Raw genomic sequence first — 60,948 nt, 5'->3', positions numbered from 1 at the left:
AAAAGGCATTTGATGACCTGAAGAAGGCCATGTGCTCTGCACCTATCCTGAAGAGTCCTGACTACTCCAAACAGTTCATTGTACAGACAGATGCTTCTGAGTTGGGGGTGGGAGCTGTGCTTTCACAACTTAATCAAGATGGTCAAGACCAGCCCATTGCTTTTATTAGCAGAAGGCTGACCCCCAGGGAGAAACGTTGGTCAGCTATTGAGAGGGAGGCCTTTGCTGTGGTTTGGGCCCTGAAGAAGTTGAGGCCATACCTGTTTGGTACTCACTTCCTAATTCAGACAGACCATAAGCCCCTCTTGTGGCTAAATCAGATGAAGGGTGAAAATCACAAACTGCTCAGGTGGTCCATTTCCCTACAGGGTATGGACTTTACAGTGGAGCACCGCCCAGGGACTGACCATGGTAATGCAGATGGTCTCTCCAGGTACTTCCACTTAGAACATGAAGACTTATCTGGTCAAGGTTAAGTTTAATGTCCCTGCGTTTGGGGGGGGGGGTTGTGTAGGAGAGTAGGGTCTGCTATCCTATGGTCACCCCAATTTTTGCTTTTTGCTTCACTGGTTTTCGACTTACTGAGGCTGTGGGCCTGCTAATCAGACCCCCAGCCTGCTGTTCTCTCTCTAAATTTATAATACATGTGCTATAGGTACATACCACAATTGGAAATGGACTCCTTGTCAGCCCCCGTACTATGCACCAGGGGCTGAAGCATAGCTTTTGCCACCCCTGGCTGGTCCTTAAATTGACACAACTGGCTGATCACTCAGCTGGGGCAAGTGGGTGTAATCACCCCTTGCTTAGATATAGTATACCTATATCTAAACCTATATCTGGACACATATATAGCCTGTAAGCCACTCCTATGGAAGGCCTCATCAATCCTGGAGGCAGAGTGCGTGGTTTTATGTGAGATGGAGCTCTGGCATGAGCTGAGCCTGTCTGCAGCTGTCGGGAACAACTCCCTAAGCTGATCCGGGATAATGCCATACCATATACTCTTAAGCGCCTTATAATCCTCGCGGTTATATAGCAACTTTGGTTTGGCTTTATCAAAACATGTCGTGTAAGGTGTCATACGAATTGGAATACTACCCCCTTGCCAGTTCTGGCGACGGGGGTAGCATTCCACCCTTCTAGAGGGAGAAGACATGTTACTTTACTGAAACGCGGTTGATTTAAAATGAGCCTCAGATCCACAAAATGGATGCCCCTGCACAGACACGGGTCTGGCCTCCTGCTGCTGACCGAAACTCAGCATATGGTGGCCTGGACAAAGAGTTTCCTGTCGCAGGGCGGTGTCAAACCACCCCAGACAGGAGATAGTGGAATGTAGTAGGGAGGTTTCAAAGAAACCAGACACTGCCTGGGGAGCACAAGGCTGCCCCTTGCATAATCCGGCCAAACCGGTTCTGGGGCCTCCTAGCCCCTGTCCCAGCGCGGCCTGGATCAAAGGAAAGGGGTGTAACCACCCCCTTCCTGGGTCCCACCCATAGGAGGGGACCTAGCAGGATGTCCAGCCCACCAGATTCGAATAAGAGTGGGAGCAGTGCCAATGCAACTCAGATCATCCTGAAGAAACATAAGAAACGAATTCTGGACCCTTCGACTTTCTACTCAACGCAGAAGACTGAAGAATCTCCCTTGTGGTCAAGGAGTGACCACCCTGTGCAAACAGACACCATCCAGCCCTCGACCCTTGCTTTGTTGCAGTTCCCGCCGGAACTCGAGCAACAGAGATCGACGAGATCAAGCTTGCCTGCCTTCTCCCAGCCCGATCCACAGTCCCTGCAGAGCTGAGACCAGTGGAGGCGACCGGAAGCGTGGGGCACGCCATCTTGAAAAGGTCACGAGACGCTGACCGTGCAGCCCACGAGTGATCCTCGAAGCTGTGCACCGGGGTTTGAGAAGCCCCCACCCCGAGCTACACTTGCACCAAAGCTACCCCCTCCACACTCAACGAGTGCTGCGTGGGGCCCTTCTGCTTGTGGCGGCTCGACGCGTTGGCCCGGTCACTTGCCAGCTGGCTTGTGGCCCCTGTGCCGACGAAAACTGAAATACGACTTGCTTTTCTGGTTGCTCCAGATCTGCACCAGCTCCTGTGAAAAGGAGCCCCCACTCTGCCCTCCTGGTTCAAGTGATAAGCAATCTCCCGGTTCCGCGTGGGTTGCTTTTGCCAAGTGCTGTTTGCTGCAATCTTGAAGCTGACGGCGCTGACGGCGAGAGCCTACGTGGGACAGATCGTGACCCGCTCCTGGACGTCGCAGATGCCCCAGAGCCCACGTGACAGCGGAGAGAAGCCTATCGACAACCACCTGATTGCGCCCGACATTGCCTGGTTCCGTCCTGGTTCCACCCTGGTCACTGCTGAGTGACCCAGACTCTGTCCCCTCTGCTTTCAGGTACTTTTCTACTTCGATCCACCCTTGGATCGCACCGGACACTTCTGCTTCACATCGCCTGCAGCTGCAACAGCTCCAAGCACCAAGAGCCTGCGTGTCAAAACCCGACGCCACTTCGACCCTGTGCACCCACGGCCTGTGGGTGAGGTAACATTGCAACGCCGGTGTTCCCACACTGGTACACACCTCTAGGGTCTGTGTCTAAAGTTTTGTTCCTCTAGGTTCAGCTGAAGTATCTTTTAACTCACTTTATGTAACTTTTACGCACCATTGACATTGCATTGGTGCGAGCCGCACTTTCCGTGCTGCACCCGTCTCCTGTGGGCTACTCCCGACTTCAGCATCGCTAGTCCTGACTGCTCCCAGCGAATCTCTAGGCCCTAGGCCTAACCACTGTTCGATTGGTATCTCTTATACCACTTTTTTAGTATATGGTTTAAGTGGCCACCGGCCCTTATCCAAAATTGTGCAACTTTATATGTTATACTGTGCTTTTGATTTAACGCTTGTGCCCCTTTCCTCATAAAGAGTACTGGGGAGTAATTTAGAAATAAATACATATATTTTTATAATATATACTTGTGTGGTGTCCTTTAATTTGATTACAGGATTGTATGTGGTAAAACAGCTCGCTTAACACGACCTCTTAAGTTAAGCCTTTAAGGCTGCTTAGTCCATGCTACCTCTAGGATAGCTTGTCTAACAAGGTTGACTTACAACCAGACATCTTTGGGGTTTGTTTGGACTGATACCAAGTGGTTCCAGAATTGGAAACACTACATATCAGGCCAACTTCTCACAGCCTCACTCTCAGAGCATGTCCAGAGAAAAAGCAAAAGGAGTGACCGGGGGGGGGGGCAGCCAGGCACAGATGGGAGGTGAAGAGTGTGGAGGGCTAAACAAGCAGACAGAAGGAATCAAGAGTCACACAGTAGTGAAAGAAAACACAGACCACCAAGGCGGGCGGGTGGGGGGGGATGTGTTTAAGAGCAAAAACCTGTTGAGCATACATAGGCAATGGCGAGCCAAAGGATGAGCTTAGAAAGGGAATGAATGAACAGTACACATCGGAAAACCCATGGCCTATTTCAATATAGGCACGAGACAGAGCAAATGATGAAAGGCGGTAAGAAGGCACACTAGCAGAGGTGTGAGTAGGCAAAGCCAAAAGAGGATCATGAGGGCAGTAAGATGAGTCACCATACCATGCACCAAAGACAGAGTCCGCTAAGCACCACAGACATGAGGTGCACAGGGAGAGAGTGCGAACACTACTGTGTGCATGCAGAGAGGACAGACCATGTAGTGTACAATGAATGGTCTTGTCACTGCCCAGGCTCCACGGAGCAGGCTCGGTTATTGCTTTCAATGAAATCCTGCATACTGGTGTACGGTACCAGCATGGAGCTTCTCGGGGGACTAACTGCAGCCTTCACATGGATACGATATTTTGCCCTGGGGGGCGCTGCTACCACAAAGAATGTGTATGTGGAATTCGGTCAGAGCAGCAGATATCTCATTGACAGAACCAGGTCTTCAATATTCCTTTACAACAATATTTAAATGCTATGATCAACATGACTGTGGACGAATCGTTTTAAAAAAATATATTATCAAGGCGCCGTGTTTAATAGACACTGGCGTTCCGTAATTTGAAGCACTGTTAGCCATGGCCACTGGGTGTTGCATGTCCTGCAATGATAGAGAAATGCATGAAAGTGACAGCAACCTACCTATGATCCACGCTACAAGACCCGCTGATAAAATTGCTACAAAAACGTTTTGTCCAATAGGCCTTTATTTATGAATTGCTTTTATTGTGAGCTGTGTTTGTTTGAGCTGGAAATGACGCTATTCTAAAGTTACTTCCTAGCGAAAAAAATCAATGCTCGGGACACACAATTACACGTTATGTAGGGAACGCGTGTAAACAACCCAGGATCGGGTGAACAAATGTGGAGCATTAAAAATACAAATGCGGCTTAAAGCCGAAGCGGGAGAGGGAAGTGCACTGAACAGATGCCCTTGTATCGCTTTGATGAAAGTAAACAAACAAATGCTGGTGGAAAGCCATAGCGGAAGGGGGAATTGCACGGAAGACGCAAGGCCGTCATTGCTAATAAAGATTATGCAATGGAGGGTGAGGTGCGTATTTTGTAAATTAAGGCAAGCGTTATTCACAGAGCTTATAAAGGCATAGTGTGAAAAAAAGGAATATTAATCATCCCCGGAGTACGGATCCATTATCGTATTACACAATTACACACGATGTAGGGAATGCCTGTAAACCATCCCGGATCGGGTGATCACGTCGTGGAGCATTTAAAACAAAGGAGTGTAAATGTCGCTCAAGTGGGAGGGGAAAGAGCACGGAACCGGCACCCTTATACCGCTCTGATGAAAGTAAGCAAAGACATGCAAATGCTGGTGGAAAGCCAAAGCGGGAGGGAGAAGTTCACGGAAGACGCAAGGCTGCCATTGCTAATAAAAAATAAAAATGAAGTGCTGGAGTGGGGGGAGGAGTGCATTTGTAAATAAAGGTGACTGGCCCCCAGTGGCTGCTACTCTGACAAAAAAAAGCACGCGGCTGCTATTGTTCACATGTGCCACCCAAAAAAATGCTTTATCGATGAAAAGGTGCAAGTAGGGCGAGCTGCGCATTTTGTAAATATCACATGCGGCCACCATTGCTATTAACAAGCTCTCGGCATTGCTGTGGCTGGGGAGCGGTAGCATGTGAAGTCTGATGCCGAGGCACAGACAAATGGCGGTGCGCTATGTGCATGCGGGGTGCGGGGGAGCGGCAGCCTTTGAAGTCTGATGCCGAGGCACAGACAAATGGTGGTGTGTTATGTGGCTGGCAATAGCGTGCACGCGCATAGATCAAGGGTGGGAGGGGACGAGCATATGGGGTGTGAGCAATAACGCAAGTAAGACGGGGAGCAGGAAGTGAGGCCGAGCGCGCGCTGGCGAAAGCAGTCTGCTGCTTTCAAGTCGATGCCAGATGCCAGCTTCGTGCTTGAATGCCTCACATGCACTGGCCATAAACCGCATTCCAAAGGTCTTTGGTAGACTTTTCTTTTCCCCTTACTATAATCTCGCCAGCAATGCGCAAGCTCATTGGATCAGCGAGACCTAAAAACTGACAGTGCTCAGCACTGATCAGACCCGACCCACTTGAAGCCCTGGCCACAGGTTGTTTTGTGTTTGCAGCGCGCTATGCACGCTTTCACTTTTAGATGGCCATTTTGTTTTTGGCAGGCACGGGGAGATTGAATGATTTACCCAGAATCACGGGATGCCGCCCCCGAGCCTCAAACCCAGTTCCCCAGCTCCAATGTCGGCAGCTTTAGCCATAAGGCCATATCCTCTCCTTATTGCATTTTCAATGCTTGTTTTATCATGGCAACAGCAGTCCCTTTCCGATTGCTACTGGCTTATGGTATAGAGTCGTAACAGTAACACCCCCGCCCAGCAGCAGCACTTTGCATGCCTTTCATCGGAAACATCCCCTCAATAAAAAAAATATCAGGGGTCGCCGTTCATAGCCACTCGATCGATCACCCAGATCAGCCTCTCCGGGAATGACGTCACGGCATCAATAGCGTGTCATACCAGATCCATGTTACAACCAATAACAAGCATTGGAAATGCAATAGGTCTCGCATCATTAGAGTTAGTGCTTTTAGAATTGTTTATGGGTTTTTTATGTAAATGTTTAGCATTTTTGTTTCCTGTAGCCAATGCTAAAGAATTACAAATAAAAAAAGCCATAAACATTTCTAAAAGCTCTAACTGAAATGGTCTGAGACCTATTGCACTGTGTGAGGGTGAGGGGTTGAGGGTGAGTGAGGGTGAGGGTGAGGGTGGGTGAGGGTGAGTGAGGGTGAGTGAGGGTGAGGGGTTGAGGGTGAGTGAGGGTGAGTGAGGGTGAGGGGTTGAGGGTGAGTGAGAGTGAGGGTGAGTGAGGGTGAGGGTGAGTGAGGGTGAGTGAGGGTGAGGGTGAGTGAGGGTGAGGGGTTGAGGTTGAGGGTGAGGTGTTGAGGGTGAGTGAGGGTGAGGGTGAGTGAGGGGTTGTGGGTGAGTGAGGGTGAGGGTGAGTTAGGGTGAGGGGTTGAGGGTGAGTGAGGGTGAGGGGTTGAGGGTGAGTGAGGATGAGTGAGAGTGAGGGTGAGTGAGGGGTTGAGGGTGAGGGGTTGAGGGTGAGTGAGGGTGAGGGTGAGTGAGGGGTTGAGGTTGAGTGAGGGTGAGGGTGAGTGAGGGTTGAGGGTGAGGGGTTGAGGGTGAGTGAGGGTGAGGGTGAGTGAAGTGTTGAGGTTGAGTGAGGGTGAGGGTGAGTTAGGGTGAGGGGTTGAGGGTGAGTGAGGGTGAGGGTGAGGGGTTGAGGGTGAGTGAGGATGAGTGAGAGTGAGGGTGAGTGAGGGGTTGAGGGTGAGGGGTTGAGGGTGAGTGAGGGTGAGGGTGAGGGGTTGAGGGTGAGTGAGGGTGAGGGTGAGGGTGAGTGAGGGTGAGGGTGAGTGAGGGTGAGTGAGGGTGAGGGGTTGAGGGTGAGTGAGGGTGAGTGAGGGTGAGTGAGGGTGAGGGTGAGTGAGGGTAAGGGTGAGTGAGGGTGAGGGTGAGGGTGAGGGGTTGAGGGTGGTGAGGGTGAGGGTGAGTGAGGGTGAGTGAGGGTGAGGTGTTGAGGGTGAGTGAGGGTGAGGGGTTGAGGGTGAGTGAGGGTGAGGGTGAGTGAGGGGTTGAGGTTGAGTGAGGGTGAGGGTGAGTTAGGGTGAGGGATTGAGGGTGAGTGAGGGTGAGGGTGAGGGGTTGAGGGTGAGTGAGGGTGAGGGGTTGAGGGTGAGTGAGGGTGAGTGAGGGTGAGTGTGGGTGAGGGTGAGTGAGGGTGAGGGTGAGTGAGGGTGAGGGTGAGTGAGGGTGAGGGGTTGAGGGTGAGTGAGGGTGAGGGTGAGTGAGTGTGAGGGGGTGAGGGTGAGTGAGGGTGAGGGTGAGGGTGAGTGAGGGTGAGGCTGAGGTGTTGAGGGTGAGTGAGGGTGAGTGAGAGTGAGGGTGAGTGAGGGGTTGAGGGTGAAGTGTTGAGGGTGTGAGGGTGAGGGTGAGGGGTTGATGGTTAGTGAGGGTGAGGTGTTGAGGGTGAGTGAGGGTGAGGGTGAGGGTGAGTGAGGGTGAGGGGGAGTAGTTGAGGCTGAGTGAGGGTGAGTGAGAGTGAGGGTGAGTGAGGGGTTGAGGGTGAAGGGTTGAGGGTGAGGGTGAGGGGTTGAGGGTGAGTGAGGGTGAGGGGTTGAGGGTGAGTGAGGGTGAGTGTGGGTGAGGGTGAGTGAGGGTGAGGGTGAGGGTGAGTGAGGATGAGTGAGGGTGAGGAGTTGAGGGTGAGTGAGGGTGAGGGTGAGTGAGTGTGAGGGGTTGAGGGTGAGTGAGGGTGAGGCTGAGGTGTTGAGGGTGAGTGAGGGTGAGTGAGGGTGAGTGAGAGGTTGAGGGTGAAGGGTTGAGGGTGTGAGGGTGAGGGGTTGAGGGTGAGTGAGGGTGGAGGGTGAGGGGGTGAGGGTGGGGGGGTGAGGGGGTGAGGGTGAGGGGGTGAGGGTGAGGGTGAGGGGGTGAGGGGTGAGGGGGTGAGGGTGTGGGGTGAGAGTGAGGGGGTGAGGGTTAGGGGGTGATTGTTAGGGGGTGTGAGCGTTAGGGGGTGTGAGTGTTAGGCGGTGTGAGGGTTAGGGGGTGTGAGGGTGAGGCTGAGTGAGGGTGTGAGAGGTGTTGTTACGCAGAGGGGGTGTGACGGTGTGTGAGGGTGAGGGTGTGTGAGGGTGAGTGTGAGTCATTGTGAGTGAGTGTGAGTGATTGCGAGTGAGGGTGTGTGAGATGCCAGCTTCGTGCTTGAATGCCTCACATGCACTGGCCATAAACCGCATTCCAAAGGTCTTTGGTAGACTTTTCTTTTCCCCTTACTATAATCTCGCCAGCAATACCCAATTGAAGCCCTGGCCACAGCTTGTTTTGTGTTTGCAGCGCGCTATGCACACTTTCACTTTTAGATGGCCATTTTGTTTTTGGCAGGCACGGGGAGATTGATTGATTTACCCAGAATCACGGGATATAGAGTCGTAACAGTAACACCCCCGCCCAGCAGCAGCACTTTGCATGCCTTTCATCGGAAACACCCCCTTAATAAAAAAAATAGCAGGGATCGCCGTTCATAGCCACTCGATCGATCACCCAGATCAGCCTCTCCGGGAATGACGTCACGGCATCAATAGCGTGTTATACCAGATCCATGTTACTACCAATAAAAAGCAAGAAGCGCCCTCTGCAGGGGGTTTGCGTTGTGGAGTGAGAACCTTTCTTAAACAAGTTTGGAGGGAATACGCCCCAAGGCAGCCTGGGGGTTTCCACTGTACCCCAGAGAGGAAGTGTCACTTCCCTGCAGGTGTAAACCGCCCCACACTGCAGCAGCCACGGGGAAGTCCCACTCGCCACTGTGGCCAGGTTACCCCGGGGCTCTATGTTGTTTTCTGGAGGGACCCCTCCCCTGTTAATAGCAGGCAGAGGTGGCTAATTGTTTCACTCTGTTGCTATCACAATGGACATTAACAGCAGGAAACAACACCCAGCCTTGAACCCGGACAGTGGCGAGTGCCCCCAGGCGGTTCACAGCACATCTGTCTCGAGCAATGGATGCCTCGACTCTGCCCTCCCCTGGGCCAGGCCTTACTGGCACTGGGGTCAAGTTTACAGCCCCCACTGGCTGGGGAGATGCGTATCTCGTGTTCCTCCATTGGTTGAAGGGTTACTTGATGGAAGCTGTGTTCCTGTTCTTGGAATGTTTGTGTATTTATGACAAGGATGAGGCGTAACGACCAGAGTTGTCGACTACGGAGCTGGGGAACCAGGCTCGAGTCTCGGCGTTGGCTCGGCATCCTGTGATTCTGGGCAAATCACTGAACCTCAGTGTGCCTCCCAAAAATGAATGCGTCCTCCGGTAAGGTATCTGGTGCTCATGTAAAAGGCTCCAATATCTTGGGTCGAGTTCGCGCTATATCAAACTGCAACAACAAAGGTCAGGCGCCTACATGTAATAACTGGTCACTCCACACAACACTTTCCACGTGTCTCACACCTCATGTGCAAGAGGTTCCCTCTGCACCTCCACGCAACCTACTTTCGTGTATCCCCAGAATTGCTGTATCTGATTTATGTTGCTTGTATCTTGTGTCTGGTGGCTGTATTTGGCATATGAGGCCTGCTCCATACGTCAGAGGGCCGCACCATGGTGTATCCGGATATGCTTGGTGTATTATGGCTGTTTGTCGGTGTGATGGCTGTATGCCATGTATAAAGGCAGTATCCTTGATATGAAGAATGCATTCTGTGCATGCACGTATGTGGCATAGGGCGAGTGTCTCCCACATATGAGGTTCTGCATCTTGTGTATGATGTCTGTATGCTGAGTATGATGTCTGTATGCTGAGTATGATGTATGTATGCTGTGTATGATGTATGTATGCTGTGTATGATGGCTGTATGCTGTGTATGATGTCTGTATGCTGTGCATGATGGCTGTATGCTGAGTATGATATCTGTATGCTGAGTATGATGGCTGTATGCTGAGTATGATATCTGTATGCTGTGTATGATGTATGTATGCTGTGTATGATGGCTGTATGCTGTGTAAGATGTCTGTATGCTGAGTATGATGGCTGTATGCTGTGTATGATGGCTGTATGCTGTGTATGATATCTGTATGCTGTGTAAGATTTCTGTATGCTGTGTATGATATATGTATGCTGAGTATGATGGCTGTATGCTGAGTATGATGGCTGTATGCTGAGTATGATATCTGTATGCTGAGTATGATATCTGTATGCTGAGTATGATATCTGTATGCTGAGTATGGTGGCTGTATGCTGAGTATGATGGCTGTATGCTGAGTATGATCTCTGTATGCTGAGTATGATATCTGTATGCTGAGTATGATATATGTATGCTGTGTAAGATGGCTGTATGCTGTGTGTGATGCCTGTATGCTGAGTATGATGGCTGTATGCTGAGTATAATATCTGTATGTTGTGTATGATATCTGTATGCTGTGTATGATATCTGTATGCTGTGTATGATGTCTGTACGCTGAGTATGATGGCTGTATGCTGTGTATGATGTCTGTATGCTGTGTATGATGGCTGTATGCTGTCTATGATATCTGTATGCTGTGTTTGATGTCTGTATGCTGTGTAAGATGTCTGTATGCTGAGCATGATGGTTGTATGCTGTGTAAGATGTCTGTATGCAGTGTAAGATGTCTGTATGCTGTGTATGATGGCTGTATGCAGTGTATGATGGCTGTATGCTGTGTATGATGTCTGTCGGCTGTGTATGATGGCTGTATGCTGTGTATGATGTCTGTATGCAGTGTATGATGTCTGTAAGCTGTGTATGATGTCTGTGTGCTGTGTATGATGTCTGTATGCAGTGTATGATGGCAGTATGCTGTGTATGATGTCTGTATGCTATGTATGATGTCTGTATGATGTGTATGATGTCTGTATGCTGTGTATGATGTCTGTATGCTGTGTATGATGCCTGTATGCTGTGTATGATATCTGTATGCTGTGTATGATGTCTGTATGCTGTGTATGATGTGTATGATGTCTGTATGCTGTGTACGATGGCTGTATGCTGTGTATGATGGTTGTGTGCTGTGTAAGATGTCTGTATGCTGTGTAAGATGTCTGTATGCTGTGTATGATGGCTTTATGCTGTGTATGGTGGCTCTATGCTGTGTGTGATGGCTGTATGCTATGTATGATGTCTGTATGCTGTGTAAGATGTCTGTATGCTGTGTATGATGGCTCTATGCTGTGTATGATGTCTGTATGCAGTGTATGATGGCTGTGACGTCATTGTGGCAAAGCCTTTGTGACGTCACTTCCTCATCTTCTCGTATTTTGGAGAAGAATTTACGTCAGTTCCCATGAGGTCAGATGTACTTTTCCGCCTTTCACTGCTGCTTTTACTGACCTGTTGTTTTCAGGTCTGGCCTAGATCCGGCTTCAGCTCTCGGAAGCCCCTCGGCCCGGTAACACCCCGATACTGGCTTCAGTGTCAATAAGGAATGTTTATTTATACATACACACCTCAAAGTCCCTTCATTTGGGGGTATCACTGCACGACTCCTGCGTGAACCCCATTGTTGCAGCCCCCTTGGACCACCAGGAAACGTCCGAACTGGCGTCTGCCGTGCCTCCCCCCTGACTCCTCCGCTGCGGACATGCCCAGGATTACACAATGCCAGGCAGCCTGGGGTCATGAGCTGGGATTAATGGGAAAAACCGAAAGCAGCCCCCGGCTGTGGCGACGTCATGGGAGTGCAGCCCCGGCCCGGGGCGGGGGCGGGTCTGAGCGGGCCTACATAAGATGCCGAGGTAGAGGAGGGTGGACAGACAGCGGCAGTGACCCCCAGCAACACCTGGAGCTCCAGCACTGCAAGGGGCAGGAGGAAACATTCACATATGGAGCTCTTGAATACCAGGGTACAGAATCTCCAGCACCTGGGGAGCCACAGGGCCACATCTGGAGCACCTGCGTCTTGGGAGCCAGAAGAACACGCCTGGAGCATCAGCACCTCTGGAGGTGAAGGACAACATCTGGAGTCCGGTGCCAGAGGAACATATCCACATCTGGGGCTCAGCTCTCAGGAGCCCGGCGGCAGACCCCCCATCCCTGGCACAAGAAGCGGGGTCCGAGTCCTCGCCCTCATCATGGAGGCGGACCCTCAGCACATGAAGACCCTTTATGATGCCCGGGGCTTCCTGACGTCAGTGCCAGTGCTGGACCCGGAGGAGCTGGAGGGCGCCAGGAGGGCCTTCGAGGAGCTGGAGGAGGAGTTTGGTAGGTGCAGGGAGGGCAGCCTTATCTCTCGGGGTTTATTTATGAGGGCCTTGCGTCATGCTTGCACCATGCTGAGTGGTACATGCAGGAGGCAAAGCCCCAAGCCAAATTTACGAAGCTCCACAAAGCCACTCTGCGTGGCCCTGAGCAGCGTTACACTGCGTCCAGAATGTTTTTTGCAGCGCTGTTGGGGCCACCATTCCCATATATAAGCCCCTCGGTTTAGAGGCCTCTCGGTGTAGAGACTAACCCCCCTCCTTGTGTCCCCTGCAGGCTGGGTCTATACTGGGGTGGCAAGGTCAGCAAAAGAACGATGGATTGAACCCAGACCTCTTGACTGGGGTGAATGTTTGATTTGCTTTGCACTCCGTCCATCATCCGTGTGTCTTTTGCTTTCTCACCCTGCAGGGAAGGAGCACGCCCAGTACAGCCTGCACAACGCCCACCTGCGCCTGCCGTGGGTGCTGGGCCTCGCCACCCACCCGAACACCCTCCAGACCATCACCGCCGTGCTGGGGCCCCACGTCGTCCTGCTGGACTCCAGGTTCATCTGTAAATACCCGGCCTCCGACGTGCCCCACCGAGGGAACAGCGCCCCCTACGTGGCCTGGCACCAGGACATCAAGTAAGTCAGACTGCGGGGTGCTGGCTCCAGGGTGGGGGAGGGGAGGGCTCAGCTGGGGTGATGTGTCTGTTTGTACTTCAAGGGTGAGGCCAAAGGATGGCATTCCTGCCACCTGAGCCTGGTGATGTCTGATTAACAGGCTACCTGGTGGGCACAATGTGGTGTTTAATACACAGGGCGGGTTGGGGGGGGGGGCACACTCAGGGTAGATTACAGCATCTTTCATCTAGGCAGTACATGAGGGCATATGGCTGGTTGCACTACCAGACACACATCACCCTGTGTCATCCTGTCCTCTCATGTGGCTTATTATGCCCTCATGCACCATCCTGTGCCATCATCTGCCATCCTGTCCCTTCATGTGTTATCCTATGCCCTTTGTATGCCATCCTGTGCCATCATGTGCTATCCTGTGCCCTCATGTGCTATCCTGTGCCCCCATGTGCCATACGGTTCTCTCAGGGGTTATTCTGTATCATCATGTGCCATCCTATACCTTAATGTGCCATCCTGTGCCATCATGTGCCATCATGTGCCATCCTGTGCTCTTATGTGCCATCCTGTGCCCTCATGTGCTTTCCTGTGCCCTCATGTGCTATTCTGTGCCCTCATGCCCCGAGGTTTGCGGATGTTTGGCTGACAGCGTCCTCCTCCTTTTACTTCCAGGTATTGGGGCTTCGAGGGGGGCCCGGTGGCCTCAGTGTGGCTTGCCCTGGATGACGTAGACGCAGAGAATGGTGTCCTGCAGGTTATTCCAGGTATGGATAAACTCCCATAGTCAATGCATGCATCACAACAGCCTGGAGCTTTATCACTGATTGGCTGAGAATGGGGGATGGGCTAATACTCTACTGGTGAGCCCCAATGTAACCACATAGGAATCTAGGACAGGGCTCCACAGCATGGGAGATAGATAGGCCATCTCTTTACCTTGAGCCCCAGTGTCGTAACATAGGGATCTGGGACAGGACTATACAGCAGGGGAGGCCATCTGTTAACCAAGGAGCCTCCATGTCGGGACATAGGGATGTTGGAGAGAGTTATCTAGAAGGGAGATAACGCACCTCTTTGACAGAGAGTCCCATTGTCATGACATGGGGATGTGGGAGAGAGTTATACAGAATGGAAGATGCTGCATCCATTTACAATGAGCCCCAGTGTCCTGACAGAGGGATCTGGGACAGGGCTATACAGCATGGGAGGAAGGCCATCTGTTAACCAGGGAGCCTCTTTGTCATGACACAGGGACGTGGGAGAGAGTTATACAGAATGGAAGACGGTGTATTCCTTTAAAGTGAGCCCCAGTGTCGTGACAGAGGGATCTAGGACAGGGCTATATAGCATGGGAGGAAGGCCATCTGTTAACCAGGGAGCCTCAATGTCGTGACATAGGGATGTGGGAGAGAGCATTATGAATGGAAGATGGTGCATTCCTTTAAAGTGAGCCCCAGTGTCGTGATATATTGATCTAGGACAGGGCTATACAGCCTGGAATGTAGGCTATCTATTAACCAGGGAGTCCCGTTGTCATGACATAGAGGGATCCGTGCCAGGGTCGGATTGGTAAGGGGGCACTCCGGCAATGGGCCTCTTTTTTGGGCAGCGTGGTGGTCGATATATGCTGTCTGTGCTGCTCCGCCCAGTGGGGGCCTGAGCGTCCTTTGCGGAGGCAAATGGACCTCTGGTACCCCCCTTTTACCAAGAGGCCGGAGGTATCATTCCCAGTCTCAGACTGGCCCCGCCCATTAATGTATGCTGATTGAGCAGGGGCAGGGGGGCTGAGCCAAGTGGCCTCACTTGTATTCAGGGGTGGTTCACCAGTGTAAACTAATCAAGCAACACAGAGTCCTAGAAACAATCGCATTTTTTAAATCTCAGTCAAGTTAAGATAAAGCACACCTCTCTTATAGAAATCCCCCAACTTCTTTTTATAACACTTAAAACACTGAAGCAGTGTTTTAAAAAAAGACGGGGGCAGATTTACAAGTCAATTGCGTCACATTTACGCCGTTGTTGCGTCACTTCTGTGATGCAGCAGCGGCGTAAACCATGCGCCACGTTGCGGCTTATTTACAACCTGATGCATCTAGGGAGATGCGTCACGTTGTAAAGCCCTGCACCACATTAAACCTGCGTCAGGTTTAATGTATGCAGGGTGGGCGTTCCGTCGGAAAAAGCCTCGCAAAAGTGACGCTGTGAAATCTACAAGATTTCATGGAGTCATTTTTCAGAGGCTGCTGCGACGAAACCTTACGCCTGCTTGAAGCAGGCGTAAGGAGTGGCGCAGCACTTTAGGTATGGGCGGTCCCTGAACATTGCTGGAGTTGCGTCGTGCCTGCGACATAACTCCAGCCATGCACCGACCTTACACCATCAGATGCGACACGCACCTGTCTATCCCTGCGCCACGGTGTGCCGCATTGTAAATGCGACGCATCCGTGGTGGCGCAAGGATAGAATTGCGTGTCGCATCGTTACTGGTGCATCCCTGCTAATCTGCAGGGATGCGCCAGTCCTTGTAAATCTTCCCCGCAATCCGCAAATGTGAGGCACTTTTTTCAGGGTGCCCGGGCCAACTCTTTTCAAAGCCAATCAAACCCTGACCCTTGCTTTACTGTACAGCTGGAGCAGGGGGACACGAGGTCCTAACAGAGGGACGCTGCTTATGGTTCTACAGGCGGAGATGTCTTTGCCTGTAAACACGGGCACCACTGCCTTGAAAGAGTGATATTGGACAGGGTTGGTCAGACAGGGCTCTAGTATGACCCTGCAATCTTCACCCAATTTGTGTCAGAGGCTAGACTCCTGGGGGCTGGTGAGGCCTCGATGAAAGATCCCCGGGGTCCTCGCGGGGGGTTCTAGTGTTAAGAGATGGCTCTGTATTTACTCCGCTTCCATGATCCTCTGTTAGATGGAAACATCCTTTACCACGCAGTCTTTTCCAAGCATGCCTTTACCACGCACCTTTCACGCGCATCCTATACCACGCGGATGCCTTTACCATGCAGTCTTTACCACGCAGATGCCTTTACCACGCAGTCTATTCCACGCATCCTTTACCACGCAGATGCCTTTACCATGCAGTCATTTACACGCATCCTTTACCATGCAGATGCCTTTACCATGCAGTCTTTTCCACGCATCTTTTACCACGCAGATGCCTGTACCATGCCGTCTTTTCCACACATGCCTTTACCACGCTTCCTTTACCACGCAAATGCCTTTACCACGCAGTCTTTTCCACGCATGCCTTTACCATGCAGATGCCTTTACCACGCAGACTTTTCCACGCATCCTTCACCACGCAGATGCCTTTACTACGCAGTCTTTTACACCCATGCCTTTACCACGCATCTTTTACGTGCATCCTTTACCACGCAGATGCCTTTACCATGCAGTCTTTAACACGCAGATGCCTTTACCACGCAGATGCCTTTACCACGCAGACTATTCCACGCATCCTTAACCACGCAGATGCCTTTACCATGCAGTCTTTTACACGCATCCTTTACCACGCAGATGCCTTTACCACGCAGATGACTTTACCATGCAGTCTTTACCACGCAGATGCCTTTACCACGCAGTGTATTCCACGCATCCTTTGCCACGCAGATGCCTTTACCATGCAGTCTTTTCCACGCATCCTTTACCACGCAGATGCCTTTACCATGCAGTCTTTTCCACGCATGCCTTTACCACGCGTCTTTTCCACGCATGCCTTCACCACGCTTCCTTTACCACGCAAATGCCTTTACCATGCAGTCTTTTCCATGCATGCCTTTACCACGCAGATGCCTTTACCACGCAGACTTTTCCACGCATCCTTCACCACGCAGATGCCTTTACCACGCAGTCTTTTACACCCATGCCTTTACCACGCTTCCTTTACCACCCAGATGGATGTCTTTACCACACAGATGCCTTTACCACGCAGTCTTTTCCACGCATCCTTTACCACGCAGTCTTTTCCACCCATGCCTTTACCACGCTTCCTTTACCACCCTGATGTCTTTACCACGCAGTCTTTTCCACGCATGCCTTTACCACGCTTCCTTTACCACGCAGATGCCTTTACCACGCAGATGCCTTTACCACGCAGTCTTTTCCACGCATCCTTTACCATGTAGTCTTTTCCACCCATCCCGTTACCACGCTTCCTTTACCACCCAGATGTCTTTACCAAGCAGTCTTTTCCACGCATGCCTTTACCACGCTTCTATTACCACGCAGATGCCTTTACCACGCAGTCTTTTCCACGCATCCTTTACCATGCAGATGCCTTTACCACGCAGTCTTTTCCACGCATGCCTTTACCACCCTTCTTTTACCACGCATATGCCTTTACCACGCAGTCTTTTCCACTCATTCTTTACCAGGCAGGTGCCTTTTCCACGCATGATAAATAAAGGTAAATGTGTGTATAATTATTGTGGGTGTGGCCCGTGCTGACACCTCATTTTAGACAGAGGCGGGGACTGCATGAGTACCCAGGCCTGGAATCAGTGCCCCCCTCACTCCAACCCCCCTTTCTTCTGCAGGAAGTCACAAACAAGGTGTCCTGGAGCACCGGACAGCAATGACCCCCGGGAACATGCTGTCCACCAATCAGGAGATACCGCGGCACATGGTCGATGCAGAGAAGGCGGTGGAGTGTCCTCTTCAGGCTGGGCAGATGTCGGTGAGTTCACAGCGCTCTTTCGTTTCCTGGACTCATGTCTCACAGTTGTGGTTATTTCCAAAGGCAAACAAGGGGTTACTGCAACCTTACGAAGTAACATGAAAATCCATGATACTCGAGCCCGGTGCATTTTGGGTGTCAGGCAGACCAGTGATTCCCCCATTTATAAATGAGGCAGCCGGGAAGTGGGAGGGGCCAAGACATCCATCAATTAATGGCACCGCCCTTCCCATAATTAGCCTTTTGCCTCCATTACTGTGTACTCACAACCCCCCTTAAAGGTGCCCCAGAACTGTGTACTCACAGCCCCCCTTAAAGGTGCCCCAGAACTGTGTACTCACTATCCCCCTTAAAGGTGCCCCATAACTGTGTACTCACTACCCCCTGCTTAAGGGTGCCCATGTATTGTGTACTCACTACCCCCCCTAAGGGTGCCCATGTACTGTACCTCCCTTTACTTACAGCTTCCTTTGAGGGTGCGTCAGCACTGTGTACTCACAGCTTACCCTAGAGGTGCACCCACACAGTGTACTCACAGCTCCTCGTTTGAGTGCACCAGCACTGTGTACTCACAGCTTACCCTGGGCATGCACCCGCACTGTGTACTCACAGCTTACCCTAGAGGTGCACCCACACAGTGTACTCACAGCTCCTCGTTTGAGTGCACCAGCACTGTTTACTCACAGCTCCTCGTTTGGGTGCACCCGCACTGTGTACTCACAGCTTACCCTAGAGGTGCACCCACACAGTGTACTCACAGCTCCTCGTTTGAGTGCACCAGCACTGTGTACTCACAGCTCTTTGTTTGGGTGCACCAGCACTGTGTACTCACAGCTTCCTTTGAGGGTACGCCAGCACTGTGTACTCACAGCTTACCCTAGAGGTGCACCCACGTGGTGTACTCACTGCTCCCCCTGGGCATGCATCCGCACTGTGTAGTCACAGCTCCCCTTGGGGGTGCACCAACACTGTGTACTCACAGCTCCCCTTGGGGGTGCACCAACACTGTGTACTCACAGCTCCCCCGGAGGTGCACCAGCACTGTGTACTCACAGCTCCCCCTGGGGTGCACCAGCACTGTGTACTCACTGCTCTCCCATTGGGGTGCACCAGCGCTGTGCACTCACAGCTTTCCTTGGGTGCCTCAGGACTATGTACTCAGTTTCCCCTTGAGGTGCACCTCAGGTGGCTCCCTCTCTTTTCTCTGTCCCATATCCAGTGCTTAATTTGCGCCTGTGTTTTCCGGTGCTTATCTGTAAACACAGGCACATATGTCTGAGAAACCACCACATGGTGGCAGTGTGTGTGTATTTTTAACTAATAATCATTAGTAGAGAACTGAGGCACCTATTACCAACAACTAGCGATAATTATCGCTAGGTTGGCTTAGCGACAATAATTTTATCGCCATGTAGCGACGATTTTTATCGCTTAGGAGCCTTGATATTATCAAGGTTTTTCTCCTAAGTGATGAAAATCGGCCGAAATGCATGAATATCGCTGAAAAGTCAGCTATATTCATGCATTACCAAGCAAATGCTCTTAGCCATGTTATCCACCTCCCATTTGATAACATGGCTAAGAACTGCTCAGGGCAGGTGTTAGCTTTTGGAGATATTCGCGCTTAGCGCAAATATCTCCAAAAGTTGATAATAGGAGATAGCGACGTTAACGACTGTTTCCAGTCGCTAACATCTTGGCACGCCCACTTTGCATGTCATTAGTGATAAATATCACTGACATGCAAAGCGGGGCCCAAGATGGGTGCTATCTCCTACTAGCTGTCGCTAACTGGTGTTAGCGACAGCTAGGTAATAGGGAGATAATTTTATCTTCGCTTTCTTGGCTTTTAAAGCAGAAAAAGCGGAGATAAACCCCCTTGATGATATGCCCCTGAATTATTCAATATAGTTTTAAAAAAATGACAAAACTTAAAGGTAAAAAAGTGACGCGGGCAGTGCCAGCTGCAGTGGACCAGTGAGTAACACATTGGGCACTAGCACTTACAATTTTGGCAGATAAGCACGGCTCATATCCTACATTTCTCTCGTCAGATCCACGACGGGCTGACAGTCCACGCCAGTGAACCAAACACGTTCCACAGACGCAGATGTGGCTTCGTTATTCGCTACGTCCCCACCACAGCCTACCCCGGGGAGGTGAGTACAACCCTCTCCTTCAGACTGTCTGAGTATGGTTGTGTGTCAGTGGGTTTATTAGACGACAAGAGTGACAGTGTGGACCGTATGTGTTTGTGTGTGTGCATCCATGCACATGTGTTTGTGTGCGCGCATTTCTACTCGCAACTGTGTGTGTTTGGAGATTTAGATAGTTTTGGTTGTTAGTTATGTAAGAGAGGTATGTTTGAAGGTTCAATAGTTTGGGGACTTAGGGAGTTTTTGGTTGTTAGTTATATAAGAGAGGCAGGTTTGAAGGTTAGTTGTGGGATTTAAATAGTTTTAGTAGTTATATAAGAGAGGCAGGTCTGAAGGTTCAATAGGTTGGGGAGTTAGATAGTTTTGGTTGTTAGTTATATATGAGAGACAGGTTTGAAGGTTCAATAGTTTGGGGATTTAGAATAGTTTGGGCTGTTAGTTATATAAGAGAGGCAGCTTTGAAGGTGTAATAGTTTGGGGAGTTTGATAGTTTTAGTTGTTAGTTATATATAGTTTTGAAGGTTTAATAGTTTGGGGAGTTTGATAGTTTTGGTTGTTAGTTACCAGGTTTGAAGGTTCAATAGTTTGGGGATTTAGATAGTTTTGGTTATTAGTTATATAAGAGAGGCAGGTTTGAAGGTTCAATAGTTTGGGGATTTAGATAGTTATGGTCGTTAGTTATATAAGAGAGGCGGTTTGAAGGTTCAATAGTTTGGGTATTTAGGATAGTTTTGGTTGTTAGTTATATAAGAGAGGCAGGTTTGAAGGTTCAATAGTTTGGGGATTTAGATAGTTTGGGTAGTTAGGTTGTCCTGTAAGAGAGGCAGGTTTGAATGCTAGATAGTTTGGGAATTTAGCTAGCGTTGGTTCTTAGGCTGTTTTGAAAGAGAGGGAAGATTTATGGTTAGTTTTTGTTGTAGAGTACACGTTTTAGAGATTCGGTTGATCATGCCCTTTTCTCCCTCACTACATGACACCAGTGTAGGTCCTCTAATATAAGGTATTGTATTCGCCCACGTCTGAATGCCCTCATTATAATGCACTTCTCTCCTCTCTGATTCCAGGACCCCGAGCGCCCCCGCTCCTTCCCAGCCACCGTGCTTGTTGCAGGAACAGATGAGTTCCATCATTTTACAGATCATGCACCCAACTTTTTCTCCAAGACCTTCTGACACCTCTGCAGAGCATCAGCAGGAGACACATTCCTCTCTTCATGTAGTTCATAACTGCCAGTAACATGCTGCTGCATGGTGCAGGTTCATTCCTGATCTCAGATGGAGCCCTATAGGTTCAAATATGTATTTCCTATTTTTTAACATCTTGCAGTGAGCCTTAATATTGTCTACAATAATGTTTGGATGGTAGGCCAAAAGGTACTGCAACTGTTACCATAAAACAAACAATTGTGGTTTCAGAATTGATAATGTGAATTCCTTTTTGCACTGCATTGCACTTTCATTCGAAAACACAAGCCTGCATCCTGTTTTTGAATCTTAGCTGCCTGACTATATGTAATTCTATTTAATTAAGGTTTATTTATTGAGCTAAACATACAGCTGGAAGACAGATTTACAGTCAAAAGTGCGAATGTCTTTTTGTATTCTTTTTGTACAAAAGTAAAATAAAAATGTATCAATACATTTTGGATAAGAGTACCACTTTTGATTTTCAACACATCTAGATGAATCCAGTTTGAGAAATATGTAACGAGGAGGCTGGTCTCATTTTAAGCTGGTCTAATTTTAAGCATGAATTTGCATACATGCCGGTACATAAGGAACTCTAGATCAATTTAGATCAATTTACTTTGATCTAGAAGTCTAGGGGACGTCCCACTAGGACCATCTTCAGCCTTCCTCATCGTCACTGGCCTCACTAACAAGCCCGCATTGGTACATATCGATCATTGAGTAACTATATATACACATATGATATGATTGACATAAAAGAGGGGATATATCCTGTGGTAATGTTGCAGTTTTCATGAAGGATGCCTCTTACAAAGAGCTCGAGGCCCGAAACGCGTCTGCACTGGACCACTGGGTACATGTGATTCACTAAAGTTGCCTGTATCTTTGGCGCTATTTGACAACTCTTCACAAGACTTTCCAACGAAGGGTCACAGTGAGTCTTGTTGTGCATGGAAAGTTTTAGGGAGATCAGTCAAGTTGGGGCTGAGCAATAAGGGGGTCAACAAAAGTTCCTTTTCATTGCTAATTCCCCTGAACTCTTTAGACAGGGCTGCAGCCCGAACTGCTATTATTTGGTGTAAATCCATTCAGTAGTTGTTGAGAAATTTAAGGAAACCAAAATTAGATATCTCCGATTGCTGGCTAATTCACAAATAATAACGAGCTTGTGCAGAGAACGGCATAACTGATTGGGGCTGCCAACACTTCAACCAGAAAGTGTTAACAGCCATCTTGGGACTCTGCTTCTGCCGAGTCCCCCCCAAAAAAGTAAAAAAAGAAAAAGAAAAGGGGGCTGGGTAGGGATACCCTGACCTCCAAGAATTGGTCATGGGGTCTCAGAGGGACCCTGCAGGGTAAAAAAGCATTTTTTTTAAAAAATATGTTGCGAATTTATAGCAAATATGGCAAAAAAAGTGGGGACTCCAGCGCTTGTTCATACAGCAGGAAGCCAGGAGCCAGCCGGGAACGCGGGAGCCTTGAGGTTCCCCTCGCGATCCCCATTGTGCACACTGGGTTCCCAGGGCACCCAGGTGACATGGCCAGGCCCAGGGGGATGGGGAGCTTGTGCCAATAATTGGTCCGGGGAAAGGGTCATGTAGCCCACCTTCCCTATTTGTTTATGGCTGGGGAATGGGGTCCCCGGGGCCTAAATTGGCCCAGGGAGGGGGGCCGTAGAGACCCCAGCCCCATTAAAAATGTATATATTTATGCCTGGGTCGCGGGGGATGGGGATGCCGAATTTGACCTGGGGAGGGGGCCACATGGCCTCCATCCCCATTCAGTTAAGGCTGGGCCCTGTAGGATGGGGTCCCCTAGGGCCAAAATTGGCCCGCGAGGGGGGCTGAGGGGCAGAGTGTTTGTATGGGTGTGTGACTGTGTGTGTGAGTGGTTGTATGGGTGCGTAAGTGGGTGTGTGAGTGGGTGTGTGAGTGGTTGTGTGGGGGTGTCAGTGGGTGTGTGAGTGTTTGTGTGAGTGGGTGTGCTAAGTGTTATATGGGTGTGAGTGGTTGTATGGGTGTAACTGGGTGTGTGAATGGTTGTGTGGGTGTGTGAGTGGTTGTATTGGTGTGTAAGTAGATGTGTGAGTGGGTGTGTGAGTGGTTATGTACGAGTGTCATTGGGTATGTGAGTGTTTGTGTGAATGGGTGTGCGAAGTGTTGTATGGGTTTGTGAGTGGTTGTATGGGTGTAACTGGGTGTGTGAATGGTTGTGTGGGTGTGTGACTGGGCGTGTGAATGGTTCTATGGATAATGTCATCAGTGATGTAATATGTGAGGTCATAAGCAGTGCATTGCGGGGGCGTAACTTATAGTTAGCTCTGGTAACTGACTGCTGAATTTCACTGGTTTGTATGAGTGAAATCTGAGCCCAATTGTAATGTCCAACCTTTGTTTTTTTAGTGAATTTCTGAGGGTTTTTGAAAATGTTATATCCTAAGTCTCTATAATTTAATTTTTTTTTATTGTGAATTTCGAAGGTATTTTTTTTAACTTATTTTCCTGATGGAAACTGTATTGTTTGAGAGTGGGTGATCGTATAGGCCAGTGAATAGCTGTATGGGCCTGTGAGTGGCTGTGTGGGTGGCTGTATGGGTCTGTGAGGTGAGTGGGTGTGTGAATAGCTGTAGGGGTGTGAGTGGGTGTGTGAGTAGCTATATGGGTCGGGTTGTGGGTTTGTGTGTGACTGTTTGGGTCTGTGAGTGGGTGTGTGTGTGTCTGTATGGGTGTATGAGTAGATTGATGGTGTCAGCGTGAATTTGATTTGGTGAGTGGCTGTATTGGTGTATGAGTGGAAGTGTGAGTAGTTTTGAAGGGGTGTGAGTGGGTGTGTGAGTGGCTGTAAGGGTCTGTGAGTAGCTGTATGGGTCAGGTACGGGCTGTAAGAGTGTGGCTGTGTGGGTTGTGAGTGGGTGGGTGTGTCAGTATGAGTGAGTCTGTGAGTAGTTTTGAGGGTGTGTGAATGGATATGCGAGTAGGTGAGTGGGTGTGTGAGTGGCTATATGGATCTGTGAATGTGTGTCAGTAGCTCTGTGAGTGTGTCAGTAGCTCTGTGAGTGACTGCGCCAGAACTGAACCTCACCTGTCCATTTATCCAACAAGAGTCCACAGTTTTCCACAAAATATGTACCCAACTGGAGTACTTTCAATTGGTTGAGTAGTAAATGCTAACTCGCTGGGTATATGTCTAGTGTATATTCTACACTACATCTGCCTAATAGACCACAAGGAAATGCAATGTGATTGTTCCTCATGCATCTTTACCCAAAAATCTGTGATAACATGAACTTTCCTATAGAGAAGACAACAAGACTACAATGAGGTAGATCTCCAACAAACAAGGGTACTTCTATTTAACTAGATAAAGTGAGTGCTTCTTTGTTTGCTGGAGATGTCCTCATATTCTTTGACATCAAGAATGCATAACCAAAAGCTGTCGGAAACGCACCTGGGGACCTTTTGGTAAGCTTTCCATCGTACCGGCAAAACGAGGGTAGACCATTGCAGACTTCTATGGTGAACGGGGTGGGGCCAAGTGAACAAGGCTTCCAGGTGATTTGCACATTTTCATATTCGTAGTAATTTAAAGGGAAAACCAACGACTCTTCTCTCACCAGGAGAGCACAAGAAAGAACCCACTTGTCACAGTCACTAAAGATTGCCCTCTGATAAATAAATGATGCATCCACCTTCACAAAGGATTTCAGATCTTTTCACAATGTGTAATTGCCAAGAAAACATGCTTGCTCAGCCTTTGCAAAGCCCAGAAAGTTTCTCCACAGTGGGCAGGAAAATAGATGAAAAGACTGTTTCCAGCAGGTGGGAGCAGTTTTCCTGCTCCCTTCTGCTGGGAGCACACTTACTGTTTGCCCTGTCTTGGTGGAAGATGTCAAAGCTCCAGCCAAGCAAGAGCAAACAGCTCCATTTCTATAATAAAGCCCCGGGGAGTAGGTGGTCCCCAGGGCTCATAAGAGTTTCAGAAGGGCGGCCATGGGCCCTCCTCCTCTTTTTATTTTTTTACTATTGATTTGTCCCGAGTAGGTGACAGTTGGAAGCCTCGGGCACCTCCTCTATGTATTTAAATAATAAAGCCCCGGGACCTGACCCACCTGGGAGCACATGTTTAAACAAACATGGCAGACTGTGCTTTTTTTGCAGCAAATACATGAAACTGCCATGATGTTTGCTAAGAAAATGCTAAAAACAAATGCTTGAGGCGAGGTCCTTGATGGACCCCAGCATCAGGGCTAGGGGGTTACAGTATTCCTACCATGCCTCCTTGTCTTTTTTTTTTTAATGCTTTTTTTTGGGACTCGGTTGGGTCTCAAAAAGGGTGCCAACACATCCTGGTTGAAGTGTTGGCAGCCAAGCAGATCACTGCATCAGATCGGGAGGATTCACGGTTGGTTTGCGTCCCTAGATATACACATTTGTTTTCCCTTTCATATCTCAAAAACTGCTGAACAGATTTACCCCAAGTCACAAAAAGACAATTTTCTGGGCCAAGATATCTAGCTTTATTCCAAATTTGGTTTCATTTGGTTCAGCAGTTCGGACTGCAGTCGTGTCTAAAATCTCTATGGGAATTAACATGGGAAACACACTTTGTTTACCCCCCCACCCGTTTCTCTGCCCCGTCTGATGGATCACCCCAAAACTTACCAACTTTGGTTTTTTTCAGTGAATATATATATATATATATATATATATATATATATATATATATATATATATATATATATATATATATATATATATATATATATATATATATATATATATATATATATATATATATATATATATTCACTGAAAAAAACCATAGGTTTCAGCACTTATATAGTTAGGAATTAACTTTTAAAAAAACCTTTGAAATTCACTCAAAAAAATATAAGTTTTAGGGGTGTTATAGTTAGCTGGACATTACACTCTTACAAAACCATTGAAATTGCTCCTATATAGTTAGTTGTACTTACTATATTTCGGGCACCCGCAATCTAATGCTGATGATGTCACATATTACATCATTCATGACCTGGTCAGTGACATCACTGATGACATCCCAAATTACATCAATGATGACATCACTAATGACATCATCCAGTGAATGCGGTTTGCTTTGTTATTTAAATATGCATTATATATATAGCAATTTGCATTGAAGTATGAGTGGATATATAAAAATAAATATTTGGATGGAGGACTTTAATAATGTATAGTGTCTCACTAAATATAGTGGATAGTGACTAAACTGTGTGAATATCTGTATCACTTTGTCAGTTGTTGTGTAAACTGGTTCTCCAGTTGGTTACTAGCTATGTGAAAGTCTATATTAGTTATTGATTAGTTAATTGAGTATTTGTATGGGAGAGTGAATGTGTGTGTGGTTCGGTGGAGGGTGTGTGACTGCCCAAAGATGTGTGAATAGTTGATTCAGTAGATATATGAAGTTAAAACGACATGTTCTAACAGTTGTTTGGGTGAGTGAATATCTTTATGGTTGTGGTGATGAGCAAATATATTTCTCAATGGTAGATGTCCAACAAACTAGAAAAATAAAAGGCAGTATATGTGTCACTTGTTTTATATAAATAAGTATACATAAGACTCAATGATTGTGTGAGTGACTGTATGGATAACTGTATACTTGTAATAATGATTTTATAATATACTAAATATGAATTACTATCTAAATGAATAGATGAAGTGGTGTTTGTATAAGTGTGTCGCTAAGTAAGTATGTAAGTATGATCCATTGTTTGCATAGGTGAGTAGGATAACTTCATGTGTGAATAGGTTGTGTGCTGGTGTGTAATGTCGATATAGGTGTATAAGTATTTTTGATAGTGTTCTATTGTTCATTGACAGCATGTATGCGTGGATCTACAGGTACGTGATTAGATGTGTGTATACCTCTAGGAATCAATAAGTGGGTTTTTAGATACTTGTATTGCTGTGTCAATGGATTCAAATATGATACTCTGTATTTTACAAAGAGTGATGAAAGATTTTACTAGTGTATGAAAAGGTGTATGTGATTGTCATGTGAATGATGTCATTAGTGATGTCATCATTGATGTCATTTGAGATGTCATCAGTGATGTCACTGACCATGTCATGAATGATGTAATATGTGACATCATCAGCAGTGGATTGCGGGTGCCCGAAATATAGTTAGTACAACTAACTATATAGGAGCAATTTCAATGGTGTAATGAGGCCACACCCTTTTTTACACCTCTCTGCAGCGCAACCCCTGGCGTGTTTGCAGAGTAGGAACTAATTCCCCTTGCATACTGCGGGTCCCTGGGGGTCAACTAGCCCATCAGAAGCCTCCAGTATGCGCAAAGGGGCTGCATTGCTTTGCCCCGGGGTGGCAGTCCCCGGGGAAGTGTGGGGGGATTTGTATTTGTATTTGTATTTTAGACTTGTAGAGCGCCTTATCACCCCGGGGTTTCTAAGCGCTTAACAGGCGAGTGAGTACTGGCAGGAAGAAAGCCGACTAGATGTTACCCCATGCCTCTTGAAAGAGCACGGTCTTTAGCTTTTTCCTGAAAGGCAGGAGTCTGGTTTCTTTGCGCAGATTTTCAGGCAGTTGGTTCCAGGCTTTGGGCATTGTGTGGGAAAATGTCCGACCACCGATGGTGGATCGTTTGATCCTAGGGCAGATCAATAGGGCGGCGTTGGCTGAGCGTAGGTTCCTGTTAGGGGCATATGGGACAAGGCGTTTTTTGATGTATTTCGGGGCTTGCCCATATAAGGCTTTCTGCGTAATGCATAGGCCCTTGAACTTGGCTCGTTGATTCACTGGCAGCCAGTGTAGCTCCCGGAGGAGGGGGGTGGCCGGTGTCCTTCTTGGTTTATTATAAATAAGTCTGGCCGCGTCATTCATGACGATCTGGAGTCTCTTGGTGAGTTTTTTCGGAATGCCGAAATACATGGCATTGCCATAATCCAGTCGGGCCAGCATTAAGGCTGACACTGCTCGTCTGAGAGTGTCTGCCTTTAGGGTGGGAGCTAGCTTGCACAGTTGTCTCAGGAGGCCTACACAGGTGCCCACCACCGCCGAGACCTGGGCTGACATAGTGAGATTTGTGTCGATGATTATGCCCAGGCTTTTTACTGCTGTTGCCGGTATTGGGGGGTTACCTAATTCGGATGGCCAAAGGAGGGGCTAGATGAAGTTGTGATAGGAAGAACCTCCGTCTTATCCGGGTTGATCCTTAAAAAATTTGCTGTCATCCAGTTGACGGTAAATTTTAAATTATTCTTCAATTTTTGATCAGCCATAGGGGAATCGCCTATCTGAATGATGATCTGGGTGTCGTCGGCATAATTATATATGTTACAGTCCATCTGATTCAGAGATGAAATGAGGGGCTGCAGATACGTGTTAAACATCAAGGGGGACAAGGCAGAGCCCTGCGGGACGCCGCATGTGATTTTAGCAGCCTCTGACACCATGTCATCCAGTTGTACTTTCTGAACCCGTCCACCGAGGAACGAGGTCAGCCAGGTGTGGGCCGTGCCCTTGATGCCAAACTCCCCCAACCGCGACAAAAGAAGGTCATGATTGACCGTATAAAATGCCGCGGAGAGGTCGAGTAGCACCAGGGCACACGGATCTTTATTATCTGTTTTAAGACGTAGGTCATCTAGCACTGATAACATGACTAGTTCCGTGCTGTTGTGGGCTCTAAACCCTGCTTGGTTGGGTTCGAGTAGTGCGTTACTCTCGAGGTGGTGCGAGAGGGCGGACAGCACCTGATGTTCTAGTATTTTTGCTAAAAAAGGCAGTTGAGATATGGGCCTGTAATTCTTTAGAATCTTGGTGTCGGCACCAGCCTTTTTTAGCAGGGGGATCAGTCTCGCTTCTTTAAGAATAGAGGGGACTAAACCCGAGGTTAGGGAGCTATTTAGGAGCGATAAAATATCCTCCTCCAGACCTGGCCATGCTTGTTTAAATATCTGCGGGGGGCAAGGGTCCGCCGGGGAACCTGATTTAACTTGGTTCATCACTTTAGTCAGGGAGTCCTTGGTAAGTAGGGGTAGGGAGGTTAAAGGCTCTGTGATTGTGGGCGGGAGAGTTAGCGGAGTTACCGGGCAGTCGAATCTAGGGGTGCTTTCGATTTCTATCAGAAGGTCGGATATCTTTGAGGTAAAGAAGGATTGAAATTTATGGCAGTCCTCTTGCGTAAAAGAAGGTGGTTGTTCCTTCTTTTTCCTCAGTTCAGTAAGTACTTGGAAAAATTCCTTCTGGGGGTTAGGTGCTGTGGCAATTCTGCTCTCGTAGAACTCACTTTTTCTAGTTCTGATGGCTTGTTTATACAAGGCGAGCTTTTCCTTATATAGAGTCTGGCAGTTAAGATCATACCCCTTTCGCCAGGCTCTCTCGCACTGTCGCAGGGCCCGTTTTAGGAGTTGACCCCCCACACTTCTTCATCACTATGCCCCCCGATTTGGTCTCCCCGGGGGGTAATTTTTTAAAAAACAGACCAGGTTTAAAAAAAAAATGTGTTCCTTTTTTGTCAAAGTGGGACTACCTGGGCAGGCCTAGGGTGTCAGGGTGTATGTACCCTTCCCCCTTTTTGTGTTCTTCACGTTTGTTTTTTTGCTTTCTTTTGCCTTTGTCTATCGGGCACAAGATGGATGTCAACACTTCCTGGTTAGAAGTGTTGACAGCCAATGAGCATGCAGCTTTCTCGGGAAGGCATGCTGATTGGCTGCCGCTGTCTGTCAACACTCCAAACCAGAAAGTGTTGGCAGCCATCTTATGCCTTGTTAGAACCAAGGCACAAGAAAGCAGTGAAACAAAGGTGGAAACCACGCAAAGGGAAGCACCCTGAACCCCCAGGCCTGCTCAGGGGGTCCCACAAGGACCCCCCAGGCCCACAAAATCACAAAAGTCGAGGGGTAATTTAAAAAATACTACTTGTAGGTACTTAATTCACCCAGACAACACAACAGCTCTTTTGTCAGCTACACTACCTATAAACACTCTAAATTCATTATTTAAACTACACTTTTTTCTCTGTTTTTCCTCGTGGTACGCGTACCTGTACGCGTACCAGGGGGGCACTCAGCGAAAATTAAAAAGAGAAAAAAATAGTTTTTCTGCCCTTCGTGGTCCTTCTAGGCCCCCTTCAGAAAACCTAGGGGGTCAGGGGGTGTCTACCCTGCCCCTTTTAATCATTTCCCCTCTTTTTTTTCACCTCTTGTGTCTCGATTCTACCGAGACACAAGATGGCGGACTCTCCAGACTGTTTGGAATGTTGATAGACACCCGAGAGCCAATCAGCTTTCCGCTCGCGCACTTCCGTGGCGCGCCGGGTGCGCTCCCCGGTACGCACACAGGTAAGCGCTCAAAGCGCGCATATAGATATATATGTGTTTTTGAAGTTACTTTTCATAAAAACCATTGGAGCAATTTTCACCAAATATAGAAAAGGCACTTCTGCGTACCAGTCCCTACAATTTTGCAAAGTTTGGTTTAATTCCATTAAGAGGTTCGGGCTGTAGCCGTGTCTGAACGTCCTATGGAAAATAACATGGGGAAAACACGTTTTGGGACCCCCCTTTTTTTTCGGCCCTCGCATGACGAATCCCCCCGAAACTTTCAGGGAAGGAGCAGAACTGAGCTGGCCAAAATTTTGGAAAATTGCACGCAATTTCCTCAATCAACACCAAAGTTATTCCCAATAGAATGTTGCGGATTTCCTATGTAACTAGGTCCTAACTATATATACCTACTGGCGACTGCCCCAGTAGTTAATATATATATATATGTGTATATATATATATATATATATATATATATATATATATATATATATATATATATATATATATATATATATATATATAGATATATATATAGATATATATAGATATATATATTTAGATATATACATACATACATATATATATATATATGTATATATAAATCCTAACTATAACTACCTACTGGCGGCCGCCAGTAGGTAGTTATAGTTAGGATTTTTTTCAATGTTAAATCTCAAAATTCTATTTGGAATAACTTTGGCGCCCGTTGACGAATCTGACTGAAAATGTCCTCAAAATGGCCTTGCGGCGTTCCGGTCCTTCTCTGAAAGTTTGGGGGGGATTCGTCAAGCGGGAGCCGAGATAAAAGGGGGGTCCCAAAAGGCGTTTTCCCCATGTTAATTTCCATAGGGCGGTCGATTTCACTTTCAGCCCGAACGGCTGAATGGATTTCCACACAACTTCGCAAAATTGTATGGACTGGTAGCCCGATGTGCCTTTGCTATGTCTCAAGATATGTGCTCCAGTGGATTTTGAGTAATTTACGTTCAAAAAAACTATATATATCTATAGGCGCGCTCCGGTGCGCGCACCGGGGAGCGCACCAGGCGCGACACGCGACTTGCGCTCGGAAAGCTGATTGGCTCACGGGTGTCTGTAAACATTCGAAACAGTCCGGTGCGGCCGCCATCTTGTGTCTCGGTAGGATCGAGACACAAGAGGTGACATAAAAAAAAGGGAGAAATGACTATAAGGGGGCAGGGTAGACCCCCTCCTGACCCCCTAGGTTTGATGTGGGGGCTAAAATAGGGTCCCGCGGGGCATTTTTATAAAATATTTTTTTTCGATTTGCGCGGGGGGAGCGCCCGGTACGCGCACCAGGAAGCGCACCGGGGAGCGAAGCACGGGGAAAATCCAGGGCCTTATTTATGAAGGTCTTGCAACAGTTTTGCGCCGCCTGTGCGTCACTTTTTGTGACGCACCAGCGGTATAAAAAAATGCGCCTCGTTGCGCTATATTTAAAAAGTGACGCATCTAGGTAGATGGGTCACTTTTTAAAACCCTGCGCCACATTATACCTGCGTCAGGTATAATGTATGCAGAGGGGGCGTTCCCCCGCAAAAAGCTTCGTAATAGCGACGCAGTGAAATCTATGAGATTTCACTGCGTCACTTTTAGGATGCTGTTGCGTCAAAATGTTGCGCCTGCCTCACAGCAGGTGTAAGACTGACGCAAGACCTTTCACATGGTGCTTTCCCCATGTGAAAGGACGCATTACTGGAGTTGCGCCACTTTTGTGACGCACTCCAGCAATGCGTCACTTTTGTGTTTACAGATACGTCAGAAATACTGATGTATCTGTAACTCCTTGCGACATGATTCGTCATACATTAAATATGACACATCTGGAATGTCGTAAGGAGTGCGCACAGAAAAGTGACGCATCGCACCAGCGGTGTAAAAAAATGTGCCTCGTTGTGCTATATTTAAAAAGTGTCGCATCTAGGTAGATGGGTCACTTTTTAAAACCCTGCGCCATATTATACCTGCGTCAGGTATAATGTATGCAGAGGGGGCGTTCCCCCGCAAAAAGCTTCGTAATAGCGATGCAGTGAAATCTATGAGATTTCACTGCGTCACTTTTAGGATGCTGTTGCGTCAAAATCTTGCGCCTGCCTCACAGCAGGTGTAAGACTGACGCAAGAACTTTCACATGGTGCTTTCCCCATGTGAAAGGACGCATTACTGGAGTTGCGTTACTTTTGTGACGCACTCCAGCAATGCGTCACTTTTGTGTTTACAGATACGTCAGAAATACTGACTTATCTGTAACTCCTTGCGACATGATTCGTCATACATTAAATATGACACATCGGGAATGTCGTAAGGAGTGCGCACAAAAAAGTGACGCATCGCACCAGCAGTGTAAAAAAATGCGCCTCGTTGCGCTATATTTAAAAAGTGACGCATCTAGGTAGATGGGTCACTTTTTAAAACCCTGCGCCACATTATACCTGCGTCAGGTATAATGTATGCAGAGGGGGCGTTCCTCCGCAAAAAGCTTCGTAATAGCGACGCAGTAAAATCTATGAGATTTCACTGCGTCACTTTTAGGATGCTGTTGCGTCAAAATCTTGCGCCTGCCTCACAGCAGGTGTAAGACTGACGCAAGACCTTTCACATGGTGCTTTCCCCATGTGAAAGGACACATTACTGGAGTTGCGTCACTTTTGTGACGCACTCCAGCAATGCGTCACTTTTGTGTTTACAGATACGTCAGAAATACTGACGTATCTGTAACTCCTTGCGACATGATTCGTCATACATTAAATATGACACATCTGGAATGTCGTAAGGAGTGCGCACAGACAAGTGACACATCGCACCAGCGGTGTAAAAAAATGCGCCTCATTGCGCTATATTTAAAAAGTGACGCATCTAGGTAGATGGGTCACTTTTTAAAACCCTGCGCCACATTATACCTGCGTCAGGTATAATGTATGCAGAGGGGGCGTTCCCCCGCAAAAAGCTTCGTAATAGCGACGCAGTGAAATCTATGAGATTTCACTGCGTCACTTTTAGGATGCTGTTGCGTCAAAATGTTGCGCCTGCCTCACAGCAGGTGTAAGACTGACGCAAGACCTTTCACATGGTGCTTTCCCCATGTGAAAGGACGCATTACTGGAGTTGCGCCACTTTTGTGACGCACTCCAGCAATGCGTCACTTTTGTGTTTACAGATACGTCAGAAATACTGATGTATCTGTAACTCCTTGCGACATGATTCGTCATACATTAAATATGACACATCTGGAATGTCGTAAGGAGTGCGCACAGAAAAGTGACGCATCGCACCAGCGGTGTAAAAAAATGTGCCTCGTTGCGCTATATTTAAAAAGTGACGCATCTAGGTAGATGGGTCACTTTTTAAAACCCTGCGCCATATTATACCTGCGTCAGGTATAATGTATGCAGAGGGGGCGTTCCCCCGCAAAAAGCTTCGTAATAGCGATGCAGTGAAATCTATGAGATTTCACTGCGTCACTTTTAGGATGCTGTTGCGTCAAAATCTTGCGCCTGCTTCACAGCAGGTGTAAGACTAACGCAAGACCTTTCACATGGTGCTTTCCCCATGTGAAAGGACGCATTACTGGAGTTGCGTTACTTTTGTGACGCACTCCAGCAATGCGTCACTTTTGTGTTTACAGATACGTCAGAAATACTGACGTATCTGTAACTCCTTGCGACATGATTCGTCATACATTAAATATGACACATCGGGAATGTCGTAAGGAGTGCGCACAAAAAAGTGACGCATCGCACCAGCAGTGTAAAAAAATGCGCCTCGTTGCGCTATATTTAAAAAGTGACGCATCTAGGTAGATGGGTCACTTTTTAAAACCCTGCGCCACATTATACCTGCGTCAGGTATAATGTATGCAGAGGGGGCGTTCCTCCGCAAAAAGCTTCGTAATAGCGACGCAGTAAAATCTATGAGATTTCACTGCGTCACTTTTAGGATGCTGTTGCGTCAAAATCTTGCGCCTGCCTCACAGCAGGTGTAAGACTGACGCAAGACCTTTCACATGGTGCTTTCCCCATGTGAAAGGACGCATTACTGGAGTTGCATCACTTTTGTGACGCACTCCAGCAATGCGTCACTTTTGTGTTTACAGATACCTCAGAAATACTGGCGTATCTGTAACTCCTTGCGACATGATTCGTCACACATTAAATGTGACACATCTGGAATGTCGTAAGGAGTGCGCACAGAAAAGTGACGCATCGCACCAGCGGTGTAAAAAAATGCGCCTCGTTGCGCTATATTTAAAAAGTGACGCATCTAGGTAGATGGGTCACTTTTTAAAATCCTGTGCCACATTATACCTGCGTCAGGCTTCGTAATAGCGACGCAGTGAAATCTATGAGATTTCACGGCGTCACTTTTAGGATGCTGTTGCGTCAAAATCTTGCACCTGCCTCACAGCAGGTGTAAGACTGACGCAAGACCTTTCACTTTTTTTTTTTTTTAAATATATTTTTATTGCAGGAATCAGTAAATTTTTACAAAGCGACGAGCATTATAAGTTCAATCAAAATTAATAGAATATATCCCTCCGTCCCCTAGCAGGATGAACCAGTACACAGCCATTCAGCCCGCAACCCGAGGGTCGGGCGGCGATACCCAATGGGGACTCAACAGGAGGTCGGAGCTGGTCCGGATGATCCACTATCCGTCATCTGCTTTTCTAAACCATCCTACAAAAAAGCCAAAAGAAACCCCCCCCCCTCAAAACACTATGAACCAAACCAAACCCCCCCCCCCCCAACCCCGCCATCAGTGCCCAGTAACAGCCGTAATAGGATCTGTGAGAGGACCCATGAGGAAAGTAACAGACATGTAAAGTGCAATCGTCTATCGGGACTCGGGGCGAGCTGCATCTTCGCTTTCGGAATCGCTGGGAGCGCAATAATCCCTGAGGGCCTGCACTAATGTCTCCCATTCTAGCGCCGCCTCCTGCGCCTTTTCGTTGTGTTGCCTCCTAGCTAACTGGTACCGCAGCGTGCTTTCCCCCGCCGCCCATTTCAAGAGTTCGCTGTGCCATCGGGCCCCCGTTGGACCAACCCGTGCCTTCCAATTCCTGGTCACCTCCCGTTTAGCAAGGAGAAGCCCCAGATCAATGAATTTACTAGTGATTTTATTTTTGGGGGTATGTGGGAACCAGTGCAGGAGCCCCACTGCCGCATCAACCGATAGGGATCTCCCCGTTACCTCCTCCAGGGTATCCCCCACTTCCAGCCAGTAGGAGGACAGCCCCGGGCAGGACCATAACATATGAAGAAGGTCTGCATCAGGCGCCTGGCACCTGGGGCAGTCCGCGGAGTTCGCGGCAAAATATTGTCGGATCTTCGCCGGGGTCAAATGTGCCCTATGGAGTACGTAGTAGTGGATCAATTGAAAGCGGGCGTGGCGCGTGCCCTTCCAGGCCCGTCTCATGAGTTGGGACCAGGCCGTCTCCGGGATCTCCTTCCCTATGTCTTCCTCCCAACGGGTTCTTAAAGTAGTAACGGGGGCCAACCCCTCATTGAGCAGTCTGCTGTACAGGCAAGTGACCGCCTTAACAGTTCCCGCGGACATCATAACGTACTGGCACACCGGAGAAGTAGGGGGTTCCTCCTGCCCGTGCTTCCAGTGCACCTGAATCGCTCAGACCAGGGCCGAGTGCAGAAGAAAATCACTGCGAGGAACCTCGAAGCGATCAATGAGCTCCTGAAAGGGCAAAAGCGCCCCGTCCTCGTAAAGGTCACCCACCAACTGTAGGCCTGCGTCCTCCCAATCCGCTAATCGTGACCAATCTCCGCCATGAGGCAGGGCCGTCAGCATGCCCAGAGGTATTTCGGTGCATACGGTATCCGCAACTGGCCCCGGGCGTGGGCTCGGTTCCAACATAAACGAATGGTCTTCTCTTCAAGCGTCAAGTCCTGCAAGGCCAAACGCTGTCGCAGCGCTATGAAGGAGAGAACATGCCTAGCTATCCCTGTGCCCCTCCTGTCCTCTGGGCCTCGGAATTCCCTGGCGACCTCCTGGGTGAACGTCTGCAGCTGCGCTGCCAAGTAGTACTTTTCAAAGTCCGGCACCGCCAGCCCACCTTCAGCTTTCGGCCTCGTCAGGGTCTTGAGGGCCACTCTTCGGCGGCCCGAACGCCAGAGGAATCCGACCACCATTGACCGTAACAGTCGGAATGTGGCTGGTGGGATCCAAATCGGCAGCGCCCGGAAATAATATAGCAACCTGGGAAGCGCCACCATTTTAAGCAAAGCGATCCGTCCAGCTACCGAGAGCGGTAGAGTAGCCCAGAAGTCCATGCTACCACGCAGCGCGCGAGTGCTGCGAGCTATGTTTCCATCCAGGAGGTCTGACGGTTCATGGTAGACGTATACCCCCAGGTACTTAAAGCAGTCAGGTTCCCATCTAATCTCCCTACTGATATCAGGGCTAGGTGTACCTTTACGAACCGGGAAAAGACAGGTCTTAGCCCAATTCACCCGAAGGCCCGAGACCTCCCCAAACGCCGTCAGCGCCGTCGCAGCTCCATTCAGGGCAGCAACTGGGTCCTCAAGGAAGAGCAACAGGTCATCAGCGTACAGCGAGACATAATGTGGGCCCGAAGGCGTCCATAAGCCATTATAGTGGGCTCCCGACCGGAGTAGCAGCGCCAGAGGTTCCACCGCTAACGCGAAGAGAAGCGGGGATAATGAACAACCCTGTCTCGTGCCTCTCTCCACCGGGTATTGCGAGGAGATCAGCGGGCCTGCCCGTACCCTGGCCGACGCCGAGGTATACAGTACCGTGGTCCATCTAACGAAACCCTCACCGAGGCCGAATCGTAGTAATACTGTGCGCAGGTAGTCCCATTCCAGGCTGTCAAAAGCCTTCTCCAAATCCACCGAGAGGACTACCGGGCACGGGGCGTCTACAAGCGGGTCTCCCAGCAAGCGGAACAGCCTACGGATGTTCATGGTCGTGTTTCGCTTGGGGATGAATCCAGCCTGGTCCTCATGCACCAGAGAGCTCATGTGACCCAGCAATCTCGATGCCAAGATGCTGCTCAGTATTTTATAATCGACCGTCAACATTGATAAAGGACGGTAGGACGCCGGATCGGACGAGTCCCTACACGGCTTGAGGAGGGGAACCACTAAGGCCTCGCACATCGAGCCGGGGAGCCGACCAAGCCTTTTCGCCTCTCTGTAAACGATCAGCAACCTCGGTGCCAGGAGATCAGCATAAGCGGTATAAAATTCAACCGGAAGGCCGTCCAGACCCGGGGTCTTATTCCTTGCCATCTTTTTAATGGCGCTGCGAATCTCTCCCAGTTCAATGTCGGAACCCAGGGCTTTCGCTACGTCAGGTTCCACCATTGGGAGCTCTAGGGGTCGCAGGTAGTCATCAAGCCGGTCGGGGTCTCTGGCAGAGTGACTGCGGTATAACCGTTCATAGTAGTGCAGGTAACAGCTCAGAATCTCAGGTTGAGTGTGCACTTCGGTCCCATCTGCCGTACTCATGGACGTCGTCAGAGAGGTCTGGCGCGTAGGATTAGCCAGCCACGCCAGCAATGCGCTCGATCTATCCCCCTCTGTGAGGGACCTAACAGTATATGCCTTATAGTCGAAACAGCGCAGCCGTTCGACCTCCGCCGCTACCGCCTCCTCCGCCGCTGCCGTGCGTTCCTGGAGTTCCGGGCGCCCGGGGCGACGGAGTTCCAACTCACGGAGCTTCCGATCTGCCATTTCTAAGTCATCAAGGATGATTCGCCTCATGCCCACCTTCTTGGAAATACAGAAGCCCCTGATCACCACCTTAAAAGCGTCCCACTCTAGCGCCCTTGAACCCGCAGTGCCCCCGTTGGACGAGAAGTATTCCGAGATCTTGTCTTCTAGGTCCACTTTGAATACAATGTCCTCTAAGAGTTCGGGACGCAACTTCCAGGTAGGTACCGCAGGCGCCCCCGGAAACCAGCGAAGGTCCAGCAGGAGAGGATTATGATCTGAGATGGTCCTGGTCAAATATTCAGACCGGACCGCCGCTGAGACCAAGTCCGTCGAGCCCAGAAACCCGTCCAGACGGACGTGTAACTCGTGCAAGCCTGAGAAGTAGGAATAGTCCCTAGTGTCGGGGTGCTGCGCCCTCCAGATATCCGTCAGACCCCAGTACGTCTGCCAGTCCCTCCTACCTTTAGCCACACGGCGAACCGGAGAGTCAGGGAGGGGGGGATGTGAGCGGTCATTCTCCACATCAACCACTGAATTGAAATCTCTGCCGAGCAGGAGGGGCCCGGAAAAAAAGTGGGCTAACGAGCCCGATAACCTGGAAAGGAAGGCAAGCTGGTCCACGTTGGGTGCATAAACACAGCAGACGTTTAGGTCCCTCCCCCCTAGAGTGCCCGAAATGGCCACATATCGACCCTCCGGATCCACCACTGACTTCGTAACCTGAAAAGGAACCCCAGCTCTGATCCAAATTAGCGCCCCCCTGGCATACGCGGAGTACGAAGTGCAAAAGACCTGCCCCCTCCACCTACGCTGTAGCGCCGCCCCTTCCGCCTTGTTAAGATGGGTTTCCTGCAGCAGCACCATTTGCACCCCTCTACGCACTAAATAAGCGTGGACTTTGTGACGTCTAGACATAGTGTGAAGCCCCCGTACATTCCAAGTAATGCATTTCACATTAGCAACATCAGCCATTGTCCCATATTGTTCGTGCAAAGTCTCTCCATCCGGGCCCCAACAAAGAAAGAGCAACAATCAACCCAGCACTGATGGCGGCCATTTTCCCCAACCAAAACACAACAACCCCGGTTCGACCCAAACCCTTGCCCACCCTCCCCAGAACAGGACCCAAATAGTGCCATCTAGACCCCATCCAAACCATACCCCCAGCAAACCCTCTGTTCCCGACTAATCCTGCAGTCGCCACCGCAGGAAGGCCTTAAGGGCAAGGTGCGGGCTGGGCGTTGGTAATGGGCCCTCGATGCTCGGGCTACCGAGACTAAAGTGAGCCCAAAACAATAAGAGGAAACCCTCAAGGCACGGGCAGGGCACCCCACCTCCACTTCCCCGGGAATTATGAGCAATCGCCTACCCCTGCCACCCCCGCTGCGGGCCCCCACCCAAATGAACGCAGCTCACCCCGTCAACCCTGTCCATCCAGAAGGTCCTCAACCGAGTTCGGAGTGATCACCGGGGTGTGGACACTGTCGGTCACCGAGTCCTCCGAGTCCGTTGGTACCCCCTCGTCACCAAGGTCCGCTTCCTCTTCTATGGTACCATCCCGTGAGCCAGATAGCGCAGACAACACCTCCAACACTCCCTTCAGCTCCGTCGACGTCTCCGCAGTCGAGGGTCTGCCTGACCGGCCACGGCGACTCCGAATCCTTTTGGACCGCCGTCGCTGTCCAGGCTCCACTGCTAGTTGAGATGAGGAGCCAAAGCCATCCTTTCCGGCTCTATAGAGTTCTAGCCAGTTACAGACATCCTCCGGGGAATCAAAGAACTGAGTCTTGTCATCGACAATTATGCGGAGTCTTGCAGGAAACAGGAGCGAGTATTGGATGCCCTCGCTCCGGAGCTCGCGCTTGACCGCCAGGAATGAGAACCGTCTGCGCTGGGTCTCATAGGTGTAGTCCGGGAAGATATTCACCTGGCTGTTCGCCACCTTGAAGGGGCCATTATGTCTGGCGGCATTAAGGATGAGATCTCTGTCCCGAAAGTGCAATAACCGGGCCACCACCGGTCGCGGGGCACGGCCCTGTTGCGGCGGCCTCGCTGGGACTCTGTGTGCTCGCTCCAGGGTGTAGAAGGAGGATAAACCCTCCGGAGCCACCGTGTCCCGTAGCCAGGCTTCCAAGTATGCCACCATGTCGCCATCTTCGATCTTCTCCGGCAGGCCCACCACTCGAATGTTATTTCGCCTGTTGCGACCTTCCGCGTCTTCCGCTCGCCGCTCCAGGGCATCAATCCGGGAGAGGGCATCCTTCATCGTCGCGGCTAGAGTTCTCTGTGCTGGCTCCAAGGTTTTCATCGAGCCCTCCACTTCCTTGACCCTATCTGAGAGCTTGCCGTGGTCCGCTCTAAGGAGGCCCAGGCTCGTCGCCACCTGGGCAATGTCCTGCTGTAGGGCCGAGCGTGTGGTCGCGATCGCCTCCAGGACCCGGTCAAATTGTTGCTGCAGTGGCGCTCCACCAGAACTCTCCGGGTCCCCACGTTCTTCTTTGTCCGTGGCCTCCGAGTCTGAGGCGGCTGGGGTGGTCCCCTTGGCTCCCCTCGGTTTTCCCATGGCGCAGGAGTCACACGGTGGAGAGCCAGTCAGAGGCGCCACCAAGTGCGGGTGTCGGCTATGTCTCTCTCGGCTAGTGGCCTTCGGGCCGAGGGCGGGCGATCTCCGTCTCCAGGGCCTGTTCGACCTCCACAGATTCGGGCCGCGCCACCACCGCGTCGTCGGAGGGCACTGTGGAGGAGGCGGGGACAATCGGCGCCAGGTCGGGCAGGCCCGTTTAGCCGATGAGGATCTGGAACGAGGGTCTCCAACACCACCGGAGACTTTGTGGCGCCAAGGCGCCGTGCTGCCCATGGAAGTCAGTCACTCGGGGAGATGCAGCCAGGCACCGCAGCCAGGGCCGCCAGGCGTCCGTGGGTCGAGGTCCACTATAGTGAGGGCATCCGATCATCCAGGAGCAATCACCTTATTCAAAGTCCGATCAGAACGACACCCAGATCATCACATCACAGGGGGATGAAAAGGTGGAGGGTTTGCTGTAGAGAACGACGCTCCTCCAAACTAAAGGTCCCGACCAAGGGGAAAAAGAGGTCCGGGCGCCATGTTGGGCCGCACTCCGCAGGACCACAAACTTCGACTTTCCGTCGGATCAACTCATGTTCGAGTTGCACCAGGTGCCCTGGCAGGTCCCAATCAGCCTGATCGACGGTTTGCGGGGACTAGGGTGCCCCACGGCCTCCGATCTGCAGGATAATCACGGGCTCAGTCCCGGAGCCGAGCTCTCAGGGGACCATCGCCATCGGCGTCCAAGCCACGCCCCCTCGCAAGACCTTTCACATGGTGCTTTCCCCATGTGAAAGGACGCAGTACTGGAGTTGCGTCACTTTTGTGACGCACTCCAGCAATGCGTCACTTTTGTGTTTACAGATACGTCAGAAATACTGACGTATCTGTAACTCCTTGCGACATGATTCGTCATACATTAAATATGACACATCTGTAATGTCATAAGGAGTGCGCAAAGAAAAGTGACGCATCGCACCAGCGGTGTAAAAAAATGCGCCTCGTTGCGCTATATTTAAAAAGTGACGCATCTAGGTAGATGGGTCACTTTTTAAAACCCTGCGCCACATTATACCTGCGTCAGGTATAATGTTTGCAGAGGGGGCGTTCCCCGAAAAAAGCTTCGTAATAGCGACGCAGTGAAATCTATGAGATTTCACTGCGTCACTTTTAGGATGCTCTTGCGTCAAAATCTTGCGCCTGCCTCACAGCAGGTGTAAGACTGACGCAAGACCTTTCACATGGTGCTTTCTCCATGTGAAAGGACGCATTACTGGAGTTGCGTCACTTTTTTGACGCACTCCAGCAATGCGTCACTTTTGTGTTTACATATACGTCAGAAATACTGACGTATCTGTAACTCCTTGCGACATGATTCGTCATACATTAAATATGACACATCTGGAATGTCATAAGGAGTGCGCACAGAAAAGTGACGCATCACACCAGCTGTGTAAAAAAATGCGCCTCGTTGCCCTATATTTAAAAAGTGATGCATCTAGGTAGATGGGTCACTTTTTAAAACCCTGCGTCACATTATACCTGCGTCAGGTATAATGTATGCAGAGGGGGCGTACCCCCGCAAAAAGCTTCGTAATAGCGATGTAGTGAAATCTATGAGATTTCACTACGTCACTTTAAGGATGCTGTTGCGTCAAAATCTTGCGCCTGCCTCACAGCAGGTGTAAGACTGACGCAAGACCTTTCACATGGTGCTTGCCCCCTACTTCACTTCCTTTCTCCTCTCATACCTTTCTGTTCTTTCTTACTCATTTTCCTTTCCATTATCAATGCTCTCCATTTCACTTACTCTTTTTCATTTTTTAAAGAATATAGCTCTTTGATGAGAATTGGAGGTAGTTCTGAAAATAACTTTTTGTTTTCTTCTTTTTTCAAAACAGGAACAAAAACAGGGAATGGAAACTGCTCAACAGGAGCAAAAAGAGCAAAAAAAATTAGGGGTATAAAGGGCAGCGATGGTTTTCTAATGCTCGAACCATGAGCTGTACACTTTGTTCTCCAAAGGTAAGCAGTTGATTGCAGTATCTGCATCTGAGGGCACCATGGTTAAAAGCAGGTTGAATGTTTGGCACCAGCTCCTGCGATTGCCCCCACCCAGAAGAAGTTGCTCCTCCGGTGGATGTTGAGGCCCCATCACTGGGAACCTCTTGTGCCGGAGCCCTGACACTTTCCCGGGCAAAATTCTGGGGGTGCTTCCTCTCCACATGCCGGATCATCGTGAAGTTTCCAAATGAGTATTTTTTTAAGGGGTTACCCCGTGACAGGACTTCTTTGCAGATCCTGCACTCCACTTTTGGAGCATTCACCTTTTTTTGGTTAGGGGGTATTTTAAAAAATTTCCAAATAAAATGGTCCCTTAACCTTTCGTTGAGGAGGCTCTTCATTGATGAATTCAGGTTCATCATCACTGCTGGATTCTCTGGCAGCCATGGTAAAACCAAGAAAGATCCAGGAGCAAAAAGGCAGGTCTTGCAGTCACAAAAGTGAAAGAAGAAGTGAAGGAAATGGGTGGGGATTTCATTCTTTGTAAAAAAAACTGTTAGCAACCAATGAAAAGTGTTATTTTAAGGTCACATGACTTGACACGCTGACGCTGCGCGCACCGGAGCGCTTCCGGGCGCATACGCGGCGCGAAGGTAGGCGCTTCCGGGGGCGCACACGCGGCGCGAACGTATGCGCTTCCGGGGGCACTTACGTTGCGCGCCGAAGTCACGTCATCATAGTTTTACGGAAATGCATAATCATTTTCATTTCCTTTTTAAAAAAAAACTGCTTTTATTTGTATGGTACGAAATGTTTTGCGTTATTATTAACTGTTCATTTATATTTTTTTCCACGAACGAAAGTAGCGCTCTGGGTGCGCTTTCCGGAGAGCTTACTGGTGAGCTTACCGGAGAGCTTATCGGAGAGCTTACCGGAGAGCTTACCGGAGCGCGCACCCATAGCGCCCCAGGAAAAAAATGATAAAAAAAAAAAAATTAAAATTAATACTTACACAAAACAGCAAATTGTAAAAAAAAAACATAGGTTAGAAACTTGATATAGAAAGGAATTAGGGCCCGATGTAGGTAAATCCCATTTACCGATTTTGAAATACCGAATCCTACCGATTCGGTATTTCAAAATCGGTAAATGGTATGTAGGTCCCAACATCTGGATTCGTTACCGAATCCTTAACAATTCTTTAATTACCGATTCGGTAAATACCGAATCGGTAATGCCCATTCATTCCTATGGGCTTTGAAGCCCATAGGAATGATTAGGCATTACTGATTCGGTATTTACCGAATCGGTAATTAAAGAATTCACAAGGGTGCAGGGGGTGTCACTTTGACACCCTCTGGCACCCCCAAAACAGGCACAGGTGCCATGTGGCAGGCATACCTGCCCTAAGGGCAGGTCTGCCTGTCACATGACATAGGTGTGCATGCACACATGTGCATGCACACCGGAATCGGTATTTTACCATGGATTTGTATTCCATGGTAAAATACCGATTCTGTAAGCCATGTGCAGAAGGTACATTGCCTACCTACATTGCATTTTCGGTAATTTTACCGAATCGGTAAATATTACCGAATCGGTAATTATTTTACCGATTCGGTACTTATTACCGAATCGGTACATTTACCGATTCGGTAATGATACCGATTCGGTAAAATTACCGAAAATGTGCCCCTACATCTCAATAGCCCTTTACCGATCGGAAACGGTCGAAAATCTGTATTTTCGGCCGATTCCGATCGGTAAAGGGCTACCTACATCTGGCCCTTAGCATTTAAAAAAACCTATGAAATTCACTGAAAAAACCATAGGTTTCACACCGGTTATAGTTAGGAATTAGCATTTAAAAAACCTATTAAATTCACTGAAAAAACCATAGGTTTCACACCAGTTACAGTTGGCTGGAAATTTTATTGACATAAAACCATTGAAATTCCCACGTTATAGTTAGTTGGACTCACTATCACTTGCGCGCCTGCAATGCACTGCTGATGACGTCACATATTACATCACTCATGACATGGTCAGTGACATCACTCATGTCATCACTGATGACACCATCCAGTGAATGTGTGTCTTTCTGAAAAATAAATTTGTTTTGTATATGTATTTGTAAAGTACGATGGAAGAATAAATGGTTAAATAAGTGTGTAAATGGATGTTTGTTTTTAAAAGAATTGATTGATTAACTGCCTTATTAAGTGTATCTTAGTGAATACATATATTAGCAAGTAACTTTTAAATATTGAAATGTATGTATCAGTGTTTCACTTTGTGTATAAGTGGCTGTATGGGTTGGTGACTGACTCACTAATTGTATGTGTTTTGAAGACAGCATATGTACAGGACTGTATGGATGGATGAGTGTGTTACTGTATATGTGTATGTTAGTGAGTAAACGACTGTCTCACTATTGTCTTTTTCAGTAACGACATATGTTTTAATCTAGTATATGTGAGTATTGATGTATATAAGTGAGTATATGTGAGAGTGAGAGATTGAAAGAGTTCCTGTTTAAATAAGTATGTGTTTATATAAGTGATTGTTTAAGAGAGTAAGTATGTGTAAGTATTCTTAGAAGTAAAGTGGTAGTGTGTGTATTGCTGTATATGCAAATAAATGGATGTTCAATAGTTTTTTTGCATGTGTGAATATGTGTGTGAGTAACTTTTGGATGACTGTCGAAGTGTAACAGGATGTATAGGTGTATCACTACATATAATGAGTGAGTATATGTATGAGTGACTATATAGAACTGTTGTTGAATGAGTGGATGTGTATATAGATGGTGGAATTACTGAATTGTTTGTTGTAACTGCTATGGGTATCTCCATTTTTTTGAAAATGTTAAATACTATTTTTGAATATGTGTTTCAAGGCTTACATTACACTGAAAGGAGGTCTCCACTCTGTCACAAGGATGGTGTCATCAGTGATGTCATGAGTGATGTCACTGACCATGTCATGAGTGATGTAATATGTGACGTCATCGGCAGTGCATTGCAGGCGCGCAAGTTATAGTGAGTCCAACTAACTATAACGTGGGAATTTCAATGCTTTTATGTCAATAAAATTTCCAGCTAACTATAACTGGTGTGAAACCTATGGTTTTTTCAGTGAATATATATATATATAAATATATATATATATATATATATATATATATATATATATATATATATATATATATATATATATATATATATATATATATACATATATATATATATATATATATAGTGAAAAATGCTTTTCCTATGGAAACTAGATCCTAACTATAACTGATGACTGCAGGTAGGAGATATATCTCCTACTGACGGTCACCAGTTATAGTTAGAACCTAATTGCCATAAGAATAGCATTTTTTGACTCGCTTATAACTGTCTGGAAAATTTTATGAAGATCTATCAAATGGCGCCAAAGTTTACATAGGAAAAGCATTTTTCACTATATACGCACCTATAATTTTAGATAAAGATTTTTAAAACTTTTTGAGCCTGTGGTGATTTACTTAAAGAATAGAAAAGCTAATTTATGTTAAATATCGCCATCAACTATATTCAACTAATGGTCCATCGACCAGAGGGAAGAACTTGTTGATCTGCAAAGGGTTCATTGAAAATTGACCTGAGGTATTGTATAAACTAATCCTAAACTGGTTGTGAAAGTTTTTAATAAAACTTACTCCCAAAACCCCCCACCACCCAGCGGTTTATCCACATTGTGAGCTTATTGGCCGAGGTGAGTATATGGTAGTGGAGTATCTGTTGTTGGTGAACCACTGGATCAGAGTGGAAGGGTGTGTGTGCTTATGAGTGCGAATGAGAGTGAAAGTGAGAGAGAGTCAGAGTTTGAGAGTGAGTATGAATACATGAAATGAAAGAGTGTGAGTGCATTAGATGGGGTTTGTGATTGGAGATTGTAAGAGACAATTAAAGTGTGTCTGTGGTGTAGCTATCAATGGTGCAGCGGGTGCAGTTGCTCTAGACCTCGGTGAGTGAGTGTGAAAGGGTGAGTGTGTGTAAGTGCATTTGTAAGTAAGAACGAGACTAGTAAGTAGGAGTTTTTTTCTGTGAGTAACAGGGAGTGGGCGTGTAAGTGGAAATAGGTATGTGAGAGAATATGTGTTAGAGTGAGTGAGAGGCAAGAGAGTAAATGTGAGAGTGAGGGAGAACGAGAAGCAAATTTTGAAAACAAATTGGGGGTACACCTGGCAGGATCATCACTTTCAAAGATCGCCAGTCGCCACTGGAAACAACATGACATAAAGTAACCATATTAACAAATGTCTTGCTTAAAGAAAACATTGAGTGCATGGTGCGCCAAGTGGCACAAGAAACAGATCACACAATATTAATTCTACAAAAAAGAAGTTTACTTAGCTAGAGGGCGATAGATAGATAGATAGAGTGAGGGCGATAGATAGAGTGAGGCCGATAGATAGGCCGATAGATAGATTGAGTGAGGCAGATAGATAGAGTGAGGGCAATAGATAGAGTGTGGGAGATAGATAGATAGATAGAGTGAGGGCGAACTGCCAAGCCATGTCTTCCCTGGACTGGAAACAAGCATCCTGGGCTAGCACAAAGTATGAGAGTTCCACTCTTCATAACCCGTACTTTGTGCACACACCTAACACTGCAAGTTTCTGTACTTTGGTGTCCTGACAAGTCTGATTGGCTAACCTAGAAAGAAAAGCTTAGTTGTGCAGATGTCAAGATACATTGCGAGTTGCTACACTGTAGGAGATGTATTTCACACAGTACAAATCAAGTTTTACATTTTTACTGCTAATAGCCTCAAAAAGGTAAGTCAATATATTTTCAAATGTGGCGCATCGGAGAGTTCATACTGTGCATAGCCGAAGATCAAGTGAGCAAACAGAGCCTCACTCTCAGAGCATGTCCAGAGAAAAAGCAAAAGGAGTGATCGTGGGGAGCCAGGCACAGATGGGAGGTGAAGAGTGTGGAGGGCTGAACAAGCAGACAGAAGGAATCAAGAGTCACACAGTAGTAAAAGAAAACACAGACCACCGAGCCGGGCCTTGTGTTTAAGAGCAAAAACCTGTTGAGCATTGTTGGACTTGGCCCTTCTGGCAGGTTCACCCCTGAACTTTTTGCCTGGTGTTAATAAATATTTATAGTGATGTTTTGGTTTCTGCGCACTTTCACTGTGTCCCAGTGGAAAGTGCGTGCGCACCCTGAGTGCGTGGAGTAAGGTTGGCCTGCCCTCCCACAGGAATGCATGGGGAATGTATGTGTCCCTGGTAGTTCCTGATGCATGGGGAGTACAGGCTCGAGTCTGGTATGTGAGAACTCGTGAGAGGGAATGCTTCGCAATGATGTATGTGGCATGATTATGTCTTGTGTAGAAGTGCCACTTCTAGGAGTTGGCATATTAGTGTAAAATATGCCTGGCGTGTGATTGGCTGGAGCTGGCTGGTGAGCCTGGCTCCAGGAAGGCTGGATGGGTCTGCCCGGTGGTGAGTGTGAGATTAGCATGCTGATGGCTGGGGAAGAGTGCACTTGGGTCCTGAATAGGGCTGGGCTTCCCCACACAAAGCTGGCTCCGCCCCCTGTGGTGCGTCTAACAACCCTAGCCCTGCCAGTGAATAGAGTGAGGGGCTGAGCACATCAAGAGTGCTCCCAAACCAGCTGCGACTGGTTCTTCCCCCTCTCTGCACCTTTAGACAAAGGAATTCAATGTATAAAAAGGGGCTGTGTCTCCTTACAAAATGTTCTTGTTCATGTTGCTGACTTTAATCTACCATGGGCGTGCTGCTGCTTGGGCCCAGGGGAAGGCTTGCCTCCCTGGGCCCTGCCGAGCCCCTTGATACTTGATGGACCTTTCTTATGGATCTGGCTGCTTGGGTCCTGATAGGAGGGGGCTGCTGCTGGTGGGGCCCAGGAGGGACCGCCATGTCTCCTGCCCTGTGCGCAGGCCCCTGGGCCCTGCATCCCCCTCCTGAGGTCCAGGACCTTCTGCTGTGCCTTGCCCCAGGGCTGTGGCTGCCCCTAGCACTCCGTGAGCGCTTTATTTTGCATGCCTGAGCAGAGCGCTGTCGTTTTCCCTCTGAGGGAAGCGCTCCTGCCCTTTTTGTGCCCCAGAGTGCTTCGTTGCACTTTATTCTTAATTGCGGGTGCCACCCAATTTATTTGGTTGTTTGCCGAGTTCCCACCTCGCTGTTGTGGTTTTAATTAATCTCGAGGGTGCCCACCCCTCTTAAATGCCCCTGAGATTCACCGCCACGGCCCGAGCCTTGTGAAAATGGCCGCCGGAAGGAGATGTCCACCACGCCGCCTGGTTGTGGGCGGGGCGGGGAGGATGTGGTTTCCGCTTCCCCCTGCCTGGGGGAAGCTTTTGTCTGCCTTCCGGTCTCCCGTATGCTGAGGGAGACCGGAGTTGCTGCCCGCCTGGACTGCCGAGAAGTGAAGGCGGTGATGCGTGGGGAGGCCGGGAGCCGACCCCGCCTCCCCGGGTGGCCGACAAAGAAGTGCTGCCGGCCCCGCAGCACAAGAGAAAGAAGCCGGCAGAGAAGATGGCCGGATGCTGCCCGGGGCTCCCGTGAGTTGTGGGGAGCCCCGGTGGACCAGCGGAGGACAGGAGTCCCCCGAGAGGAGGAGAGGACCCCCCCGCTGGAACCGCCGCCGAGAGGAGCCGAGAGGAGATGCTGCAGGAAGGAGACGCCGCCTCTGGAACAGCCGGTGAGTGCAGGCGCCCCCGCGGGTCGCCCCTCAGCGCTTCCTCTGTCCCTGGGTCCCTGAAAGGGCTCAGAGGGCAGTTGTGTATTTCAGAGTCCCCCTAGAGGGACTCCAACGGTTGGGGGGCATTACTAAGGGTAGAGCAGCCCCGGGTGGCAGAGGGCCACTCCCCCCAGCGGGCAGTCTTGTTTCTAGAGCCCACGAGGCTCCCACTCTGGCCCACAGTCGTTCACGAGCCCTGAGCGGCTCCACGGGTCATTTTTGTTTCCAGGGCCCCCTTGTGCCGCTCCGCATTGCTTGGGGCATGTTTCTTCCTGAGCCTAGATGGCTCCAACCAGGGGCATATTTGTTTTCAGAGCCAGAGGGCTCAGTTGGGCACAGTCCTTGTCCTGAGGGGCCAGTGAGGGCCCCTGTCGCAGATTTGTTTTCCAGCTGCCCAGGAAGTAGTGGGCAGCTGCACCGTGTAGGTCTTTCTTTCCCTAGGGACATGTACTTTGGATCAGGAGTGGGCGCACTCCTTCACCCCTACCCTGGCCTTCCAGCTTTTCAGCACTTAGTGCCAGCTGCAGCATTTAGGCCCTGTTCTGTCCCTGTCCTCAGCTGCCCAGCAAGTAGTGGGCAGCGGCTACGTTTAGGTTTTGGCGCAGTGGCGCAACCTGTACTTTAAAGTGAGTAATGTGCTATTATGATTTCTGCGCTAACTGTGGTTTAGATGCTGTTATGATCTATGTCCTATTGCTTTTGGGTTTTAGGAAATGTACTACGTGTTGTATGTTTTGTGCACCCTGTGTCCTGCACCTCTGAATGTGTTGTTGATGCATCATGTGCCTTGTTCCTTACACCGCTGAACGTGTGTTGATGCGTCATGTGTTTTCCCTCCACCTCTGAATGTGTTGTTGATGCATCATGTGCCTTGTTCCACGAGACAGAGCAAATGATGAAAGACGGTAAGAAGGCACACTAGCAGAGGTGCGAGTAGGCAAAGACAAAAGAGGATCATGAGGGCAGTAAGATGAGTCACCATACCATGCACCCAAGACAGAGTCCGCTAAGCACCACAGACATGAGGTGCACAGGGAGAGAGTGCGAACACTACTGTGTGCATGCAGAGAGGACGGACCATGTAGTGTACAATGAATGGTCTTGTCACTGCCCAGGCTCCACGGAGCAGGCTCGGTTATTGCTTTCAATAAAATCCTGCATACTGGTGTACGGTACCAGCATGGAGCTTCTCGGGGGACTAACTGCAGCCTTCACATGGCTACGATATTTTGCCCTGGGGGGCGCTGCTACCACAAAGAATGTGTATGTGGATTTCGGTCAGAGCAGCGGATATCTCATTGACAGAACCAGGTCTTCAATATTCCTTTACAACAATATTAAATGCCATGATCAACACGACTGTGGACGAATCGTTTTAAAACAAATATTATCAAGGCGCCGTGTTTAATAGACACTGGCGTTCCGTAATTTGAAGCACTGTTAGCCATGGCCACTGGGTGTTGCATGTCCTGCAATGATAGAGAAATGCATGAAAGTGACAGCAACCTACCTATGATCCACGCTACAAGACCCGCTGATAAAATTGCTACAAAAACGTTTTGTCCAATAGGCCTTTATTTATGAATTGCTTTTATTGTGAGCTGTGTTTGTTTGAGCTGGAAATGACGCTATTCTAAAGTTACTTCCTAGCGAAAAAATCAATGCTCGGGACACACAATTACACGTTATGTAGGGAACGCGTGTAAACAACCCAGGATCGGGTGAACAAATGTGGAGCATTAAAAATACAAATGCGGCTTAAAGCCGAAGCGGGAGAGGGAAGTGCACTGAACAGATGCCCTTGTATCGCTTTGATGAAAGTAAACAAACAAATGCTGGTGGAAAGCCATAGCGGAAGGGGGAATTGCACGGAAGACGCAAGGCCGTCATTGCTAATAAAGATTATGCAATGGAGGGTGAGGTGCGTATTTTGTAAATTAAGGCAAGCGTTATTCACAGAGCTTATAAATGCATAGTGTGAAAAAAAAGGAATATTAATCATCCCCGGAGTACGGATCCATTATCGTATTACACAATTACACACGATGTAGGGAAAAAAAATTTGCAGGGGTCGCCGTCCCCGGATCGGGTGATCACGTCGTGGAGCATTTAAAACAAAGGAGTGTAAATGTCGCTCAAGTGGGAGGGGAAAGAGCACGGAACAGGCACCCTTATACCGCTCTGATGAAAGTAAGCAAAGACATGCAAATGCTGGTGGAAAGCCAAAGCGGGAGGGAGAAGTTCACGGAAGACGCAAGGCTGCCATTGCTAATAAAATAAAAACAAGCATTGGAAATGCAATAGGGCTCGCATTAGGAAAGTTTGAGCTATTGGTCTTATAAATGAATTTTTTTTTATTTGTGTTATTTTTTAAAATAGCTAAATTAAAAGCTTTGTCATTTACAATGCCAATAGTTCTAACTTTCGCAAACACCTATAGCATTTGTAATGCAACATGTTTTGTATTTACGTGACTTAGATGTATTGATATTACAAATAACAATGGTTTTTAATTTTTGTAAATAATTAATACTTAAATAAATGTATGTAATGGCAATAGCTTAAACTTTTGTAAATAACTTTTGTGAAGATTATGTTCAGTGTTTTTTATTGTGACGAAAATCCAAAAACAGAAGTGAAATATTAACATCTTTTTGTGATTTTTAATAAAGCAAGAAAGCTTGAAAACCGCTTGAAACATTGAAAGAACATATTTGAACCAGTGATGCTGTGGTTGCGCTGAGTGATGCTGTGGTTGCCCTGAGTGATGCTGTGGTTGCCCTGAGTGGTGTGTGCATCAGTGGAGCTTAGTGGGTGCATTGGTGGAGCTTAGTTAGAGCATCGGTGGAGCTGTGTGGTGGGTGCATCAGTGGAGCTGTGTGGTGGGTGCCTCGGCGGAGCTGTGTGGTGGGTGCATCGGTGGAGCTGTGTGGTGGGTGCATCGGTGGAGCTGTGTGGTGGGTGCATCGGTGGAGCTGTGTGGTGGGTGCATCGGTGGAGCTGTGTGGTGGGGCATCTATGGAGCTGTGTGGTTGGGGCATGTGTGGTGGGGGCATGTGTGGTGGGTGCATCGGTGGAGGTGTGTGTGGTGGGTGCATCGGTGGAGGTGTGTGTGGTGGGTGCATCGGTGGAGGTGTGTTGTGGGTGCATCGGTGGAGGTGTGTGGTGGGTGCATCGGTGGAGGTGTGTGGTGGGTGCATCGGTGGAGGTGTGTGGTGGGTGCATCGGTGGAGCTGTGTGGTGGGTGCATCTGTGGAGCTGTGTGGTGAGTGCATCGGTGGAGCTGTGTGGTGGGTGCATCGGTGGAGCTGTGTGGTGGGTGCAGCTGTGGAGCTGTGTGGTGGGTGCATCTGTGGAGCTGTGTAGTGGGTGCCTCGGTAGAGCTGTGTGGTGGGTGCCTCGGTGGAGCTGTGTGGTGGGTGCATCAGTGGAGCTGTGTGGTGGGTGCATCGGTGGAGCTGTGTGGTGGGAGCATCGGTGGAGCTGTGTGGTGGGTGCATCGGTGGAGCTCTGTCGGTGGAGCTGTGTGGTGTCTGCATCGCTGGATCTGTGTGATGGGTGCATCGCTGCAGCTGTGTAGGTGGAGCTGTGTGGTGGGTGCATCGGTGGAGCTGTGTGGTGGGTGCATCGGTGGAGCTGTGTGGTGGGTGCATCGGTGGAGCTGTGTCGGTGGAGCTGTGTGGTGGGTGCGTCGGTGGAGTTGTGTCGGTGGAGCTGTGTGGTGGGTGCATCGGTGGAGTTGGGTGGTGGGTGCATCGGTGGAGCTGTGTCGGTGGAGCTGTGTGGTGGGTGCATCAGTGGAGCTGTGTGGTGGGTGCATCAGTGGAGCTGTGTGGTGGGTGCATCGGTGGAGCTGTGTAGGTGGAGCTGTGTGGTGGGTGCGTCGGTGGAGCTGTGTCGGTGGAGCTGTGTGGTGGGTGCATCGGTGGAGTTGGGTGGTGGGTGCATCGGTGGAGCTGTGTGGTGGATGCATCGGTGGATCTGTGTGGTGGATGCATCGGTGGATCTGTGTGGTGGATGCATCGGTGGAGCTGTGTGGTGGGTGCATCGGTGGAGCTGTGTGGTGGGTGCATCGGAGTTGGGTGGTGGGTGCATCGGTGGAGCTGTGTGGTGGGTGCATCGGTGGAGCTGTGTGGTGGGTGCATCGGTGAAGCTTAGTGGATGCATTGGTGGAGCTGTGTGGTGGGTGCATTGGTGGAGCTTAGTTGGAGCATTGATGGAGATGGGTGGTGGGTGCATCTGTGGAGGTGGGTGCATCGGTGGAGCTGTGTGGTGGGTGCATCGGTGGAGCTGTGTGGTGGGTGCATCGGTGGAGCTGTGTGGTGGGTGCATCGGTGGAGCTGTGTGGTGGGTGCATCGGTGGAGCTGTGTGGTGGGTGCCTCGGCGGAGCTGTGTGGTGGGTGCCTCGGCGGAGCTGTGTGGTGGGTGCCTCGGCGGAGCTGTGTGGTGGGTGTATCGGTGGAGCTGTATGGTGGGTGCAACGGTGGAGCTGTATGGTGGGTGCATCGGTGGAGCTGTGTCGGTGGAGCTGTGTGGTGGGTGCGTCGGTGGAGCTGTGTCGGTGGAGCTGTGTGGTGGGTGCATCGGTGGAGTTGGGTGGTGGGTGCATCGGTGGAGCTGTGTCGGTGGAGCTGTGTGGTGGGTGCATCAGTGGAGCTGTGTGGTGGGTGCATCAGTGGAGCTGTGTAGGTGGAGCTGTGTGGTGGGTGCGTCAGTGGAGCTGTGTCGGTGGAGCTGTGTGGTGGGTGCATCGGTGGAGTTGGGTGGTGGGTGCATCGGTGGATCTGTGTGGTGGATGCATCGGTGGAGCTGTGTGGTGGGTGCATCGGTGGAGCTGTGTGGTGGGTGCTTCGGTGGAGCTGTGTGGTGGGTGCATCGGTGGACCTGTGTGGTGGATGCATCGGTGGAGCTGTGTGGTGGATGCATCGGTGGAGCTGTGTGGTGGGTGTATCGGTGGAGCTGTGTGGTGGGTGCATCGGTGGAGCTGTGTGGTGGGTGCATCGGTGGAGCTGTGTGGTGGGTGCATCGGTGAAGCTTAGTGGATGCATTGGTGGAGCTGTGTGGTGGGTGCATTGGTGGAGCTTAGTTGGAGCATCGATGGAGCTGGGTGGTGGGTGCATCTGTGGAGGTGGGTGCATCGGTGGAGCTGTGTGGTGGGTGCATCGGTGGACCTGTGTGGTGGGTGCATCGGCGGACCTGTGTGGTGGGTGCATCGGCGCAGCTGTGTGGTGGGTGCATCGGCGCAGCTGTGTGGTGGGTGCATCGGCGCAGCTGTGTGGTGGGTGCATCGGTGGAGCTGTATGGTGGGTGCAACGGTGGAGCTGTGTGGTGGGTGCAACGGTGGAGCTGTATGGTGGGTGCAACGGTGGAGCTGTATGGTGGGTGCAACGGTGGAGCTGTATGGTGGGTGCATCGGTGGAGCTGTGTCGGTGGAGCTGTGTGGTGGCTGCATCGCTGGAGCTGTGTGATGGGTGCATCGCTGCAGCTGTGTAGGTGGAGCTGTGTGGTGGGTGCATCGCTGGAGCTGTGTGGTGGGTGCATCGGTGGAGCTGTGTGGTGGGTGCATCGGTGGAGCTGTGTCGGTGGAGCTGTGTGGTGGGTGCATCGGTGGAGCTGTGTCGGTGGAGCTGTGTTGTGGGTGCATCAGTGGAGCTGTGTGGTGGGTGCATCAGTGGAGCTGTATAGGTGGAGCTGTGTGGTGGGTGCATCGGTGGAGCTGTGTGGTGGGTGCATCGGTGGAGCTGTGTGCATCGGTGGAGCTGTGTGGTGGGTGCATGGGTGGAGCTGTGTGGTGGGTGCATCTGTGGAGCTGTGTGGTGGGGGCATCTGTGGAGCTGTGTGGTTGGGGCATATGTAGTGGGGGCATGTGTGGTGGGTGCATCGGAGGAGGTGTGTGGTGGGTGCCTCGGTGGAGCTGTGTGGTGGGTGCCTCGGTGGAGCTGTGTGGTGGGTGCATCGGTGGAGCTGTGTAGGTGGAGTTGGGTGGTGGGTGCATCGGTGGAGCTGTGTCGGTGGAGCTGTGTTGTGGGTGCATCAGTGGAGCTGTGTGGTGGGTGCATCGGTGGAGCTGTATAGGTGGAGCTGTGTGGTGGGTGCATCGGTGGAGCTGTGTGGTGGGTGCATCGGTGGAGCTGTGTGCATCGGTGGAGCTGTGTGGTGGGTGCATGGGTGGAGCTGTGTGGTGGGTGCATCTGTGGAGCTGTGTGGTGGGGGCATCTGTGGAGCTGTGTGGTTGGGGCATATGTAGTGGGGGCATGTGTGGTGGGTGCATCGGAGGAGGTGTGTGGTGGGTGCCTCGGTGGAGCTGTGTGGTGGGTGCCTCGGTGGAGCTGTGTGGTGGGTGCATCGGTGGAGCTGTGTAGGTGGAGTTGGGTGGTGGGTGCATCGGTGGAGCTGTGTCGGTGGAGCTGTGTGGTGGGTGCATCAGTGGAGCTGTGTGGTGGGTGCCTCGGTGGAGCTGTGTGGTGGGTGCCATGATGGAGCTGTGTAGGTGAAGCTGTGTGGTGGGAGCCTTAACGGAAATTACAACTCTCAAAACAAAAAAAAATCTATCCTTTAACGATGCTGGATAAATTATGACAAGTACTTGCTACTGTTCCAACAGATACATGCAGAAAAATATGTAGGACTTTATTCTGGAAGGAAAACTAAATCACAGAAAAGAAAAGAGTATGAACCGTAAATGAGAGGTTTGTTTGTTAACATCTGCATTGGGAGAAGGTTTTGTTAAACCTGTCGGTGTTTAATTAATACCGAAGCTACACTATATTTTAAGGAATGACGAATTTTAAAGGTCTGCTTAGAAAATGATAAGTAGCAGGGCAAAATAAATCGCAACAATGTGTGCAGAAAGGAAAGAAAATATATATGAATGTTGTCTGGGCACCCAACAGCACATGGCAACATAACTGCGCCTTAGCTAGCTACTACACAGTGCACTCAGTACTTAAACCAAAACTCTGAAAAGCCCTCTTAAGGAAAGAGTGAATAGATATATGAAGGACTTCAAGAACATTCACCGCCCATATAAAATCAAAAGTACAAGGCCTGTGTTGTAATTAAATTATATTCTACAAAGATGCAGGGAGACCTGTTCCTTTGTCTTGAGTGTTGCTATACTCTGGCGAAACCTGCTTGGCCCAACAGCCAGCCCGAGAAAGCATTTCTTAGTGGTCGGCATAGCCCGAACACCTAAACCCCACCCATGCATCCTTAATTAAGTCTATCAAGCCACTGGCGGTAATTGTTTGAAACAAAATTGACGCTTCACGCACTACTAAAGGTGACGAGAAAAATTATTTGAAGGGGCCAGGTCATGGGACCCAGGCATTAAACGCAACCCCTTACGCCGGTGCCTGAATCACACTAAAAGTAGGAAAGGCAGCGCTGCACTGGTGTGAGAAACATGAAATGGCAAGGTTTGATTGTCTTCAGACCGTACGTGGCAAGCCAGTAAATTCATAAATACAAGGTTTCCAAGGTGAAAGAATACACGATAAAAGGTAAGACAAAATCAGACGTACTGCCAAGGTTTGGCTAATGGGGGCATACATCAACACTTGACTTTATGCAAACATCCCATTGCAGCTTATGACGCTGCCGACCTCCACTCCAGCCTGACCCGACATCTCCAAAGGCTAATTGCTGCGCAGCTGGAGAACGCAGCTTGACATACCCGAGCTCTCAAAATACTAAACCATGTGCGTCAGCACAAGGAAACGAATAAAAATCGATCTTGTCCATGGAGCAACTTAAATGTCTGGCCTTGGATTTTTTCCAATCTCACCTCCCGTGCAAACACGGGATGTAGGGAAAAAGTGACTAGTGCTGGAAAAAAGCAATCAGCAAGTCGAGACTTTATGAAGAGTGGGTGGTAGGACAAGGCAAGACAAGCCAGCCGCCTAGGGTGACAAGTAGAGGATTACCCACTGTCACTACAACCAGGAAAAGATGTTCCTTTGCTCAGGGACAGGGGGTGGCAACAAGCTGTCACTTCGAAAAGGGCACATAAATCTAGCATTAGTTATGAATCTACAGTATTTTAAACTATCCACGATGTGTTGCAAAAAACAATCAAACTGCTACCTGGACAATTCTTCACATGGGAACTAAGGATTAAAGCCGGGGGTCCTTTTCGCCCAATCCTGGTTCCTCACCAGACAATGAAGACTAGTCTGTCTAATTACAGATCGAAAAAGTAATTCATTTAGGAAAATACACTAAAAAACAGCTAGACTCGGGTGCAATCTAATGGGGCAAGAGATAACTCAACTGATGTGTGGCATGCCTTCCGCTATAACTCCAGGAGAATGCATACTTTAGTAAAAGACCCCAAGAAGATAAGTAGTGCATGGAAATATCTTTGCTTTTCAGATTTTCAGTTAGTTACATCGAATTTACAAAAACTTTTTTTGGGACGAAAAGTGTGAAAGAAAGGGTATTGTTGAGCGCAGAATGTGATATACTGCACACTAGGACAACAGTTGTGCACGCCAACACATCCGATTTCGGCAGGAGACTTTAATTTTGAAAGCCAAAACTTGCTCCACCTCTGTGCAAATCAAAGGGGAAACTAAATTCCCAGATTTTTAAAGCAAATAATGCAACATCATAATAGCTAGTCCCAAAACCTGATAGGTAAAATGGGATTCGTGGTCCTGGATACAGCATGCATTCCATGTTTCTTTTCAAGCAGAGCATAAACAGTTGTTGCAGCAAGGGGCGGGAAGATTAGGAGACGAAACTGAAAATACGGCCGGCAGGCAGTGAATAATTAGGAGGTGACAAATGACCTGGGACGGCTGCCTTTGATGTGGTAATGCGAGGCAGGCAGGCAGATGGCTGGTGGCATTGTGCACGCGCTTTTTAGGGCTTGCGCTTGCGCAATGACCTAAAAAGCACATGCACTTAAAGGAATCGCCAGGGGAATCGCCAGTGGTGGTTCAACACTGGATAAGCCCCTATAGAGCTTCCAGCTGTGCTCATGAGCACAGCAGGCGAGCCCTAATGAAGTGCTGGAGTGGGGGGAGGAGCGCATTTGTAAATAAAGGTGAATGGCCCCCAGTGGCTGCTACTCTGACAAAAAAAAGCACGTGGCTGCTATTGTTCACATGTGCCGCCCAAAAAAATGCTTTATCGATGAAAAGGTGCAAGTAGGGCGAGCTGCGCATTTTGTAAATATCACATGCGGCCACCATTGCTATTAACAAGCTCTCGGCATTGCTGTGGCTGGGGAGCGGCAGCATGTGAAGTCTGATGCCGAGGCACAGACAAATGGCGGGGCGCTATGTGCATGCGGGGTGCGGGGGAGCGGCAGCCTTTGAAGTCTGATGCCGAGGCACAGACAAATGGTGGTGTGTTATGTGGCTGGCAATAGCGTGCACGCGCATAGATCAAGGGTGGGAGGGGACGAGCATATGGGGTGTGAGCAATAACGCAAGTAAGACGGGGAGCAGGAAGTGAGGCCGAGCGCGCGCTGGCGAAAGCAGTCTGCTGCTTTCAAGTCGATGCCAGATGCCAGCTTCGCGCTTGAATGCCTCACATGCACTGGCCATAAACCGCATTCCAAAGGTCTTTGGTAGAATTTTCTTTTCCCCTTACTATAATCTCGCCAGCAATGCGCAAGCGCATTGGATCAGCGAGACCTAAAAACTGACAGTGCTCAGCACTGATCAGACCCGACCCACTTGAAGCCCTGGCCACAGCTTCTTTTGTGTTTGCAGCGCGCTATGCGCGCTTTCACTTTTAGATGGCCATTTTGTTTTTGGCAGGCACGGGGAGATTGAATGATTTACCCAGAATCACGGGATGCCGCCGCCGAGCCTCAAACCCAGTTCCCCAGCTCCAATGTCGGCAGCTTTAGCCATAAGGCCATATCCTCTCCCTATTGTATTTTCAATGCTTGTTTTATCATGGCAACAGCAGTCCCTTTCCGATTGCTACTGGCTTATGGTATAGAGTCGTAACAGTAACACCCCCGCCCAGCAGCAGCACTTTGCATGCCTTTCATCGGAAACATCCCCTTAATAAAAAAAATAGCAGGGGTCGCCGTTCATAGCCACTCGATCGATCACCCAGATCAGCCTCTCCGGGACTGACGTCACGGCATCAATAGCGTGTTATACCAGATCCATGTTACTACCAATAAAAAGCAAGAAGCGCCCTCTGCAGGGGGTTTGGGTTGTGGAGTGAGAATCTTTCGTAAACAAGTTTGGAGGGAAGGGAATACGCCCCAAGGCAGCCTGGGGGTTTCCACTGTACCCCAGAGAGGAAGTGTCACTTCCCTACAGGTGTAAACCGCCCCACACTGCAACAGCCACGGGGAAGTCCCACTCGCCACGGTGGCCAGGTTACCCCGGGGCTCTATGTTGTTTTCTGGAGGGACCCCTCCCCTGTTAATAGCAGGCAGAGGTGGCTAATTGTTTCACTCTGTTGCTATCACAATGGACATTAACAGCAGGAAACAACACCCAGCCTTGAGCCCGGACAGTGGCGAGTGCCCCCAGGCGGTTCACAGCACATCTGTCTCGAGCAATGGATGCCTTGACTCTGCCCTTCCCCTGGGCCAGGCCTTACTGGCACTGGGGTCAAGTTTACAGCCCCCACTGGCTGGGGAGATGCGTATCTCGTGTTCCTCCATCGGTTGAAGGGTTACTTGATGGAAGCTGTGTTCCTGGTCTTGGAAAGTTTGTGGATTTATGACAAGGATGAGGCGTAACGGCCAGAGTTGCCGACTGCGGAGTTGGGGAACCAGGCTCGAGTCTCGGCGTTGGCTCGACATCCTGTGATTCTGGGCAAATCACTGAACCTCAGTGTGCCTCCCAAAAATGAATGCGTCCTCCGGTAAGGTATCTGGTGCTCATGTAAAAGGCTCCAATATCTTGGGTCGAGTTCGCGCTATATCAAACTGCAACAACAAAGGACAGGCGCCTAGATGTAATGACTGGTCACTCCACACAACACTTTCCACGTGTCTCACACCTCATGTGCACGAGGTTCCCTCTGCACCTCCAAGCAACCTACATTCGTGTATCCCCAGAATTGCTGTATCTGATTTATGTTGCTTGTATCTTGTGTTTGGTGGCTGTATTTGGCATATGAGGCCTGCTCCATACGTCAGAGGGCTGCACCATGGTGTATCCCGGATATGCTTGGTGCATTATGGCTGTTTGTCGGTGTGATGGCTGTATGCCATGTATAAAGGCAGTATCCTTGATATGAAGAATGCATTCTGTGCATGCACGTATGTGGCATAGGGCGAGTGTCTCCCACATATGAGGTTCTGCATCTTGTGTATGATGTCTGTATGCCGAGTATGATGGCTGTATGCTGAGTATGATATATGTATGCTGTGTAAGATGACTGTATGCTGTGTAAGAAGGCTGTATGCTGAGTATGATATCTGTATGCTGAGTATGATATCTGTATGATGAGTATGATATCTGTATGCTGTGTAAGATGGCTGTATGCTGTGTAAGATGTCTGTATGCTGAGTAAGATGTCTGTATGCTGTGTATGATATCTGTATGCTGAGTATGATATATGTATGCTGTGTAAGATGGCTGTATGCTGTGTAAGATGTCTGTATGCTGAGTATGATATCTGTATGATGAGTATGATATCTGTATGCT

General features: G+C 49.2%; 1 protein-coding gene across 1 annotated transcript; it reads left to right on the top strand.

The window, feature by feature from the left end:
* The first annotated feature begins 12,151 nt into the window (after positions 1–12,151).
* On the top strand, positions 12,152–20,912 carry LOC147726733 (phytanoyl-CoA dioxygenase domain-containing protein 1-like). The gene is made up of 6 exons (XM_086962978.1): positions 12,152–12,281; positions 12,690–12,906; positions 13,573–13,664; positions 17,445–17,584; positions 19,639–19,743; positions 20,805–20,912. The coding sequence occupies exons 1-6, from the start codon at positions 12,152–12,154 to the stop codon at positions 20,910–20,912; spliced, it is 792 nt and encodes a 263-aa protein (XP_086819104.1).
* The last annotated feature ends 40,036 nt before the right edge of the window (positions 20,913–60,948 follow it).

This window comes from Lissotriton vulgaris, chromosome 3_1 (genome assembly GCF_964263255.1).
Source record: "Lissotriton vulgaris chromosome 3_1, aLisVul1.2, whole genome shotgun sequence".
NCBI lineage: Eukaryota > Metazoa > Chordata > Amphibia > Caudata > Salamandridae > Lissotriton > Lissotriton vulgaris.
Note: the sequence above shows the minus strand (reverse complement) of the source record. Positions and strands in the feature narration are given on the sequence as shown.

Bases quoted from the DNA above. Each gene is read 5' to 3' on its own strand.
- LOC147726733 (XM_086962978.1), top strand. From the start codon at position 12,152: ATGGAGGCGGACCCTCAGCACATGAAGACCCTTTATGATGCCCGGGGC. The intron at 12,907-13,572 runs GTAAGTCAGACT...TTTTACTTCCAG, and splicing joins GCCTGGCACCAGGACATCAA to GTATTGGGGCTTCGAGGGGG. The intron at 13,665-17,444 runs GTATGGATAAAC...TTTCTTCTGCAG, and splicing joins TGTCCTGCAGGTTATTCCAG to GAAGTCACAAACAAGGTGTC.